Source organism: Melospiza melodia, chromosome 3, assembly GCF_035770615.1.
Source record: "Melospiza melodia melodia isolate bMelMel2 chromosome 3, bMelMel2.pri, whole genome shotgun sequence".
Lineage (NCBI taxonomy): Eukaryota > Metazoa > Chordata > Aves > Passeriformes > Passerellidae > Melospiza > Melospiza melodia.
Window position 1 is genome coordinate 67628628 of NC_086196.1, and position 72089 is coordinate 67700716.

At 44.3% G+C, this 72089-nt stretch overlaps 1 protein-coding gene across 1 annotated transcript; it reads right to left on the reverse strand.

Moving 5' to 3' along the window:
* Positions 1-10415: 10415 nt before the first annotated feature.
* Positions 10416-46107, reverse strand: PKDCC (protein kinase domain containing, cytoplasmic). The gene is made up of 7 exons (XM_063152105.1): positions 45244-46107; positions 31315-31437; positions 27999-28270; positions 24141-24220; positions 23192-23299; positions 13263-13436; positions 10416-11677 (listed from the first exon to the last, which is right to left on the reverse strand). Exons 1-7 carry the CDS (start codon positions 45901-45903, stop codon positions 11592-11594), a joined length of 1503 nt encoding a protein of 500 aa, XP_063008175.1. The 5' UTR covers positions 45904-46107; the 3' UTR covers positions 10416-11591.
* Between the last annotated feature and the right edge of the window lie 25982 nt (positions 46108-72089).

A 72089-nucleotide genomic window follows, 5' to 3' on the forward strand; every position in this document is an offset into this window, starting at 1 on the left:
CTTTGTTTGCCTTTACTTATCTGGCTTACTTACCCCAATCCGTGTGATCGTGGAGGTGCTGGAGGGCCTCTTTAAGTGTGCACGAGATCAGCTACTGGGGTAGAGCAATGAAACATTAAAGAAGAAAGGTGCTACCACTAAAAAAGCAACCTTCAAGGCCACCTATCTCGACAAAAGGGCTCAGAAAGGCAATAAATGCAGAAAATCATTGAGACAGCAATGAATTATGAAGGCTATTAAAACCCACAACTGAATTTACAGAATCAGCTTCCCCTGATGTATTATAAAAATGCTTTTCCCCAGGAACTGGAGATATCCAAATTTGTATTGCACATTAATTACAGCTTTATTTAGCAGTACTGCAGAGGGGGAGTTCGGCTCAGTCAAAATAGCGTGGGTGTTAATATTGTTAAACTTTCTGAATCTCATATACTGCCAGGAAATCATTAACATTACATTTAACAATTTCAGGTACTTCTGGTTTTGAACTCCAATTTTATTATTTATGGAATTTTGATTGCAGAAAAAACATACCCAGCACTTGTATTTAGATTCTGTTTACAAAGGAGCTCTGTCTTCTCCCTGAAACTTACATAAGAACAGAAAAGTAGATTATGTGGTTTCTTAATAGTTCTTCACAAAGAGTCTTCTGTTTCTGACAAATGGTTTATGCAAATGTATTCTCTGAACTGCTTTAAGCTGTACTCATGGAAAAATGACATTTTGCAAGAGGGAACAATGAATATTCAATGCATCATTTCTTAGGTGAGCTAATGGACAGCTTGTATTCTGCAGCCACTGCCATTCTCTAATTTTGAAATTTTGACAGAGGGCAGAGAAGTATCAACAGGCAGTGGGAACTGAAAAGCACTGGCTCTCAGACCTTCCATCAGAATTCCAATAAAGGCAATTCAGGATTTTAAATTACAGGCTGGAAGCAAATTTTCAGTTTCCCCAAGCTCAGCTAAAGAGCTATTTTACAAAGGGCAGTACAGAGAAAAAAAATCTATCTGCATCCTTGAAATCATAGCTACTGCTGGGCTATGGAAGGGCAAGAGGGTGAAAGCTTCACAAAAGCCTCCCATAGATATTAATCCCTGGTGTGAATGGCACAAAAAAAGAGGCAATTTGGAATGTACAGGCTGTATCTTACAGGCCTTATTCACAAGAGCAGGCACGCTGAAGTCAAAAGCTTTGTTTGTATTGGGCTGGGACTCGCCTGAGAGCAAAGGCTGCATGAGGAGCCCGCATTTTGCCGTCCTGCTCAGAAAGGGTGGGCTGCAGGAGGAATTTGACCTTTCTATGACAAAACCAATTTAAGTCATCAATTCACATGCAACTCCGATTTAAGTCATCAATTCACATACAACTGCTGTATAAAAATGATAGTGTTAATTTGATAGAAAGAAATCAAAAGGAGGAAGAAGGAAAGGCCAGTTAAAGGAGCTGGAATGTAAATGTCTTAAGCCTCCTTTGCCTCTCATGCACCTCACATGACAGAGGTAAGATTTTTGAGTAGAGTTCCACTAGGGAACACAACAGTTCAGGGAAAGTAGGCAGGCTTTGCTCTCTCCCCCTCATCTCTTTTCCGCACCCCTGCAATTTTTCACAAGTATTTTTCTGGTTTGGAGATAGGATGCAGGTTGTTCTCAAGGGTTGCTTTCAAGGGTAAGGGTATCTCATTCAATTCCTTTGTATTTAGCTCTTAGCAGTCTTCTACATTTACCAGAGAGCTGGATAACTATATCTGTGAAACTTAGACATTTAGAGATAAAGAATTGTTTAGAAAATCTTCATCCAGATTGAAAAGAGGATCAGATCTCTTATGCTCATTTACAGCAAAGGTATTCAGCATATGAAGCAGGGTAACTAATACCTTTGATTGCTGAGCTTCTCAAGTTCATCTCATTAAGTGCAACTAGAGATTGGAAAACAATTTCATGTATATAAATGTGTTCTGGTAAGTCCCTTTAAATAGCAAGTGACCTCAAAAGAGAAATTTTTGGACATGCTTTTAAACTCAGCCTTCCAAACAAGGAATTTAACAACATTACTGTAAAAACATATACACAGTAGACAATGCATTTCCACACAGTCATCTGAAATTTACAGTCCAAATTCAGAGTTCAGTTACCTCACCATAATTCCTGAATTAGTTCAACCTATAAGCCTATGCATTCAACAAGGTAAATGTGGAAAAAACCTCAAAAACTGAGATTGGAGATCCTGCACCACAGTGTTGGATCACACTGAATCTGCCTCAGCTGTTTTTACAAACTATGCCCAGAAAAATCAGAAACTCACTGCTTAGTCCAAGTCTTTATAATAGTAACATATGCCAAAAAAATTGTAGTATTGCACCCTTTTTTAGTTCCATTAGCAGAGGTGCTTTCAGAAACTTTCTGAAATAACTGTTGGGGGGAGCAATGAGCGATTCCAATCTGCCTTAGAAATATCAACTGCTAGACATTGAAATTAATCTTCCAGGATGGTGAAAAACCCTACCTTCTTTGTGGGGAGGATGAGGTTTTGCTAAACAAATGTTTTGAATGGCTTTCTGTGGACTGTACCTGCTAGTTTCAAGATTCCAGGCTGAGCATGGTTTCCAACTTCCTTTGGACAGCATTTCTGGCTGACAGACAAACAAATTCTGAAAGCAATTCACAGAGGAAAAAAAATTGCTGAAAACACCAAAGATGTGCTCCATTTGTAGATTTAATTAAGATATCATGCCAATAGAAAAGCACTAAGTCTTGGTGCATACACAGCGGCAGAAAATTGTTGTTCTGAGACTAAGCTGAAGAGCTTATTTTCAAAGTGGGAGATACTGGTCCTGCCACAGCTGCCAAGAGAAGTGATATAACACTCTTACAGACAATGTCTGGAGATGGTTTAATAATTTAAGCTTGTGGAAATCCTGATCGGCTGCTTGACAGAGAGGAGGAGACTGTGAGAGGAAAGGTCAGCTCTGTACTTACTCTTCCCCTCGAGGTCAATTGCTGGACACTGTCAGACACTGCACCAGGGGCACTGGCTGATTAGTCAGCCCCAGCAAGGCCAGTTTGGAGCAGATGAAAGTTGCCTGCATGACAGACTGTCAGTGTCACCACAGCTTTGCAGCTCAAACTTCACGTGACCTTTCAAAATGCAGGTGCTGCTTAGAGCAGGGCAAGGAGCTGGAGTTTGTGTTATCTGCCCAGTTTGCTCCCCTGGCATCATTCAGGACAAATCCAATGCACAGCTACGCGTAATCCATGGGGCAAAGCTGGGCTCTTCTCACAGGGTGAAGCCGTGGCCGAGAATCTGCACTGTTCACTGTGGGTCACAGCTGGGAAAGGGACAGAATTTAGAGAGAACAGAGTGGCTTGCATATTTTTAGCAAGTAAAAGGCCAGCTAGGATATTTTCAGCAAATAAAAATGAATCATTAGTTTTATTGGCAACTTTCAGGGGCTATTCCTTCTGACAAATAAACAGGCACGAACGCATCTAAAATAGTAAATTAATGGCCTCAATTTGCCCAGGTAATTGCATATCAAATTGCAGCTAAAATATCTCTCATCTCTCCATCAGGGTGCTTTGTTTGTTAAAAATAAAACTTGATGCACACAAAGCCAGAAAACACCATGTACCAGTAATTCTCCCCAGATAGGCACAGATAGGTCTTATCATATATGTTTGCAAATCACATTTCTGACACAGAGACTATTGTGAAGAAAAAATGGCTTAAAACTTGACCTGAATCAATACTGAGACTGCAAAAGAAATTGGAGTGTAAACTCAGGCTCCTAATATTGTAACCTCAATGTTTCTCTTGAATTCCTTCTTGGAAGTCATGCTTGCACTACTGAGAAAGATACTAAAATGCTTCTTACATAACTGCTCAGGAAAAGCTGTACATGGGGAATAAACTACTGAGCTGGCATTAATTTAATTTTACTCTAGTGTTCTGCAATATGGTATATTTCACATCAGCTCCACTGTGTAAGGTTCTTCTATCTATCAACTTGAAGAGACAAGTTTGACATTAAATTTATTTCTTGGATAAATTACTGGATGCTTCTGAAGTCTACACTGAAGCATGAAGTGATAGTGTCTGCTGAAGCCATCAGTTCTTATTGACAAGTCTGGTTAAATTATCAGGTTGTATGTAATTTTATTTGAGTGTAGGAAAATGAAGGTTATAGCCAAGAACTTGGTGGGGTTTTCTTTCCTGAGATGATGATTTATTCATTTTGGCTTCAATAGCTACGGTGTCAGGCGTATTTTATATTTTTCCAACTTTGACACTTCAAACATTTGATTTCCCTTTGCAACTTCCAGCCTAAAACATGTTTCCCATTATATATATTCAAGTGAGTGCCTTGCACATACTGACTCATGAGGCTGGTTTTCATTTTCACAAAATATATAACCCTATTTGAATAAAATACAGATGGTGTCCAATACATTAAACACAGCAAATTTGCCATTCCCTTCTCCATCCCCTCTGTGTTCCCCTCCCCAGATTTTCTGTAGCTGCATGAAATCTTATCAGCCTCAGCTTGGAAAGGACATGGCAACAGAAATTTGATGCCATTCATGTATGGTTTGCTGCAATAAACAATGTGCATTTTTTTAATTATTAGCATTTTTCTGTAGGATTCTGCATTTGGAGCTCTGCTTTAAAGCAATCTTTGCCCTGTGGTAGAGTTTGAATGAAGGACAATCAACATGGCATATGGCACCAAGGTCCCAGGTGACAGCTGGAGCAGATTCAGCTGCCTCTTACATCACCAAGCAGCTTAGAGGGGGAAAAAAAGGCCATATACAACTGTATAGGAAATTACCTAAGTAAATTAGTAAAAACTGCTGAAATTAATTGCAGAAAAACCTGTTCTAGGTTTGCTCTGAAAGCATAATTATACTTCATAGTATATAGACACATGTAACATTTACTTGAAATGCACAAGGTTTGTGGTTCTAAACAAGATTCCATCAGCATCACTAGATGGCATTGGAGGGTGCTTCATCTCATCATAAGAAAACAGTCTGTAGTAATTTTTATCAGGAACACGAAGTTTACACACTGAATTTATCCCAAGCAAGCTGAAGGCATGCTCTATGGTGAGGGAATTGCAACATGAGGCCAGAACCAAGGCCGGCTGAGCAGTGACAGCATTGCTGCAGTTTCCATCTGTCACACACAAGGAGCCCACCACCTCTGAGCAAGAATGGGATGACTGGAACCTGGAGAGAAATAAATTGCAAAGGATACTGAAGAAACTGTGAACTGGTATTACATGGGCTGGTGACTTTGGAGCGGTAAGAGTTAATCTCCCCCTGAGATGTAGGGTGGAATTTTTGGACTGCATATTTGTTTTTCCCCCACAGCAAATTATACAATTATTATAAAAATAGTATTTCTGTTTTTCTTACACCTTTTTTACTATATAGTACTCATGTCACTTTCCTATTACTTTTAGAATTAGACATGTTTGCCATCCAGTGATTTTTTTTTTTTTGTTAGCTTCAATATCCACTTTGGAATTACTGCTAACTTTAGCCACCAATTCTTTCCCATTGATTGTTACTGCACAGAAGCCATGTGGAGTCCACTGCTACCCTGGTTTCTGAATTGCAAGAGTATTGTTATATTCATAGAGCTATCTTTTACTCCTACTCTTTAGTAGCTGGTAAAAAGAGTAAAAGAGGAATTTGTTCACCTATGAATACACAATTACAGGAGCTCAGTCTCTAAGAAATGGACTGTATATCACAATAATTAGAGGCTATGGAACATGTGTTGCAATGTAAGGCTCCAAAATGGTGATTTCTTTTCACATCTGCCACTTCGACCCTCAATCCAAGTCATTAAACTTTTCAGTTCTCCAGGTAGACAGTGCAGAGTCTCTTCACAAATTCACTGCATGAATGATTATTTTTTGCATCTGTAATATTCTTTCTGCTTAAGAGCTGTCATTGGCCAAAGTTTTATAATGAATCACAGATCAGAGCCATGTACAAATCAAAACCTGACATTTAACTGAAGCATTTCCATTCTCTAAAGAGGCTTTAGGTTTGTATCTCATGGGGGTTTAAGGACAGGATGGTAAAACATGTAGAAATAGTAGCACACATGATGATCAACAGCTTGTGCCCAAGAATGAGGCAGTCCCTGCCAGTGAGTCCTATGGGGATTTTCATAGGTCATGAACTTGCACAAACCCAAGGTCTTGTATAAAACATTAAATGCACCCACTTCTAAAAGTGCCACTGTGCCCCTGGTCATCTATTTGTCTGACTGGCTGCTCTGCATTCCTTCTGCTCTATTTATGGAAAGCTGTAATTCATAAATACCAATTTGTACCATTATCTTCATACATGCCAGGTACTTGTAGTATTGGAAACTGGAACTTGTTCTTAGGGCATACTTGAAGTTGGCAGAAGAATGATAAATAGGGATGGCATTATACCTATTAAACACTGAGTGTAAATACACTGAGTGTAGAATTCATATTGCCTTCCTGGCATTATTTATTAAATAATATGTCTTTAATTTTCTGTATCTTGTTAAAGCTGCCATCTAAAAGAAAGATAAGTTTTCATGTTGTCTTTGTTTAAAATTCACAGGAACCTACATGTGCTCACATGGTCATGTACATATGGGAAAATCAGTGTATTTTTCCTCACTTATATGGCTCAAACATTTAGGTCCAAAAGGAAGGTTTTACTGAGTTCCTTCTTTGTTGAAAATGTAGCAGTCTGATACTGTTTTACGTGAACATAAATCAAAGATTAACTGATCTACACTGGTAAAATCAAGCTAAGTAAGATCAGATTCTCATTTTATCATTTCAAGTAGCCACTGGATAGTTTAGTCTTCCTTCAGCGCCTCCCAGTCATTTGCTGAAAAACTGTGGTTAGCAGGGATTTTTTGTTTAAAAGCCACTATTTCAAATAAACGCATTGTGTGCCCTCTGGCTTGACATCAAAGACAATTTCATAATGGGGGTGGCTCCTGCTGAATTATATTTTCCATCAGTTTGAAGAGAAGTGGGGCACCTTTTACACAAAGGCAACTGTTGACTGTACACAAGCGGAAAGGGACAACATCTTGTTTCCTTCACATTTTTTTAAATGCACCTCCTCAAAGCATCCATTCCAATTAGAAAAAACATCACTTGTACTTACTTGTAAGAAACCTACTTGTCAGAGTTCAAATGCCAAGGCCCATGTCTGGGCTGAAGGAAGGACAGGGACTCTGTGTGCCCTGGGAGCTCTAGAGGAGGGCAGCCCAACATGTTTTGCTCCTGCTTAAAACACAGAAAGAGGAAAAAAATATATTTTCATGACCAAAAAAACCGATTCAGTGATCACATCTCAAAAAACATTAAGCAGAGTATGACTGTGAAGTCTTTATATACTGCATTCTTTCCACCAATGTTCCTCTTCTTCTTTGAGTCCCATTTTCTGTTTCTGCAGCAGATTGATGAAAACTTTAGATGAGTCTTTTCAACCTAAATCTGTTTGACTTCTTTCAACGCCATTTCACATTTTGACCAAAAGGTTAGGGATAAGTTTTCCTCTAAAAAACTTGTGAACAGTCTTGCCACTCCATTTTTTTCTTCCCCCTCCACCAATAGTAGCTTGTAGCTCACAGAATTTCATGCTAAACAATACAATATAAGCTCTCCCTCCTAAATCTGAACATCAGTGTTCACATCATCACTGTTCACATTATTATTTCCTGACAGGTAACATAATGTGATCCCTGGATATTCACTGCCACCTTCAATATGCTTTGAATTACAAATCTTCTTGGTACAAGTTGATAAGGTGAATTTCAGAGGCAGGGACAAGGCCTTCACTGTGGACCTACCATGGTCAGGTTCTGCCCCAGGTGAGTGTCCCCTGTGGTTGCCATACCACAGACAGTAGCTGCAACGGGAAGAGCTGCCTTCATGCCAGGTTGCTGTCCTCCCTGCACCCCATTCCACCATTCCCACATTTCTCACAAACCTTTGGGAAACTTGATCATGGCTGGCAGAAGGACTAAGCAAAATGCCTCAGTGAAGCAGTGAGAGGCAGGACAAATCACAAATAATTGTACCACACTAAACTCCTTGATCTCATGTTGAAAGTACCTCTCTGACATTCTTCACCAGCATCTCACTGCCCATCCAACCCCCTTCACTCTTATACAAACTTACTTGAACCTCTCAGCTGGAAACGGGGCCCACTTGTTTTCAGGCTTTGTCTCATGGCAATGAATGCTCATGGCAATATTACTAATTCCACCATAGATTTCTCCCAGATGTGATGTGAGTTGTGACCACCTGTTTGAAGCTGATTACAGGAGACCTCAGCTTTCCACTTAAACAGACACACTGAAGTTGGGGAGAAAGCTCAGAAAAACGAGCTGAGATAAAGCAGTAGGCTCAGACACGACAGAGAAAAATAGAAGAACACATTTTTATTTTGCTCTAAGCTAAGATGAAAGCTCTTGGCATATCTCCCCTGCAACCCTCAGGACATCAGGCTGAAGGTGATGCTGGCCAGTGCTTGTTTTATTGCCTGGAACCTGTTCCCAGTGGTGGGGCTAGAACCACCTCCTCACCAAACCATCAGGAGACAGTGGGCAGCTCTTGGAGGTGCTCTGAGCCTCAGACCAGCCAGAACCCCATGGTGCTGGACTGGGCCAAGCACTCAGCACAGCCCCTCGCAGAGCTGCAGCACCCATAGCCTCACACAGCTCTCACTTCTCCAGATGAACTCAACATCCTGTTTAGCACTTCATTTCGTGCACAGGCAATTGGTTTTTCACAGAGGAAATAAGCTCTCCCTGTTCAGCATGACACGTACATAAATACGTATACACATACACACACGTGCATGTGCACACACAGACAGCAGTCCTTTAAAGCCCTGTGGGTGTCTTCTTTCATATTTCTACCTTGTGGCTTGAGGAAGCCAGGAAATGTAAAAAGCAGTCCAAAAGTTAGGGGAAAAAACAGATAGAAATTCCTTTTCTGCAGAAAACATGAAGCAGGTCCCAGGCTGACTGACCCAGACCTGCCAACTCACTTTGTGCCTTGCTTCTTCCTCCTCCTCCTCCTCTGTGCCTTCTCAAGGGTTTCCATGCCACATGTGCCAATCAGGCACTGCTGAATCAGACCCACTGCTGCAAAAATCACTTTCTCCACATAAATTCAGAATTTTGCCAATGTTTACTACAGCTGTTAAATTCTCTTATTGTAGTATCACACCTCTCTTACTAAGATTTTAATCAGCACTTCCACTGGAAAGCCTTACTTTCAGAGTTATAAAACCTGCCTGTATAAAGTTGATTACCACTGAAATTTAAAATCCAGCTTCTTGGCTCACAGATATGTTTCTTTCTTGCTTACATGATCCCTGTTTGCAAAAGCTGATATAAATTGGTTTGGCAACTTTGTTTAATTCTGGGGATAAACAATTCCTGACTAAAGAGGCATTTTTTTCCAGTGTACAGAAAGTGATGGAATGAAATTATTGAAGTTACCTACTACAGCTTTAAAGTATTACCCTGAATGCCTTTTTTTTTTTCTTTTAAACGTTGGCATTTTTTACATAGGAATGCAACTAAAGGATTTAAATTTAAAGAACGTTTTTAAATGCTGAGTATTTTTGGATCTGTGCAGTGCTTAATGGGAAGGAAATCACAGGAGGTTAAAGACTTTCAAAATACATACCAGCACCTCAGTGCCAACAACCCATATCACTTCAATGAACTGTGCAGTGTGTGTTGGCATGATTTATGCAGCAATTTTAAAAGAATCCATAGTGTTTGTTTATTACCACAGTATGATTGATGGGTTCCTAAGTGCAGGGCGACACAATCAGCTGAGCTATTAGGGCTGGGAGTTTGATAATTTGTGAGTTACAGCCATTACAGGACTCACTTCAGCCAATTGCCAGAGCCATTAGGGCATCGGTGACCTCAGAGAAACCCGAGACCCACTGCCCGTGGTGCCACTGTCAGACCTTCCCTCCCTGTCAGACCGCACACTGCTGCCCGACTTCCCCGGCTCTCCTGCCCTCTCTCCCTTGCCCTCCCTGGCAGGGGCTGCTGCCCAGCCTCTGTTTTGGCCCAAGGAGCAATTGCATCAAGTCCTGCTCTCACCTTTGCCCCTTCCAGGCGCTCAAAGGCTGATAACAGCATAAAGCAAAGCACAGAGGAGCAAAGGCTGCTTAACCACTGTCTGCTAACTGTGACTCACTTTGTGGCAGGCAACCACATAGGCAAAGCCACCAAGTACTCCAGGCACCAACAGACCCTTCCCTGGGAGACACTGGAACAACCTCAGTACTTTCTGGAAAAAATATCCCAAGTTTAAGTTTACATACAATACACTGGATTGAGGCATTTATTTGAAACACAAACACACAAAAACCAAGAATAAAAGAAATTTTATTTATCTTTTATTTTTATTTTTTTTACAAAAATAAACAATTTGAGAAACAAAAGCACATTTTTTCCTGACTCTTCAAACTACAAAACAGTATGACATTGGTCACTTTAGCATTTACTTCATTGCTTTCACTGAAAGCAAATTCTCTAGACACACCCTGCCTTTAAGATGCATTTTATATAGAATTAAGGCTAGCATTCATTTGACATCATTAAGGTCATTTACTTCATTCACTCTAGAATCAGCAAGCGATGCCTTAGAAAACCAAGGACCTGATGATAAAAGGTACGAATAACTGCAAGATAGTCATTAAATTAGTACTGTTCAACCAGCTGGACTGCTTTGCCAGTCTGTCAAAGATGTGGCTTCCTGAACAATTCAAACTGATTCAACAAAAGTCTTAAGCACAGGCTTAATTGTAAGCATATGCTCAGGCCTATCCAGCAAAGCACTCGGCACTTGGGTAAGTCCCTGCCCTTTCAGTGGGACTATTCATATGCTTATGTGATTTGCTAGATCCACAAAATGGCTCTTTCAAATTAAAAATGAAACTTTATGATAACATTGGAAGCAAAAATGAAAATTAGTTGCAGTCTTGCAATTCTAAACATAAGCAATTCCTTCCGTTTGACAAATATGCCGGCATTGCATATCCCATAGCTTGAACACAAATGCTGATTGTCCTCAGCAACGTTTGCTATTCAGCAGACAAACTGATACGCTTCAGTTCCTCTGTTGTGATTGTACGTGCCCAAATAAATACCAGTGTGGAGGATACAGGCTTCCCAGAGAAATGATCAGCTTTCATCCCTGGACACACATGTATAGGTCAGAAATGTTATGCTAACCTTGCTTAGAAAAGCCAGAGCTGCCAGCTGATTTATAACCAAAATTATACTCTAACAGTGTATCATCTCTTGTACTTTGCTTTGGGTTGTTTTGCTTTGTTTTTAAATCACATTTTCAAAATCTTGTTTTATTGCACATTCATCCTGGTCATGCAGGTTATTTCTTTAAAGTTTCCTTTAGCACTCTATAGATTAGAATGAGTAATAGTGCAATTATTCTCCGGCCACAGCCGCCTTCTACCTAACAGCTGCCTATATTTATACACAAACAGCCCTTATCACTCACGTGTCAGACTGAGCCACTTTAGGTGTCAGTCTGTCACCTTCACATATGTTATCTTGTCAGGATCAGGCACAATATGATTTGAGGCCATCTTGAAGAAGACAAGCTGCCGACCTGCATTGAATAGGAGAGAGGAGGAAGGGGAGAATATTTAGAAGTGATGAGCAAAAGGTAGCCTACCTTAAAATGCTGACATTTCAAATTCTACTTCAACCTACGCATTCTTCAGGCCATGCAAGACTGAACTCTCTCTTAACTCCAGCTGGTATAAACCTGAACTGTTTTTGTCTAAAATGACACCAAAATGACTGACTGACACCCCTGGTTTCAGTATCTTTACCCTTACCTAATTATGGTCAAGATATATCTGTGCACAGCTAGCACAGTAAATGAAAGAAAGGTTTGAAGACTTTAATACAAATTCCATGTGGTGTTTAAAAAAGTGTTTTGAGACTCCCACTAATAAAAACAGGCTTGGGTTGGGGGCTTAAATGAAGGACATTTGTTTGATTGTACAGAAGCAGAATCATATTTGCATGCTTGATCTTTATAAAACTGATCAGTGCAATATGTACTAAACATGAGTTTCTCTGAAACAGCTCTTGCTGATCACTTTGTAGCTCTGGGCTTTAAACAAGATGGAACAAGGTTTCTAGTCCTCAGACAAAAAGCAGCAGCAAGCAACAACAGCCTGGGTAGCATAAGGCACCTGCTGCATTTATATCCAAGGCCAGTATATAATATATCCATTTATATCCTTGAATTTGGCAAGTTTCTTTGTTTGGTGTCTGTGGGAGCCACAGCACAGCTCTTCTATCTCCCCACACTCACTGACCTGGCACCTTGTTCACATTCCTGCCTCCCAACGAGCTCCTGCTGCCCCACAGACCTGCAAAATCACTGCCTTTCTTTGCAGCACAAAGACACACTCCATGCCTGCTGTACTTCTGCCTTCCCTCTCCAAACCTGAGAAAATCAAAGGCTATTTGCTCCCAGCCTGCCTCTCTAGGGGGCTCCCATAACACTATTTTCTTTAAAAGTATTGCATGGCAAATGGGATGCCTCAACTACTGAGCAAATTTCCAAACTGCAAGTTTCAGGTACTCAGGTGCTCATGCCTCAGGAATGCTATGACAAAGGGAATGACAAATAAGACTAAAAATAGTGCTGTCCCATTTGCTTTTAATATTGTAACCTGAGATAGGAGCTGCTCTAAACTTGCTATGAATTTCCCTGTGCCAGAATAAATACTTTTTTAATATATCAATTAAGTGCAAAATTCCAGCTACAAACAGTCTGACATGATGACCTAGTAGTCACTGGTTAGCTATAGACAAGGTTAAGAGGAATTAGATTTTTCTTGGTTCCATGGAAGCGCCTGCTCACATCCCCCAGAAGCACAAAAATGCAAAAAAATAACACTTCAGATCCTGTGGTTTGGTAACCTGAGGACCACGTGCTTAGCCCTCTAGTGCCAGCTCCTGTGAGCCTGTCTGTAATTTCTGTTCCCCTGACAGCTGGCAAAGAGAAGCCTCACCAAAGAGAAGCTGCCTCAGCTGAACCTTCAGAAACTGCTTCACTTCCAGATGCTGCTGGTGGCTCCCCCAGCCCAGCCCAACACACTCCCCAAGCTGTATTAAAACACTTAGGAAAGCCAGAAGAGGTGACTCAGTTCTGCTCCACAGCATCCAGGACCTACCTGTCCAAGTTGTCTGGTTAGTCAGGACGAAAGCTTTGCACTGGGAGTAGCTGTCACAGATCTCAATGGCTTCGTTGACATCAAACACGGAGAGGAGGCAGCCCTTGTGATGGTAGGATGGCCAGCATCTGTAGTTCTCCTCAGGAATAAAGGCTTCAGGCACCCGTCTGTACTCTGCAAATCAGAGCAAAGCAGTGGTTGGAAAGCTCCAGTAAACTGGTTGTTTTTAACAGGCAAGGTTTATTAGAGCAGCTTAGGAGCAGGGTATATGATGGAAAAGCTGACAGTTTAGGCTGTGGTTTATTCCCAAACGTGTTTATAGCTCTGCATTTTCCTTTCCTTTTCCTTCCCTCCTTTCTTCTCTTCACCTTTTTCTCCAGAAAGTTCTGTAAATAAACAGTCTGTGCACAAAACCCCTTCCCCTTCCCCACTGCAGAGGCAAGGCTTTGGTTTTATTAGGAGTTTTACAGGAAGAATGTCCCATTGAATAAACAGCATCCACTTGAATGAACTGACTCACTGTCCTACTTCCCAACAGTGAGCAGGATTGTCGGGGTGAGACCTGACCAGGCGTTCCCAGCCCTCCCTCTCCCTCAGAAGAGCATGCTATTTTTCTCTGGCTCCTTTAGAGAAGGAAGAAAAGACAGGCTTTTAATTAAGCAAACTTTTTTTGCTTGCTCAGATTAGGACAAAAGAGGAGTCGCTTGATGGGCCTCTGAAGAGAAGGGAGGGGGGAGTAGCGGGAGCATGTCAGCGTGGTCCTGCCCAGCCGCGCCTCCACTGCCCCACCGCCTGCTCCTCTCCTTGGCTGCCGTTCAGTCTCACTTGCCTTTATGAGCTGCCTCTTGTTCTCTGTTCACTGCTCCTCTCACTTTCCCAGCCGCTAACGGGGCTTTCTCTAATGAATGCATCAGCAAATTCAACTGATCATTTATAAACATTTCTGTTTAGCCTCCAGACGCACAAATTAATGGTTCCCTCCTGTCTCTCCTCCCCACGTCCTATTCAAAAAACTAAATAGATTCTATATTTCTTCTAATTGTGTCTATTATGGAAACCAGAGCGGCCTGCCCTGACTCACAGGCTATTCTTAAGTCACTTTGGTTCAGGCATTTTCTGTCTGCTCTGCTGATTCAGCCTGCTAATATTTCATACAGCACATTGTATGAACAGCACCGAGTCAAAGGCAACTGTGCCTGCTACTCCAAACTGTCAATATTTCAACTGGGAAAAGAAGTGCACATTCACGAGTGCTCATTCTCACCACACAGTCTGAAATAGTGGGAAACAAATGTAGTAAATACATTCTATTTTAAGCCCTAGCTCATTTAAAGTATCATAAGAAACATTCCCAAACAAGAAGCAAAATCAGAGCTGATCATGTCCCAGTTAAATCAAAAGCAAAAAAAGTTTTTTTAATTCGGGAAATGCAGATTCATGCACAAGAAAAAAAAATTTCAAAATGTAGTTCCACATTATGACTGGTCATTTCTCCATCAAAAATATTTATGCATTTCTTCTGAAGAGAAGTCAGAGCATAAATCAAACTGTTGGCTAGGTAAAAGTCCCTTTTTTCCCAGTTTCTGTATCAACTGGAGTGTAACAATAATTGAATGTAACAGAAAATTCTCTTCACGTGGCAACCGCTGAGTATTGATTTGTACCTCACAGCCTAGGTCAGTAAAATCATGTGTACAAATTAAAAGCAAAAAAAACCCATCAATTCCCTGTAGTTAGCACCGTATGTAACCATTTATATCAGCATACATGCTATGCTGACTGGATATAAAATGTGATTATCCACAGCTCCTCTTTGCACAGCACAGAACAGCCACCTCACACTGAACTGTGCCAAGCCCCATGCCACAGGGGGCATTCACAGAGCAGGAGATGAAGCCTGATTCTCTGTGACAGCAGGGAGCCTGTTCCAGCCCTTCTCCAGGGCACTTTGGGAGTCTGACAGGCTCCATGCTGGGGCTGGGAGGAAGCTGCAGCATCCCTCAGCACACCATCACCACACTAAGAGAGCAGCCCTACATCATATCATGTGGTTATCTTCACGCAAGAGAGAAGCCCACCTTGAGGACCCTTATTTAATATTTAAAATATTTAAACTTTTGAGCACAGATATGCCTCTTAATAGGCCTAAAGTGCTTCCCTTTTCCTCAGCATTGCTCCCAACACAGCTCCCAGGGGTTAGGCTCTCAGCTGACATACACTCCAAAGGAGCAGCAGTGATTCAGAGGTAGGAGATAAAGTTCTCCCTTTCCATTGCCTTTTTCAAGGTGACCAAGCCTGGTAAATCATCTGGGCAGCTCAGACACATTAATCAACGGAGCTGGACCAGCAGTAACTGCGATGGCAAGGTCCTGGTTTGAGTCTGCAAGCGAGGATGGGAACAGCTATGCAAGGGTAGTGTCACCACTCAGCAGAGCCCTGTGGCTGTCCCTTCTCACTGCTCCCTGCCAGTTCTGACATGAGGGAAAGCCAAAACCATCTCCAGTGACTCATGGGAACAAGTACCAGGAACATGGCAGTGTGACACAGATGCAAAGAGCATTTTCCTTGGGCTGGGAGATCACCAAGCACCACACGGGTGGAAACACCGCCGCTGGAATCTGAGGGAAGGCACACAGTCACACGGGCTGTGCTCCACACGGGCAGCTTCTGACAGCAGCTCCAGCTGGCAGGAGCCACTGGATACCTGCAATCTGGGGACTGTGCTGCCCACAGGGAGGGGAGGATGCAGTGAGGGGAACGCAGGAAGGCAGCTCCTGTCCCCCCCTTGCATGGCAAACAGCAGCGATGGCTGCCTGGGAGTGCTTTCCCTTAGGAGCATCCCAATGGAAGGCAGCCACAAGGAGTGGAGAGCAGTGATGGCCCTGCACCTGATTCCTGCTCCCACACCAGCCAGGCACTCCTGCTTGCCCTGGGAAGCCAACATGGAACCTCCTCTTAAACTATTACAGTCAGAGCTGATCAGAAACTCATTGCAATACCAATCAAGTGGTGGTCTAAGCAAACTGCACTTCTCTTCAAAACTCACTCCATCTCCAGCAGAGCAAGGCAGCTGCCTTGTCCATTTGCATGGTAAAGGCAAGTATCCCTGGAATCTCTTCCTTGCATAGTGCTGATTTAGGGAGCTTACCCATTAGCCCTTATTTGTGTGACTTGAGAAGAAAGTCACAATGAAATGCACTCCTCTCACATGAACCTTCTCCTTCTCACAGGAAGGACCCTCCTGAAGGATGCTCCTCCACTGAGATGTGTCCCAGCAATGACATGAGTTCCAGCCCTCAGAAGAGCTGGGCTTCCCCTACACCTTTAAATTGGACACCACAGTGCAGCTACTCAATTAAGCAGTACTCTAATGGTTTAAAGACAGCTCCAGCCCAAGTTTTTGTCCTGCCAAGACCTGGAACTGGCTTAAATGGAGTCCTTGGAATTTGAAGGCTCACAGTAGTAAATCACATCATAAAAAGGTCAAAGTTCTGGTCAATTTCCAGACTAATGGTGTTTAAAACCAATAAATGCTTGCCTAATACTATAAATGCAGCCATAAATTTACACTTTTGTGTACATACACATAGCTTGACAGAGAGTACATAAAGTCTATCAGGGTAATGGCAAGGAATAGATCAGAGAAATGCAAGGCATCCCTACTGGTATCAGCAGAAAAAGAACCCTTTCCTCCATTAACTAATTTTGTGAGGATTGAAGCAACTAAATGCAGTGCAGTAAGCCTGATCTTGATGTTACTTACAATGGGTTTACTCCAGAGTTTAACACAGGGGAGGTAATACAACTCTCACAGTTATACAGATAGATTCTACTACAAAGCATTTTTTCTTGCAAACATTTTGGAGCTTCAAGATACCTTGCTATGCTGAAGCCAGGCAATCCTCAGAAGTTTTGTTTTGTGATAGCTTTTATAGTTTTAAATATTTTTACACGGTGTTCTGATCAACCAAAACATGCTGCTTTGATCAGGCCGAAATCTTAGAAGTTTCTTAGCATGTTAGCCACATCCCCATGATGGCCACACTGATCCTCAAACCAAGATCACCCACTTGTTGTGACAAGTAAGAGAGGCATCTTTAAAAGCTATCTGCAGCATCACTGTCCAGTGCAAGAGCTAAAAAAATTAAAAAGCCAATGCTTTAAATTCTTATTCTTTTTTTCCATCAAAAACCACCTGCATTGTCCCAAAGCCGACTACAATCTATAAACATACTCATTTTCACTGTACTAGACTGAATCATATAAAGAGCTCCACAAGTATATAATAAACTATGTGAAACCGCCTGCGGTTTCCCCCTTTTAGCCTGTCTGAATCACCCTAAATCTGACTTTAATCAGTCCTAATGACCGTTTATTTCAGCCACAGCAGCCAGACTGCATTTTTACTACCAACTACAGCTACTTGTTGGAGATTTGCCCAGTTCTCTTATCACCTGCCAATACACTGTGGGTTAATGACAGAGACACAACCACGTACATCCTTGAGAGAAAAATCATATTGCTCCTTTTTCTCCCTCCTTTATTCTTCCAGTCTCAGGAGGAACACTGGCAGTCAACTCTGGAATTGCTTTTAATTGCTTTGCTCACAAGTAAGCAGAAAGAGCCAGATCTTGCCAATAGCAGCAAAAAGTGGTATTGAGCAGCGTTTTGCTCTACAAACAGGCCCCTCCTGATTCCCAGGGAGCTCTTGGAGAACAGCACTGAATCCAAAATAGACAATAACACACTGATGTTTTTAGTATGCTTCATTTTACTCTGAACTTTTCCTCATGTTCCAATACCTCACATTTAAACACGCTTCTGACAGCAGGCCCCACAAAGCACTGTGCACGGTTTGCTAAGAGATCGACATTTTGCTGTGCCTGAGGGAGTGACGGGCAGGCCTGTCCCGCGGGCTCTGCCTTCAGCCAGGCCTGACACATCCCAACTGCTGGGAAAGCCAGGCTGGCCTGGCAGGCATGGCTCTGCCTCAGAGCAGGAGAGAGCCCTGCTCCTGTGGGGAGCGCTCCCCTCAGAGCAGGAGAGAGCTATACTCCGGTGGGGAGTGTTCCTCTCAGAGCAGGAGAGAGCCCTGCTCCTGTGGGGAGCGTTCCCTCAGAGCAGGAGAGAGCCCTGCTCCTGTGGGGAGTGTTCCCTCAGAGCAGGAGAGAGCCATGCTCCTGTGGGGAGCATTCCCGTGTCCTGAGCGTGGGCCAGGCCAGGCCTCATGGCTCTTTGTGCACTCCCACTGTGCCAGCAGCAGAGCCGAATTTAAATCAGCATGCAGGCTGTCGCCGAAACACAAATAAATAACCAGAGGAACAACATGTTCCCTTACATTTTATTCCTGTTAACATGACACAGCTGGAGCACTTTTCCTGCCTTGTGCCACACATCCCAGGGAGCTGTTCCATACCCACAGCCACCTCTGTGGCACACACCAATTTACCAAAGGCAACAAGCCCAAAATGTCCTACAGATGCTTAAACATTGAATGTGGTCCACCAAATCATAAAAACAAGGATGCTGATGATGGACAAGCCAGAAGTTGCCTAGGGTCACGTGTTGGGTCATTTAAGCTGGAAGACAGAGGCCCACAGGATTTATAAAAGACACTCAGCGACTTCTTTAGTGTTCGGGAAGGGAACCAAGGACCTCAGCAGAAAGCATTTTGCTGTGCAGTGCCAAGTTGGACAGGGAGAAGTTCAGCAACAGCAAGACATTACTCAGGGAACAGGGTAAATGGCTTGCACGGTGGTGGAGGTACAAGTGAGCAACAAGCAACAGGCTGTGGTCCCTGCAGAGATCACAGACCCACATGGCTGCAAAGGAACCTGCTCCTGTGTTCCTGTGTGCTGCCATTGTCTGCCTCCTGATGTGAGAGCCCCCCAGCCAGGCAGGATGCAAAGGAGACTTTCTGCCCTGTGCTCCTTTCCCCCTCAGCCCTGAAGGCACTGAGAAAGTGACACCAAAGGCACATGAATAAAAATAATTTTAAAAAAATATAAAGCTGATAAGATTTATTATAATATATTTTGATAGAGCAGGAATCTGGGCTGCAGTTTGTTCCTGATTTCAATAATTCTTGGGTAGATTTACAGATTCCTAAGCAGGTTGCTATAGTGATCCTGCAGAATATTTTTTTCAAAACACTGTTGTACTGTAAATATTTACATACAGCATAATCCTGCCAAATTGTTTTGAGACAAAGGAAAACACAACGTGTCTTTGCTTTATGTCCAGCCTTCCAGCTTTTTTAGCTTTGAGAATGTGCTTTAAGCTAACAACAGCAGCTAATTACAGCTTTCTGTGGGCTTGCACACCCCCAGACCTAATAATGGGTCATTTATTAGCTTTAATGAATAACAAAGCTATCCGATTTACGAGTGTTAGCTGATTTCACGCATTTCTGAGTAAATTCTGAGTTAGTTGAAGGGCTGGGGCTTAGCTCAAGGGCCAGATACTCGGTACAAATCACTGTCACTTGATTGAAGTAATAAAAACCTTGATACTGGGGCATGACTTTACTGATGAACATCAGTAGTTTTTTATAGTCTCCTTAATCTGGATAATTAATGGAATGATTTAATCATTTTTAGATAATATATGTCAGAAGAAATACATGGTTCCTGTTTTAATTCACATTCTTCTGGATTCCAGCAGGAGAGGCCAACAGCCAATGGAATATAAAAGCATTTGTTCCTGGTGTTGTTTTAAACGCTGCAATGTTCCCATATCAACGTGAACAGCAGTGTGATTTATGACTGCAGAACACATACACAGCTATCAAATGTCTCCCACGCCTCTACTCTAGGATACTAAACCAAAGTCCAGAGCATAATATAATTTACAGCACTATAAAATCTTTACAACTGAAGCACAGTGAAAGCTTAATATCCAAGACCTTCTGTAATATGACTATGTCATCTTGTTAAACTTTATTTATGAGAACACTAGGCCCGACAAGAACTTTCTTCGTGCCACTTCAATACTGCTTATCAATATCACCTTTCTCACTTTGTGGTGTTCATAGGAGGAGGTCTTCCTTTCAAAAACATAAGTTCACATAGATAACACACTGTTTCCTCAATGGTAATGTTTTAGTTATGGCCTTACATGACTTGCCCAAGATCATGATCTGGTCTTTCCTACTATGAATTTACAATGGTCTATCCAAGATAATGCCTAATTCCAAGCATTTAAGACCTAAGACAAATTCTGAAGCTCCATTACCTGAACCTTCTGTAGTTTCTTCTCAAAACCAAACAAAACAAAACCTTATAATTCTTGGATGTGAATTTTCCTCCTGTTTTTTTAGGATTTCAAAATAGGTCGTGCACCAGAAAGGCCTTATTTTGTCACTAAACCTTTAGATGCCAGGAGATTGGCATCACAAATTCCTGTCATTTCCACTATTTGTAAGAGCAAAAGTCCTGGGAGTGAGTCACCTTGTGAGAGTTCTATCATCTGGAGCAAAATGGATGCAAACTTGTGCCTCCCCCATCTTGGCACCCATTGGGGTATGAATGCAAAGATTATTAACTCCAATCTGGCCTGAGAACCAAATGATCACCTTTCATTTTATCTTAACTTGGCACTGGGCTGAAAAACACCCTTCTTGAACTTTGTCTGTGCTGCAGAGCAACACAGAAAACATTTTTAAAAATCATGCAATCTTAAAAATATTTTTTTGTCCAAACAGGGCCAAAGCAGGACCTCAACCTACAGCTTGGGAAAATATCCCAGTTGTTCTTTTTCATCCCTGTCTACCCCTCTTCCAAGATCTATGCACAATATTCCATCTGCTCGCAGTTCAGCCTTGGTTTCAGTGGTGAGGATGCAATCTCAGTTGGGAACATCCTGTCAGTAGAAGAGGCTGATTCCCTGGACACCACGCCCTTCCAACTCCACTGGACCACAAGAGAGTTCTCCATTCCATTATCTCAGAATACATTCTAATTAATAATTTATAATTCCATAACCTCTGGATTGAAAATTTTAAAAATTAATTCCAACGCAGTATTAGTATCAGATATCAGTCAAATATCAGTTGAGGAAAGATTATGATTTGAATTTAAATTATAAAAGTGAGTTTATAGGCACATTTTAGCCCTCGTTATATAACTTCTTCATATTTGCATGGCAAGGAAAGGGAGTCTTAAAATAGAAATAGATTACAACACCTTTTCTGTTTGGTTAAAGTGCCCTTAAAACAAACTAGAAACAGGCCTGCACATCTTAAAGGCATGGCAGCTAAGTCTGAGAACACATCTAATCTAAGTGTAATTTCTAGTAACATACCCAGTTCCTCAGGCTTGTCCCTGGTTGAGAACATTTTCCTAGCAAGGAATTCAATATTACACTCAGGGTATTTAATGTACATTATTCAATATGTTACATAAAGCATCTACAGATTTTCAACATCTTTGGTCACACTGTGAAGTGCTTAAGTCCATTAGCAGTGTCCTGCAAATAAAACAGGCTCCTTGCAGAGCAGGGCATTACTAGCCATGAACATGGGGGCAGTGGATTCTGTGTTACATTATCAAGGACTCTACAGAATTAAATTAACACAAAAATGTGTAATTTTTACAGTAGCTAAATATACACAGAGCTCTGCTTTGTGTCCCTAGAAACCTGCACTGATACTCTGACTACTGCTGTCCAAAGCTTCTCTCCTCGTGAGTCTTTATAAACATGACAGATATCTAAAATTCAAAACCTTCACCTCATCCTGATACAGCAGTGAAACCTGGAATCAACCAGCATCACAGAACAACTTCAGCTCTCCTGGCACTTCTTCAACAAAGGACATGTTTGTACTATTGATTGTACTGCTGAAAATAATTTTGCTGTGTTGACAGGTATCACTCAGCACAGATGTGATGAAAAGCTGAAAATTAGAAAGTTAAATGAACACCTGCAACAATTTTCCTGCCAATTTTACAACAAAATAAATATTGAATTATTCTGATAAGTGGGTCAAATTCATCCCTGGTATCATGGCTTTTTGAGGTTAACAGAGCCACAACCAGAATGAATTTGGCTCCTGCGTCTCTTTCACTGAGCAAATGCTTCACTGAACTTTTCAAACCCCCTGTGCCAACATTCATCTTCATTTAGAACCCATCTCTCCCTCTTTACTGAGCTTTTGCAGCAAAGCCATAATTTTCCTATCAACTTGCAGTCAATTATGTTGACAGTTTGACATGAACATTGTACGTACACAAAAATAATTTGCAAAACAGCTTTTACAATTGTTGGGCTTAACAGTCATTTCCAGCACACATAATGTTCTTTGACATGTACAATTCCACAGCTGTCCTTCTAGGAAGAACATGCACCACTTTGTACCACAGCTTGAATAGCATACAGACATGATATGAAAAAGATACTGTTATTCAGCCTTGTTTTGATCCTGTTCTTTTTTTCTATTTTTTCATTCTATTGCTGGCAGAAGATGAGGGACACACTATTTTTCCTTTGCAAAGGAAGTAAAAATTTACTTCCTCTTAGTCTTCCAATGAATAAATACTTATGTAACAAGAAATTCATTTTAAGTCCCAGGAAGCCCATGGGGGGGATTACAGTCTCATGACTGAATTCTCCCCAGTATAGGTTCAGGCAGGTTTTGATACTACAACAGCAGTGTGTGGATGTGGTGAAACATGTTTTCCATAAATCTGTCATGGAGAACTCCCTTTGGATTTCCTTATTCCCAGTACAGCATGCTCACACTTATGGATGTCCAGCTACATCACAGAGTGAGAAGAGTTACAGGAGGCTCCCAGGAAGCAAAAAGCAGATAAAATATTATCACATGCATGACTTCAAGGGCCACTGAGCTTTGCTTTCTGCACATTAGCCCTTGCAAACCCCACAACAATGATAAAATCTCAGATTTTTAGTTTCAAGGAAGATGACTTTACCAGCTTTCGGCACCCGGGTTGTGTTCTGCAGGTACTTCCCACTCTTATACAGATCCAAAACTCTCTCCAGCTGAGCAGCTGTCTCATCTATTCCCCAGTGCAGTTCTCCTTTAAAAAAGCAGAGGAAAAGAATGACTTAGATGAGGAGCATCCTGCACAGGACAAAACAAGGTTTTATTTGAATGAAGCCCTAAGCTTGGGAGTCCCATGGTGCCCTGCTCCATGGCAAGGTGGTGCCCTAGGCAGGAAATCCCTGAGTTCCTACAGGTCCTACAAGTCTCACACCTGACATTGCCTAGGCATTCTAGAGGCTGGCTCATCCAGCTGGTAGCCCCAGGCCTACAGGCACAAAATGCTGAGGAGAACTCCCCACAAGGGATCAACATCAGCCAATACAGAGAACTCCAAAGCTTTGCTTGCTCATTAGCTATAGCCCAGCATCATTTATTTTCCCTTCAGATGCACACTGGAGCAATGCACTGAAAAACCCTCAAATCAGTGTCACAGGCAACTACTCTTGTCACAAAGCCACTGCCTTGGTAATCAGTGAAGATCTATGGAAATGCCATTTGTGCCACTGGCTTCTGAGGTATAAATCACCACTGATATCATTGACAATGAGCAAGTATCCTGGGTTTTATCATTAAAATTTCCCTTTCCAGGGACAGAAGTTTTTCAGACCCCGCAAGGAATTGTATTCTGATACAATTCACCCTGAGGTGTCAGGATGAAACAAATACCTCTGTGAAGCCTAGAAAAAATCTAAAAATGGGATTTTTCTGATGTATGGGCCCATTCTTGCCTTCTTGGTATGGGAGCAATTTCATTCTGGATAGAAAAATAACCTAGTTCTATTGCAGTGAGCACAGAAGCAGCATTCTCCCCTCCCAACCATAACAGTTAAACTAAAAAAGCAACTACTTGGCATTACCATGTTTATTGTGATTACCTGTTGCATTGACTATCTTATCCAGCAATGGTCTCAGTGAGGATGGAGCACTGTGTGGAAGAAGATAGGTAAAAAAAAACCTGCAATAGAAAAGTAACCAATATTGACTTTTTTTTTTCAAGAGTTTACAAACATCTGGTAAGTCCTGAACATCACAAGGAATAAAATTCCTATTGCTTATATGCCACTGACCTATACAGGAAATATAATGGTATTCTATACTCAAATAAATACATAGCTGAGACTATTCACACACAGCTGTCTGGCATACCTAGACCATGCTGCTACATACAAGGCTGCCTTGTATCTATGTGTAAATGTTCCATTAATACACCAATTTGCTGTGAAGCCCCATGGATTGTGACTATTTGCAAAGCTGTCTGTACTTCAACAAACTAAAAGGATGCCATCAACCCCATAAATCTTGGACTTGCTTTTTTTTCAAACCTTGAAAGTGCATAAATTCGATTTCTGTTCATTTCTAATAAATGAAATTATTATTTTCTTTACTACCGTTTTCTTAGACTTTTAAATTAAGTGCCAGGAGAAAGCCACCTTCTATTGTTTAATGCTGCTGGAATACAGAATGCCCTCTCTGTTCCTATCATTTATCTGTAATCAAGGTACATTCATGTAGGTATTCACTGATGGAGGTAGAATCACAGAATGGGAGAGGCTGGAAAGCACCACTGGAGGTCAGCTAGTCCAGCCTCCCTGTTCAAGCAGGGCTCCCTAGAACACTTAGGATTGTGTCCTCGTGGCTTTTAAATATCTACAGAGAATGAGATTCCAAAATCTATTTTAATGGTTTTAATTACAAAAGAAAAAACAATGTGCCATTACCTTCCCTTGAAGTACATTTAGTTTTCATATTCTTCCTTCAGAGTTCTACTACTCTGCCAATACTACTACCTATTGCAACTAACTCAGGGTCACAGAAACCTAAGATGGAGATGGACAGGTCAGGATCTGGCAATATAAACAGAACTACCGGACATAAATATCAGCTAATGAAAAGCACAGGAACACAATTGGGAAATTGCCCTGCTTCACCTCTAACTTGCAAAGCAAAGTAAACAGTTTTTCATATACAGAGACCACATTGTCAAATGGAAACCCCCAGGGACTCATGCTCAGGAGGGGAGACCAACAGATGCTTTACATAAACACAAATTAGAAAATTCAGTTACTGATACCAAAAATTGATCACAGAGGCATGTATTATTGAGCTGACACTATTTATACAATGAATTGCTCTGAGAATGTTACTCCCTTTTCCATCCCAAACCAAAATAATGTTTATGGTTTTCCCAAGTCAGATAATCCACTGGCAGGTTTTCCTGACGATGAGTATGAAACAGCCAATGTAAATACATAGAAAAATCTGAGAGCAGCAAAACATTTGTAACAAATAATTTCTCTGGTAAACTTGAGCTCATTGTTTTTGCTTAGAGATTATCCCTAAAGCAGAGTCCAACTGATTGTGAATAGTTCTTTGCTAAAATTCAGTAGCTGTCACTAAGTTTGCTCAATGCTGGCTGGAAGCAAGTCGCAGAGGTTATTGTTTTTCCGTAGCTACAGGGCCACAGAAACATGCGACTGTTCTGCTGCAAATACCCACATCTGAGATCCTGACATGTACAGACACTGCAGTCTGCACAACTTAATTGCAAGAACATTTGTTATTCATCGATTCCAGGGCCAGTGGTATCCCCTGTGATCTGCATAATACAGACTGTCGATCATTTTACATTCGTTCCTACAAATTGTTTCTTTTTGAGAACTATCTGATACTAATTTAAGAATTCTCAGTGATGGAGAATTCATCTCAGCCATTGGTTAAAAATTCAAAATATTAATTTTGTTTACTTTCAAAACTGTCCAGTGCTTTGAAAACTGTTTCCCCAAACACTTGGAGGAAAACACAGTGAGACACATTTGTGACAGGAGGTAACCATCTGAAAGTCAAAACAGACCACTTCTTGTAGAGGTTTCTCCTAAATGTTTTCTCTCCTTTAATTATTTACCTCATAAAGAAACCAGTAAGATAGGCTTAAATATGCTTTCAAGGTTAGGGTGTGCTCTGTTTTAAAATTACAAGGGGTTTATGCATTGTTTGACATATTGCTGCTTTTGACTTCTATCTAACAGCTTCAGAGGGCAACCTCTAAGCCTACAGCAACAGAGTGCACCTTTGAAAATAACAAATTTAGCAGCCTAATGAATCCTAATGAAGTGAAGCCTAATCCTAATGAAGTGAGGATTTCACCTTTTGAGACAAGTGCATAGGGCTTGATGTAACTCCTTAGCATGGGTGGTCACAGCCTCCCACACCGTTCAACAAAACCCCACGTCTCTACGGAATTAAGGCAAAGCAGGGGCTGAGAACACTGGGGCACTGTGCATGAAATACACACTTGAGAGCAGTTCAAAGGCAATACTAAAAACTGTATTAGAAAAAGACCGCTTCCTTCAGCGTGACCAGCAACCTGCCACAAGCCCACCACACCACAGACGTGTCCCCACTTACAACCGAGATGGATGGGTGCCTATTAAAGACTTCTTACCCAGAAACAGTAAAACAGTCTTAACCAAAAGCTAGCAAGCTAAGCAAGATCTTTAAGCCAAGCAAATGGAAATGGAAAATCTTGCAGGACACACTAAATACTGTGCTGCACAACTGCAGATGGCTGTCATGTGGTGCAGCCCATTTCAGTGTGGTCAGCTAATGCGACACACATGCTGGTGAGCGCCCTGCGACCAAAGCAGAAGGCTCTCTTTGGAGCAGCCTCTCCTCACTGTGGTCTGGAAGGCAGTGAATGGCATGTCACTTGAAAGGGAAGCCTAAGAAATGAGCACACTGCTCTGAGATCTCCATCCTCCCATCTGGATCAGTCAGGGCGGCCGCCCATCCCAGCAGTGCCCATCAGACAGAGCGACAATGGCAGGATGAGCACAACACTGAGCATCCACTACTGGCTCCCTGGAAAGCAGTGACATGGCTCCCCCAGCATCCCACTCTACCCTCTGGGGGTGTGATTGTTGATGGGGGAGAGCCAAGACCACAAACACAAAGCCATGGCCCAGAAGGACCCAGCTGTAAATCTGGACACAGCTTTAGAATCAAATTTGGAAGATTTGCAATAGCTGAACACTTCCTTCAGCTGACCAACTGGTCCAGCCTGGCCCACTGCCCACATGTCCCCCACTGCAGGCACAGCACTGGGAGTCAGTCCCACAGCACCTGCTCACACAGACCTGGGGCTGGGAGGGAAGGGTGAAAAGATCACCCTTGCTTTAAGAGGTTTGGGCTTAGACCCAGAATGTCAGCAGCTGAGGGTGGTCCCAGCAGCTCCAGGGACACACTGGGGCTGTTATCACCCTACCACAGCAAGCTCCAGCAAGGAAAGGAGCACTGAGCCAGAGGGCAGGATGTGAACTGAGCTCTAAGTCTCCCTCTGAAGCCAGCCCTTTGCTCAGCTGGTGGTGTAAAACTTGTGATGACCCCTCTTAACTCACCCCAAAGAGCTGCTGGAATTGTTGCACCGCAGAACTTGTGGGCCCCAAGCTCCAATAGTGCTTATGCTTCACTCCTATGAAAATCTCTGCTTGAGAAGAATTCAGTGGGCTTCAACCAACACAGAATTAGACTGAGTGGTGAATCACACTCAGAGTATGCAAAATATTTCAAACGTTATAAATGCCATGTATTTTCACAAATGAAACAATTATTTATGGCTTCACTTACTCCTGGGCACTGGTTCTGAGACAGTACGTGCTCATTGATGTAAATAACTGTAAAGGATGCTGGAGCTCTAGGCCACCCTTAACTCTACATGACTTTATCTGATCACAGACCTGTAGGCATTGTAGAGATTCCTCTTTTCATTCATGCTCTGACACCGTCCCTCAACTGAGCAGGGCAGGGTGAAGTTTCTCGCAGGGAATTCCATGAAGCAGTCACTGTTACTGGTGCAAGAGCTCTCCTCAACACTGGCATCATCCAGATCTGTCACCTTCAGCTCCCCATCCACGATCACAAACTGCCGAGGGCGAAAATCCAGTAATGTCACCGAGCCAAGAGGAGAGTGAGCCAAGTAATGCAGAAGCCGAACTAAGCTGAGACAGATCTGAAACACAAAAACATGGGTTCCTCACATTGTTTTCTCAGTGCAAAGTATACAACAAAACCACTTTTGTTGTAGCTGAAGATATGCTCATAAATTTATTACTTAATATAAGCATTATAACTTACCCTCAAAACCAAATGTTGCAACCAAGGTATTTTTCACAGGATTAGCATAGCTGATTGTAAAACCCTGAGAGACTTGAAACAAAAATAAGCTTCTTTACAAGTGCTTTCCCACACTATTCTTGAAGCAGAGTTCATTGTTGCTATTCTTACTTTTAACAGAAATAAAAGCATTAACTTTTAATAACACTTTATGCACAGGCATTGATCACAGAGTCTGATCCTGCTCTTTTATAAACTCCAGGTCTGGAAATTTTGGCTGGATTGCCCTGCACCCACGCCTGGAGCTCCAACTGCAGACAGTGTCTGTATTGCCCCTATACTGATCCTGCCTCTTGACCGTTTTTATAATTTTTTTCCTCTGGTTTTTTCCTTTTTCCAGGGGAGAAGGAAGCAAATTCCCAGGAAGAGGAGCTCCACAGGTCCAGGGTAACCCTGCACCATGCCTCAGGTTAAGTGCATATGTCTCTCTTCCTTGATGGGTCTGCTGTGGTGGACCCTCTTGCAGCACTTTGAGGCTGAGGTGGGAGCTCTGTGCTGATGTTTCACTTTTCCACTACAGATTAGAAACTTGAGTAACTCCTACTAAGCAGCAGCCCTGATGAACATTGAATTCAGCCTCCTTACCAAAGTCCTGTTTTCAATTCATGCATTCCTTTAGAGTCCACTATGTAACCTATTAATCCAAAGGTAGCAGTAACATGAACACAGTTAAATACTGGAATTTTTATTTTATGTATTAAATAAATAACAGGCCATATTCAGTTTAGCAGGCTTTTTACTTTCTATATATATTCTTTGTTTTCTATTAAAAGACAATGTTAAGGGCATGTGCATTGAAGTAGCCAAACCCAAATTCAGTCTAGGGGCTTAAACATTACCCTCAAGGGTGCACCTCAACACATCCTTGGTAAGAAAGCTGAGCACGGCTGAAGTTATCCCTCACAGACCCTTCACCTGTGGGACATTAGAACCATCTCACTCTTCCACCTAATCCTTCTCCTGACCAGACAAGAACATTTTTCTCCTACTTGCAGGATACCATAGTTCATATGGAAGTGCTTATAGGTGCATACAAGTGTGGTTTTGGGATGCTAAACTTGACCACCCTTACCTCCCCTTGGAAGGACACAGAACTCATGTCTGTGTTATCCTGCAATACACTGTAGAGAAAAAGCCCATCCAGCCCAAGCCAACCTATAATATAGGTATCTTCAAATGCCAACAAACCCAGAATTTAGCTTGAAAAAACCCACAGGTTGTCACCCAAAATTATTGCCTTTTCTCAAACACCAAAAAGCCCCCTGTTCCCGCACCAGCAACCTCTCTGCCCAACTCCAAGAGGCTCTGCTGTGCAGACCTGCTGCAGGCTGGGACTCCAAATGCCCCCTTGCCACAAGCTTTAAGCACACAGGTGAAGGCTTGGCCCTGTGTCACACACCTGTGGATTACTCAGCTTACTGCTCAGCCCATCCACACAAGGAAATTGTCAATTGTAGGAATGACCTCATGGATTTATGTAGTCATTTTCAGGACTGGACCACAAACAGATCTCACATATCAAGAAGACAATTTTATTTCCTTCCTTTCTGTATTAGTTGCATCCTAGACAAAGGAATGAGCATGACATTATTTAGGACTTCATTACAGTGGCCACAGGAATGTTTCACCTGTAATTCTACCTCTGTGAAGGTTTTCATCTAATTCTCCTTTATCTTCCTTTGCAACTGCTCACTCAGAAATAGCCACACTGGAAAGAAACTTCTCTTTTTATTACCCATAATCTCTTGGTCATTTATTTTGTACATAATTGCTATCACAGTGCATTATTTGCATTCCCTGGATGAGATGAGCTAAAGGCAGGTGGTCCTGTGTTTTGGGAACCTTGCTGAGTACCTCTGCTGCTTATCATGACCATGATTCTCTCAGGAAAAGGGAGCTGCAGCTTAGTGCAGGCAACAAAACTTTCTCCAGCTGTATGAGCAAAATAAACTCTGCCAGGGAACATTCCTGGGCACAGAAACTTAATCCCCCATGCACACTGGCTAGCACGGTCTCTGGCCAGGTCTGACCAGCACCAAGGCTGTTCTCCTGCACTGATCCCAGGCAGGATCCAGACAGCAGCATGGCCCAGGGACCATTTCCAGCAGGTTCCAATCCTGCTCACAGCCTGCAGAGAGGGCAGGAATGCAACAGCACAGCCGTGGGCTGCACCTTGCTCTTTCCACCCGGAGCTCACTCAGGCGCACTTTTAATTTTCTGGCACAGACGTAACCAAGCAATCCAAAGTGTGTCAGATGGAGACTCTGCTGCCTTTCAACGTCCTAGGGAGTGAACCTCAGACAACGACACATCCCCACACACACCAAGCCAGACAGCTGTCTTGATCAAAGCATTTCTGCAGTCTGGCTTCATTTTGGACAAATTAAGTGTGACCTTCGTGCTCCTGGTAAATTGCCAGTGCGCTGGACAAACTGGGTTTGAGATTTGTGTACGTTTATTTCACTCTTCCCCCAGGAAAAAAATGAACAGAGCAGGAAGCAGTAGAAAACAATTATAAAACAAACCTATGATAAGGATCAGGAGAGAAATGTAACATCCTTCTATTGTTTAAATCCCGGTTGCAGAGCACAATGCCAAAACTCCTGGGCCCCAAGCTTTAACAAGTAAGAAATGTTTTGAGATATCATGCAAAAACCATATAACTGGTTACAATTAGATAATACTGACAGACAAAATAACACAGTGTCTTAAAAACTACAGAAGGGGAATGCTGAATACTGCTTCTAAACCAAGATGTAATCTTATGCAAAACAAATGTTTAATAAATGTGAATTGTGCTGAAGAGTACACAACCTCTGCTTAATAATATTATTTATTTTTTACTCTCCTAAAGATCCTTATAAAACAGCTGTTACTCACCCGAAATCTGTCTTCCCAGGAAGTCTGTAAAAGCTGAATCATCTCCAAAGGCGAGCCCAGTTCAGTGATGGTGGTCAGTGTGTCTGGGATGTCATTGCTGTCTTGGTAGCAATAGCCATAGAGCTGAAAACAACACAACCACTATCAGTGCAGTGCACCTCGGCAGGAGGATTCCCAGAGGAGGCTGTGGGCAGTGCTTCTGGCAGGACTGGTCACCCTGCAGGGAGCACAGGCTGAAGGACTGCATCCAGTGGGCTACATCCAACCCACTCTGGCCTAGCTTATGAAGACCTGCAACCTGTGGGAAGGCCTCAACACCAGAGGTGTTCATGGAGGATTGCCCCCCTGGGAGGGACCCATGCTGGAGCAGGGGAAGACTCTCAGGAGTCCTCTCCTGAGGAGTAAAGTGCCACAGAAACAGCCTATGGTTAACAGACCACAGCCCTCATTCCCACTCCCCTGAACTGCTCAGGAAAGGAGGCAGGGAAATCAGGAGGGAAGCAGAGCCCAGGAAGAAGGGAGGAGTGGGTAGAACATGTTCTTAAGATTTGGTTTTATCTTTTATTACCCTACTATGATTTGATAAGCTAAATTATTTTTTCCCTAAGTCAAGTATTTCACCCATGACATTAATTACTGAATGATTTCTCCCTCTCCTTAACTCAATCCACGAGCCTTTTAAAATATATTCTCTCTCCTCTCCAGCTGAGGAGGGGAGTGAGAGAATGGCTTGCATCCAGATAGGGTCAACCCATGACAAATATATGTCAAAAAACAACAATAATAATAATTTAACATATCTAGGATTGCAGAAACACAAAACTATCTGAGGAGAGGTAATTTAACCTACACAATACCTGGCTAAATAATACTGACTTAATGCTTAAAAAATACTGTAAATAGTTGAAATTACATTTTACTGTTTGTGCCTTGAGTGGCAATGTGTATTTCAATGACACAGCACCTTGAAAAGCAGCTGAAAAGCCAACATTTATCTTTTCCCAGCCAGAAATTGCCTCTTACTATACCTGATAAATTTCTGTGTACATTATCATTAAAGCAGGGCAAATACTCCAAAATACAAACTGCCAGTAGCTTCTACAATTTAAAAGCATTTAAATGGCAATTTCAGCCATGATCCAGCTTCTTCTTTTATTTGCTTTCCAAGGATTTTTGAATGATTTCCACTTGCACAAATAATTGCACTAGAAGATTATTTAAAGACTGTGGAGGAGAGATTGTCTTGCTTTATATGGAGTGGGACAATGTCTGACAGGCTGGGGAACAGGCTTTTATGAACTCCCTGCCAAGCCCTGGCAGAGAAGATATTAAATGAGCCAGATAAGGATCTGATCACAACTTTCCAGCCAGAACAGCATGCACATGAAATAAAATTAAATGTAATCTCTGCCCCCAGTCAAATAAAACATAGAGTAAAAGGTTTGATGTGAAAATGCAGCATTGAAAAAAAGCCCTGTTGCTACTCCTCTGCTGCCTTGCCTTGAGAAATTTGATTTTTCAAACCTCTTTTGAGTTTTAAAAAGCTCAGGGAAGATGACAGGGGGCTCCTCAGTGCTGAGGGCACTGCAGAGGAAGCCAGGCTCAGGCAGCCAGGACAGGAACTAATCCCAAATCATAAAATTTGGGATCTCAAAGCAGAGCGCCATGGCTGGAGGGAGTGGCTGAGTCTGCACACAGCCCCTGTGAGCAGATTCCAGCACCCAGCACATTCTTAGAGCTTGTGACCTCCCCAGGCAGAAAAGCAAAGACCAGGCTAAAGTCAGCAAATATGGGATTTGTTATGAGCCATGCTGCTAGTTTTGACTGTAGCTGTCTACATTTAAAGGAAAAAAGGGTTGCCAAAAATGTAAAAGAAGTAAACAATTTTTCTTTTTGGTGTAAAAATGGCACTGTATTTCAAAACAGCTGCTTAAACACGGACATTAACCTAAACAAAAAAAAAAAAGAGCTAAAAGATTTTATTTTAAAACAAGCCAAAAAGAGGATTTGTGATAGATGCCAACATGAACATTTGAAGTAGGAAAACGGACATTTGTCTTTACTGCCACAACCATGACAAAGATACTAACAGCAATAATTTCTCCATCTAGAGCCACTCAGACCACACTTGGGCATGTTCCTTATCATCCGTGGCACCACTTTTGTGCAGCTTATTGCCAGGAGTTAAATCTTAGAGGATCAACCAGCACAACTGTTTAAGCAAACCAAAACTTGATTTAAATGAAAATATTTACTACAATATATATTATTTTCTCAGGGAAGGTTGGATTCTGCAGTCCTTACCAGCTTCTTCCCACACCTCCTGTGTGTGGGCACACTAAGGAGATGGGCTGAAGCTTGGCAAATTTGAAAACCCTCACTTCTGAGTGTCAAAATCTAGCATCTGTTTCTGTATCATGTGCAGAATTCAGTTCTTGTCTTTAGCACAGTAATACTATCCACTGGGAAAAAAAGCCATAAGGGAAATTAGCAAGCAATCTAGACTGGGAAATGACAGTATTGCAGTAACTGTTGGTTCACAGTAACACTGAATACAAAAAAGGTATCAGTCTCCATCAGACATTGCCAATATTTGTGAAAATAACTCTGGGAATAGAAACACAGAAAATAAACAACCATTATCCATTCCTTTTGATTATACAAACATAATACATATATATATTTGCACTAAAAATATTGAAAAATGAGTCTCACTATCTATTTATGTGCATATGATCACAGGAGTAGAAATTCATTACAGTGCCTATTTTTGTCAATTATATCCATGAATGTCAATAGTAATAACAAATTAGGTTTGCTCTCAGCTGGAATTTTGCCCACAATTATTTCATTTTAGTGTCCAGTTTGTACCTTGGCAAAAGTCTTCACTGCCCAAGTATCTGACTATATCTATAAACTAACCTGTGCTCTTTATTGATTTTACTTAAATGAAACCTCTCCAGAAACAGTTACTACATAATTATAAAGAGTTATAAAAGCACAGAAGTCTGAGAGAGGAAGGATTTATTGGGCCGCATTTATACTTTTCCAAATGAACTCCTGAAACTAAATGCAAAAATGCACATGTAATTACATGGCCATATTTGTATGGGCAATTACCATGATTACAAACTGGGCAAGTCCCAACAGCCAGTTAAGCATCTGAAATGGTTACATTCATCCCCTGCTGATGAACCACCACCCAGCACACAGATGGCACAAAGTACAGAATATATTTGGATGCAAAATATTCCCAGGCAGCAATACTGAGGCCTTCCATTTAAAAAGCTGACTTACACAACACAAGAAACAAGTACAAGGGCACTACCCAAAACATTTTTTTTAACTTCCTTTTGTTTTTGTCCAATCCATTTTAAGGTCAGAAATGAGACAGAATGGTTTGTATTCCCAGACAGTGAAGTAAGAAGCAGATAGCTGGTGCGTACAATAACAAGAAAAATAACCACACGGGGAAACTGAATATAGCTGGAAGCAAAAGATGAGCCAAAATATCTCCTCTATCTGAAATTCTATTAGGTTGGACATCATTCTCAGCGTCACAAAGCTACACTTCAGACATATTGAAGAGTGATGGCTTTCATACGCTTTTTCAGTATGGTTCCAATTAAATGAATGGAAAGAAATACAATCCCACATCTTTTTGCTATCTCGAGTCACTGCATTTAAATGCCACCCCAATATATTTTTGTGTAGAATCTAATAGCAAACAGTCACGATACTGGGATGCCTTTCTGTCTGTTTAGAAAAATGTATGCCAGATATGAAATGTTGACCTGTTCTCACATCATGTGCTGTAATTCATTTCTTTCGAGCAGCCCCGTTCACCAAATTATTCCCTTGCTGTTTGGATTTTCTTGTTCATAAAGGCTCAGTCCTGCATTAGTCTTTCTGCACCCAAAATCCCCACTGACTCCCAACAGTTTTTAGGTACACTGGGCATACAGGGTCAGCCCTGTGAAAGTTACATTGCATTGTAGGAGCCCGTGTCCCTACAGCTGGCCAGTTCACGTCCCTTTACAATTCCCTTTTACTACAAATTATGGGGACAGAGATGCCCCTTTCAGAGGAGCTGGGGCAGCAGGGGAGGGCAAAAGCAGAGGTCAGCCTCTACACAAAAGCCAACAAGCTTACTGAATAAAAACACAAAAAGAAGAACCTTATTAAGCTGTCATCAGCAGGGTAAGTCTGTGCGAACTATGAGCCCTCCTGCATTGGTGCAGACACCCCAGCTGGACTTTCCAAAAAATAAATGTCAAAATAGAACTATTGCCAAAGTGTTACATTTCCTTTGTGAGGTTATTCAGTCACAAACAGTAGGATCCACCTTTTCCAAACAGGTCTCCAGCCACTTTCCCGAGCTGGGGCTCTGCCGGCTCAGCTCAGCTCTGCTGCCCGGGCTGGGACAGGACTGCTGGAGGGCAAAATGCCCCTGCACAGATCATAGCATTTCCTTAAAAATTACAACGCACTGTGAATATTCTTTTCTCTCTACAACCACAAAAACTGGCCATTTCCCTCTTTTTTCTTTAATAAATGTGAGATTTCTGTGAGTCCCGGAATGTGAACTTCAAGCACACTGCTACCAACTGTAATATAAGTGACAGGCTCAACTGCATTGCACCAGAAGTAAATTTCAGAAACCTAACTCTCTTCTTTTTCAATTTGGGCTGCTATTCTCTTTTAATTTTGACTACAGTAGGACCCAGCTTCTGCCCACAATAGAAAAGTGCCATGAAATACAATCTCACATGTACGAAGAGTGACAGTAGTCAACACTTGACACAGCCTTTCTTTTCAGAAATACATGGGGACAGAGTTGCTTAATCAAAACTGGTTGTGTTGAGATTGTATTTTGTAGTGTTTTGGGGCCCAGGGGAAATAAAAACTCCTACTAGCCTTTTTCTATGAGCTATTTTCTTAAGCTGCTGTGGGTTCAAAACCAGAACAGTACATTTTAGAAGCTCTTACTACTTTATTGCTAAGTTAATATAATATTTTTAGGCAAGCAGTCCTTGGATTCACCTTTCATCCTTGAAGCACTCAGACAGTACATCCCTGCAAGAGCTGAAATCCCCAGCACAGCCTGATACAGCTACAATTTACCAATACGTTTCTGTCACTTTAAGGTTTATTAATCACTTGTATTTTAAAAATTTCCCCTCCTTGCTGATGGTACATACATCTCTAAATATACATACATATACACACAACCACATAAATACACATTTTTTGTATATATGACATATATGTATATGCCTGTTCTGATATCTAACCTATACACACAATATTTGCATGCGTATTTTAAAATGTTTTATATATTTTAAAAATACATACTAAATATTTGTATATATTGCAAATCAGCCCAAAAGCACATGCAAACCTGTAACATGCAGGGAACCTGGAAAACGCAAGGAACTCAATGTCTAAATTCACTAAAGATCAATTCAATGCCCATTTTCCTGCTATAGAATATATAAGATGGTGTTTGAGAAGTAAATTGATTTTTTCCCTTAGAGATCCAGCAATCAAGCCCTGCAAAGTGCTGAGTTTCACTGGAAAAAGACTCACACAGAACATTCCCAGCACCATGCAGAACCTTTTTAGAGTGAGACCCAAACTGTGTGCTGACAGCTGTGAGATGGGATTTTGTCTGCTGGATTTTGGAACCGAGAGAAAGCAGTGGATAATTCAAATATTAAACTCTAAATTCACAGTTCTGCCTAGGCTTTGTTTATAAATGTATTATTATGATTAGCACTAAACTCCAGGAGAACTAAAAGGAACAAGAATCTCATTCCTGGCACTATTACTAAACATCTTACCAAACATTTTCATTAATAGAAAAATTGGAACGTAGTACTCAGAAACAGAGCACTATGTGTATTTACCTATATCTGTTGCTATATCCATAAAGGTCCACAGATATCTCCATATATTTTAGAGGTATATGTGTGTATACATATCCACACATACCTGCTGCTCAGACACATATTATGTTGGCTATAATCTTATGATTTAGTAACTTTATCTCCCTTTTACTCTCCCTGCTTTTGTTACACTCTGAAGTGGAAAATTCTTCTACTAAAAACATTTACAGCACTTTGAATTTGCATTGCACTGCACAAGCTCAAGGCCCAACCCTGCAAATATTTAGTCACTGAAGCAGCCTACTCTTGTAAAGCCTTACAGCAAGACAAATGGATCACTCATACAACCACGATTTCAATGGAAACAGGCTGATATCACTGGAGGCATAGTTCATTATCTTGTAAATAGCCAGATCAGAAGCTCCCCTCACTGCCACAGCACTCAGTTCCACTGCACCACAACTTTAACCCTTTGTCATGACATGATTTTGCATTACAAAACTGTCAAATAATCTCTGTGCATCACATGTTCAGAAATGCTTGTCTTGGATTCATTATAATAAATCCATCTGTATAATTTTTCTTTCTTAGGTATGAGTCATATAATTTTGAACTTTATCATGGCAAGCTTTAAAATAAGCTTGGAGTCTATCTGCAGCTTCACAGTCCAAGAAAAAGGCAAGTCTGTCCAAACTAACTTGTTCCAAATTTGGCCTAAAACAATATAAAATACCCATGTCTGGTGTCTGTTACCTAAACTGAGCAGTTCAGCTGAGTGTGATGAAAAATAACAAATCCTTTAAAATTATTCAAAAGTCAGTATTAATATTAGCAGAGTGCCTGTGAGAACTAGTTCTTGTCAAGTTTTTCACAGTCATCACTCAAATGAAAAATGGCAACAGAAGATACATGTCATGGGGCATCTACCTGAGCCATCAGATGACTGTGTTGGCACAAAAATCCGTAAAAAACAGCTTTTTAAAAGCCCAGCTTGCATATTAGACATAGACACTTCATAAACCAGGCCTGCAACACTTCCAAGCACAGCCTGAGCTGATGCCTGAATCCACCAACACTGTGTCCATGCCCAGAGCAGGACAGAGGAGCAGAGCTATGCCAGCCCTGGTGCTCCCTTCCAGGGGTCCTCTCCTCCTCCCTGGCCAACCACCACATCCCTGCCTGCCCTTCCCAAACACAGCTGCAACTAGAGGACAGAGCATGTGCAAGGGGGCCACAATGATCCATTTCAGAGATAGGATTGGACAGGATATTTCAGCTGGTCAGTTGGAAGGGACAGGAAATCATGTAGTCCAGCTTCCTGAGCATTTCAGGGCCAACTAAAAGTTAAAGGATGTTATTGAGGGCATTGTTCAAATGCTTCCTTAACACTCAAAGGCTTGGGGCATTGCCCACCTCTCAAGGAAGCCTGTCCTAGTGTTTGACCACCCTCCTTAGTGTTAGGTCTCAACCTTCCCCAGGGCAGCTCTGAACAATTCCCATGTGCCTTACCACTGGATACCAGGGAGAAGAGATTTACCTAGCTATCCTACTCTGGGGGGCAGGGGGAATGAAAGGATAAGTTACAAAAACCATGTGCTTCCCTCTGCAATTCTGTCCTGGTCATAACTAATTCCAGGCCAGGATATTGACGGCCCAGAATGACCTCGTTCATTCATTGTTGCTTCCCTGAAAAATGGCAAGCAGCAAGGGAGAACCAGATGATACCCACATCATCCTGTGGTGACCACTGATCTCTCCAAGCCACTGAGCAGAAGAAGCAGTGCTGGGCTCTCGTCAAAGAAACTGGATGAGGTTGCAAGTCATCAACTCCCATAAAGGAGACAGAAATTCAAACCAGTCTTCTGGAGTGATTTACGTGGCACATAAAACTGAGAAACAACCATAGAAATCATTCAACAAATGATTGGGATTAGTTTTATGAATGCTACTTTTAAAAGGAGGGACAATGTAGCCCTTCTAACTTATGTGATGACATGTGCCTTATGGAAAGTCATTCCTGCCAGCAACTTTGCAAGTTCAACACCCTCTGCCATCTCAAGGAATTCAATGGGAAAAAAAAATACTATTTGGCGACTTCAGCATCAAGATGTGCAGCTTGCCTTCCAGGGACAGGAACAGTTAAGAGTGGGTTTGCAATTGTATCAGCCCTATGCTTCCAGCAGCTCTGGAGTTCTTGTTAACAGATCCTTTCTTCACTCTTAAAAGTGCAGGATAACATCTGGGCCTTTTGGGAAGCAGTCTCACAATAAAGAAGCACTTTGTGTAATTCTTCTTTCCTCGCCAAACCGCATCTGTCTGCTCTCCCTGCCCTTCTCCACTCCAGCCCGAGCTCCTTGGGGCTGCGGGGACATCTGTTAGCAGCAGCAGATGTCTCTGCCGAGCCAGCAGTAGGTGGCACTGCCTGCTTTTTTCTCTCACCACATGAATGCCCATCCCAACACCTTCTGCGACCACCACTAACCATCTCCAAAGGTGCCCAAGAGAGCTAGATACCTCATCTCCTTCAAGGTGCACCTAAAATAATGTCAAGCAACGGATTGACTGGGGCAAAGGAGCCACTCCATCACAGCTCCCTAGGCAGTGGTGGTGGCAGCAGTTTTCAGAGGAAGGAGGTGGCCAGCAAGAGGTGCCAACCTCCCCTGCTGCTGACAAGATATGACAGGCTCATCTGTCTGGGACCTGAGGTTCCTCTGATCCCAACACCAGTTAAACAGCCCCTATCAGCCTGGTCTTGCACCCCGTGGTGGCTTCACGAATCTTTAACAAACCTGTCCCAGCTCAACTGAGGGAATTTAGAAAAACATCCCAGTCTAACATGAGCTTCCTGCATGCATTAGTCTGAGGGGCATAGTCAGAGCCCATCCAGCTCCAAAGGTTAAATCTCATTAGGTATTTGGTTTTTAAAGATTTGATCCCCAAAACCTGGGAACCTCTGCTGCCCCATCCAAAAATTAAGAATGACAAATTCTCCACATAGACTCCCATCAGCTGCTACCAGCAAGTGCAGTACTTTCCTCAGATCAGGAGTTCCCAGAGTCCTGATGGCCAAACTCCAGCCAGACAGGGATAAGACTGGTTGCTGGGAATCCTGCACCACTGCCACCACAAAAGGCATTCAATGCTCACCTGCTGGCAACAGGGAAGAGGTCCCTGAGTAGCTGTTTCCACAATAGCACAATCTCCCCTTCCCCCCTGCCTTCTGTGAAAACAACACTAGATTCCTGCAAGAGGGATGGTGAAGGACCAGACCTTCAAGACTCCATACAATCGCCATGCAAATAAGTTTGCACTGGAAATTAATTGTATATTGACTCTCTTCACACTTGGAAAGATTGTCTACTTCCACCTGGAATAAGCAAACCGTATACAAAGCTTTATTATTTTAATTCTCGCATTGAAATTAAAACTGCCCTATCCCGTTGGCAATGCATATGTATAGGGAAACCATCAGGGTAAAAAAAATCTCTTAATTATCACATGTAAAGAAAAGAAAATCCTGTTTAAAAATGGGTATTTAAAAATATTGTGATCGGCTAGCACATCTTAAGTCTACTTGTCAGCAGTAAGTGATGTATTATTTGCAGTCTATTTTAATCAACTAATTTTGCAAGAGACAAATATTCTCCCTGTAAATCATAACCATCTTTAAAAAATCAGCTACAAATACAATAGAGCTAACTGACCCAATTCATATAGAAACCACTTCGATATTTGGATGGTGACTTTTATAGTGGAGATGCCACCTCAGTATTTCAACCACACACTTTAGCTTCACACTAAAGCTAAAAAAGCCAGATGAACTGGCCTCGTATGAGCAGCCATCAAGCCACTGGTGCTGTTAGTAGCTAAGTGTCTTCCACCAGCATCAGACAAAGCCAAGCCTTATCCCTGAGCTTTTGTGTGTGTTTTTAGAAAGAGCGGTAGCTTCTTCTTAACTGAATCATTGTGAACTCACACTGAAAGTGCTGATAAATAGCTGCCACAGAAATAAACTTGCACTTTTCAAAACGTCTGCAGTTTCAGACCTTCCCTCCCTTCTCTTCAGCAATGCAAAGATGAAGAAAGAATGGCACCACCCTTAATTCTGATACTCCAAGGCTATAATTACATTATTACAGTAAATCAAACATTGCCTTTGTGTCACTACAATTGTGCTCGTTGTTTGAAATTAACTGCAAATGGTTTGATTTTCTTTTCTTCCTCAAATATGGGCAGGGAGGAATTAAAGCACTCTAAATCATCTCCCCCACTAAAATGCTCAGAAAGCCAGGATTCAGAGAGCAGCATTTGAACTCTGCAAGAAAAGAAATCGCAGCACGGAGTGAAAGGAAGAGATCGGGCGCTGCATTCGACAGAGCGACTGCAAAGCAATTAGCGGGCCGCTAAATCCTCTGTTACAACAAATCAGTGACCCAGTTCCCCCTCTTCCCCAGTGCCCTTCATTATAAAATCAACTTTAATGAACTACCCCTCTCTCCGCCGCTCCAAAGCAAATACATTTCCACTGCAGCCTGCACCTGCCCTTCCCAGCGGCTGCCGCCCCAGGGAGCCCGGGCAGCCCCAGACGGCGGGGACAGGGGGAGCGACGGCCCAGCGCTGCCCCTCCGTGCAAGTGACGGAGCAGAGCGTGGAAACGAAAACAGGAAGGCAAGCTGCCGTCGCTTCAGCATTGCCTAATGCGAAACCACTCTTGCTAGTTTTCCGTGTTTCTTTTGCTAGACTTGATTCACCACATCTGCCAGAGCTGACACATCTGGCTCGTTCCCCGGGCGGAGGGCACGGTGGATATGTCAGCATGTTGTCTAAAGGCACTGGTACTTTCTGGAAAGAGCTCTTTTCCCCTCTATCATATATCGTACAACAATCAAGTCTTTTTAAAAGGATGGCTAAAAAAAAAAAAAAAAAAAAAAAAAAAAAAAAAAGCTGATTTTGACAAGAGACAGGCCAGAATGAGAACTGCTGAGACAGTAAAGAACAAGCCTGTTATCTTACAAACTACACTTCAGGCTGTCAGCTGCCAGAGATTTACAGGAAAACCCCCTTTCCTAGGACTGAACCGACACGAAACTTTATTTTCAGCAAAAGAAACTCATGAAGGCACCAGGCCCCGACCGGGGATACCCGGGAGGGCTCCAGCTGAGGCAGGGCGGCTGCCGCCCGCCTGCGTGGCCGCCTCCCCGGGGTCGCTCCCGCCCACGCCCGCGGCGTGGGGAGGCGGAGGAAGAAGAGCTCCCGCTCTCCTCCAGCGGCCCCGCTTCGCCTCCAGCGCCGGGCGGCCGCCGAGGAGCGCCCCGGGGAGCGCCGCCAGCCCTGCTCCATCCCTGCCGGCCCCGCTGCCCCAGCCGGGGCTGCCGCCAGCCCTGCCCGGCCCGGTGACAGGAGGGTGGCACGTCCTTCCCGCTATTTATAGCAGCCGGATCGTGTTTGGGTATGCCGGGGACCTCCGGGGAGGCGGGGGAAAGGAGCAAAAGGTAAGAAGCAAAGGCAGGGAAGCCCCCGGGCCCCGCTGGCCCAGAAGGTGTGGCACAGCGCCTTTGGCATCTGTAGCCAGCGCGGTCCTCCCGCTCCAATGGGAGCTGAAGCGCCTGTCAAAAGCCAGAGGAGGGAGGAGACGCTGGCTTTTGAACGGATTCCTCTGCCTCGGCAGCAAACCCTGGACAGTGAATTCTAAGCCCGGGGCCGGCCTTTGCTGAAAACAGGTTAAAAATCATGAAGTCAGCCGACCCTGTCCTGTGTGAAATTTTAACAGAGGCATAACCAATATATTTCATGTTATTCCCTGGTGCCCCATTTTCCACATCGGTTCCACGGCTCCTGCATGACACCGGACACTTGCTCCTGGCCCATAGCGCTGTCCCGACAGTGCCCAGATAGCGCCTGTCAGGTCGATATCCACCGTCTCCTTCCAAGGTAATGCCTTATCACCCTGGCTCAGGCCGCAGCACCCCGGCCCGGTGCGCCCCACAACGCGGGGCATTAAACAACAAAAGGGGCACGTTCGGGGCTGCGGGGTTCCCCTCCCGGCCTGGCAGCACCGCGGGAGATGCTGCAGCAGGAGGGCAGGCGAAAGGAAACACAATGACAAAATCGGAACGAATCTGAAAACATGTTTCTGCTTTAAGCGTAATCTATTTTTAAATGGGGTGGCATGTAAATATGAAGCCCTAGCTAACAGACGGGATTTTTGCCCATGAGAGCATTTTCCCAGCACGGAGGCTGGGCGTGTTTCTCCTGGCGCTGGTGGAAGTGCCTGCTCATCCTGCAGCTCCTCCTGCCCCGGCCTCGCCTGCGCTTCCCCCCTTTGGAGTCCACCTGACATCCCGGACCGGAAAAGTAAATTACTGTGGCTCCCCCACAACATCTCGAACCGGAGAAGGTAATTCCTGCGGCTCCCGAGAAGGTTTGCTGTGGGGGGAAGCAGGGCGCCGGGCAACCTCGGCAGCGCTTCCAGAGACCCCCTGCCCACCCCTGCGAGGACAGACAGCGCACCCCACTTCCTTTTCATGAGAAGGACGGCTCCAAATTAAAGCCAAATTAATCCTTCCAGAGAAGAAAACTACAGATGAGTAAAACGGGAAAGAAATGCTAGTGCCTACCAAAATGACTCAACTTTAAAAAACCCATGCTGGCCAACTCTCACTAAGAAAAAAAAACATTCAAAACATAACCAATCTTGGGGGGGAAACAAAATCCTCTCAGAGCAACCAGTAACGATGGCTGCACTGAACCATGGCTTTTCCAAACAGAATTCATCATAGTTTAAGAGGAAAAATTAATATCCTTCCAAGGAGTGCAGGGTTTTGTGGTTTGCAAGACGTTGTTGTCTCTATGCATTATAGTTAAGACTTGGCCCCTCAGAGGAAGGAAGGAAGGAAGGAAGGAAGGAAGGAAGGAAGGAAGGAAGGAAGGAAGGAAGGTTGGTTAATATCTATTTTCTTGTAGTGGATAAATCATGACTAGCCTTTCTTTGAACAGTTTATGAAACTCGAGAGCTTTGATCGCTGGGATCTGAAGTTCTCGTGGGGGAGCTGGTACTCCTGCTGCAGCTGCTGAAGAAGAAACACAAAACTCCTTTACCCGATTCAGTTCAAAAAGCACCTACTGTGAGACCGTCTGGTCTAACGTTCATTTTTTATTCTACTGCAACGCTCATGCTATGCGAAACGCAATAGGAATTTCCATACCAGCATTTACATCCAAATGGACCCGCTGAGATTCATGCTGATGTGTAACAGCCCTACAATGCAGCCCCTTCTGGCAAGTGCCGCGGTGCCGGCGCACCGGCCAGCAGGGCTCCCACCCGGCCTGTCCTGGTGAGCCCCTGGGCTGGCCCGTGTGCCGGGGCTGCGCGGATCCAGCTGAGCCCGCCGGGAGCCCCGGCAGAGGCTGCTAGGGGTGATCCCACCGCTGCCTTCCCTCCGGGATACCGGAGCCAGCGGCGCTTGCATTCCAGCCGGCCTTTACTGCCCGCATTCGGGGGGTGTTTGTGGATTTCCGAGTCCTTCCTCAGCCTCCCCCTGGCCCCTTTCCTCACCTCAATATTAGTTTTGTTTACGAGGAAGCGGGATCAGAGCGCACGCCGCAGGGCCGGCCGCGGCGGGGGGATGCCGGGCAGGAGGGGGAACGCGCCGCATCCCGCACCGCTCCCGGCCCTGCCCAGGGCCCGGGGCGATTCACTTGTCGCCGGGGGGTGGGCACCGCCGCTGCCAGCGGAAAGCGCCCACGGACGCGCCTTCCCGCGGACACGCGATGGGGACGGGAGGTACGGGACCGCCGTGCCGGGGACAGGGACATCTGCCCCGGCGACCGCGACCCCCGCCGCGGCTGCCCACGGAACGGAGGAAGGGGGAGTGTGTGCGAACTCTCGGGAGCTCCCCGGCACGGTCCCGGCCGGCTCCCCGCGCACGCCGGGAGTGCCGGCGGCAGCTCCGACAGGTTGCCCGCGGCGGGACTGAGAGCGCCGGGGAAAAGCAGCGCGACCCACCCGCCCCGGCGGAGCTCGGCGGCCGGAGCCGCGTACCTGCAGGACATTGGCGTGGCGCAGCCGCTGCAGCAGGATCATCTCCTTGACGATCTTGTAGGCGGCGAGGCGGTAGCAGTCGCCCAGGGCGGAGAACTGCCGCACGCAGTGGGCGATGTCGTGCCCGCCGAAGTCCACCGCCTTCAGGGCCACGGCCAGCGTGCGGTTGAGCACCGCCTTGTAGACCGCCTTGGTGTAGCCCGAGCCCAGGTACTGCACGCCGCTGACATCGCGGATGTCGCGGCAGCCCAGCAGCGGCGGCTCCAGCGAGAGCTCGGCCCACGGCCCCGCCGCCGCTCGGCCCCGCGGCCCCGGCGGCCGCGGCTGCTCCGCCGAGGTGCGCGGCGGCGCCAGGTCCATCAGGCGCCGCTCCCGCGGCCGCAGCGGCCGCCGCCCCGCCGCCGCCGCCGCCCGGTGCTGCCGGTAGCGCAGCACCTCCTCGTAGCGCTCGCGGATCTGCCGCGCCAGGGCGGCCTGGCCGCCGCCGATCTCCTCCTCCGGCGGGTAGAGGGGGGCGCCGGGCGGGGAGGGGGGCGGCAGCTCCTCGCGGGGCGGCGGCGGGTGCTCGGGGCCGCCGGGGATGAAGAGGAGGTTGAGCACGGTGCCCAGGAGGAAGGCGAGGCAGCAGCCGGCCGCCACCGCCGTCTTCCTGCGCCTCATCGCCACTTCGCTGACGGCTTGTCCAGCCTTTCGGGCTTCTCTCCTCTCGCCCCTTCCCCGGGAACCAGCTCCGAGGCTTTTTTTTTTTTTTTTTGTCCTTTTTTTCTCCCCCTTTTTTTTCCCCCTCTCCAAGCTATGCCGGCGGCAAAACGGCCCCGGGCGCTCAGCCGGAGCTCAGCCCCTTACGACGCGCCCGCATGACACTTGCCTCCCTGCTTTTAAGGCTCTGAAGCACTTATTATTAGCGGGACACGGGGCGGGCGGGCGGGGGGATCCCGGTCCCGCTGCCCCCGCCGACGCGCGCTGATTGACAGCCTGGCCCTTCCCGCGGCCCGGCCGAGCAGCAGGGGGGCCTGGGAAACGTAGTCCCCCGCAGCAGCCCCGCCGGCCGCCGGCGAGCCCGGGAGCCGGGACTACATCTCCCAGGCGCGGCCGAGCCCCCCGGCGGGGAAGGCGCGGAGATGGGCGGGGCGGGCGGGTGGGTGGACCCCCCCGGCGGGCGCTACCGGGCAGGGCGGGCCCCGGGCGCTGCCGCCGGGCGGGGAGGGAGGGAGGGAGGGAGGGAGGGAGCTCTGTGCCTGTGGCTCTTCCCACGCGTGGCAGCGGGGAAAGTCGCGCCGGCAGCGGTTTGGGCGGGATGCCCTTATCCCCTTCCCCGGCAGCCGATGGGTTTGGGGGGTGTGTTGTACGAGCATCCACGTATCACCACACAAAGGGTTCGATGTATTTTCCACACCAAAATAAAGCGAAAGGAGGCGGCTGCAGCCCGGAGCTGCGGGTTCGTCATTCGCAGTCGCGAATTGCAGCGGTCGCGCCCCCTCCAGCCGCGGCACAGCGCGGGGGAGAGCGGAGAGGGGATGGGGCTGGTGTCACCCACGGGAAAGAACAGCCACAAATCACGGGCTCGGCAGGGGGTAGCCCCTGCCCCGTTGGAGATGTGAATTGCAGGGGTAAGCGCTAATGACATGGTTATCCATCAAGCCCACATTACGATGCTGTTAGCAACTAATTAACAAATACAATCAGCCCGCGAAACTTCCACAAAGGAGAGACCATCAACAAGAGAAAAGCCGTAAAGAGTCAGGCGAGGCAAAGTTCACCACAATAGAAGTGGGAAATCATTTCCAATAAGGGAAAGGGACGAGACATTTCGGTAATACACATCGGAGAGACCGTACGGGGGAAAAAAAAAAAAAAAAACACAAAAAAAAAAAAAAAAAAAAAAAAAAAAAAAAAAAGAAAAGAAAACCAAAACAGCAGCCGCGGTTCCCGGGAACTAGCGATCAGTGATCGTCAGCCTTTCCTCCAGCTCTGACAAAAAGCGGAGCTCGGGGTAACTCAGCCCTCAGACTCCGCCCGTCCGCTGCCGGCGCCCAGAGCCGCGGGGAAGCGCCCGGGGACCGGAGGCAGCGGCGAGACCGGGAGGAGGCAGCCTCGGCAGGGGATGCGGAGACCGACCGTCTCTCCAGCAGCCTCGGAGCCCTTCTGTCGCCGCTCCCCGAGAGCCCTCCGCAGGCAGCGGGAGCACGGCCCACCCGCGGCCCCGCACACGGCGCGGGCAGAGGCTCGGCCTGCTGCCGGACCGGGCGCCCATCCCCGCGGGACTCCCGAGCCTGGCACCAACCACCGCCGAACAGTAACGGGAGGGAGGGTAATCACCAATTAAAATAAAAATAACAGCCGTAGGAAGGGGGGGCTGTCTGCCCCCGAAGGGACAGCGGGCTCCCTCCCCGGCGCCCAGCCCAGCCTCCGCGGGCGCGCTGCTGCCGCATCCCGCTGCGCGCATCCCCGCGGTGCTCGCTCCGCCCGCCGGGGCGGTGCCACCTGCCCTGCCCGCGGGTGGGGACCGCGGCTCGCGGGAAGCTTTCATGGATGGGCTGGGATTTTTGGTTGGTTGGGGGTTCGGGTCTTCTTTTGTTTCTTTTGGGGGGTTGGAGGTTTTTTCCTTTCGTTCATCGTTTTTGCTCTTACCTATCGGGAGCAACGTCTTACTCTCCAGAGGCAGCCCATTCCCGCTGCTATAAGTGGGATTTTCACGGGTGGCAGGCCGTTTTTATAGGTTTCTTTCCAAAGCAAAGGCGTTCCTAACGGCAGGAAATGCACTTCCAAAGACGTTGTGACACCTGCAGCCCTCCCTGTTTTCAGCGGGATCCCCCCAGCCCCCGCCGGCGGCAGGAAGCTCGGGATGCCTTCCCGCGGTAGGTGCGGGAGATCTGAACGCACCGGCCCTCCCCCGCTGCCGAGCCCTTCCTCCGCCGGCCCTGGCAGGGCAGAGGGCTCCTGGAGGGACTCGGGGCATTCTTACCCAGCCGGCCAGCCCGTACCCAGCGCTGCAGCCAAGCCAGCGCGGAGGGGCCAGCGCTGCGCTCCTCCCGCTGCCCGCCGTCCTGCGGGGAAATCACGGCGATTTGTCCGTGCCTTTGAAACGTGCACGCTCGGCTGGATTTACGGCTTGGTTGATATGAGCCAACACTTTTTATTATTGCACAGATAAGAGTCAGAATATAGCCGCGCTCAGGCGGAGCGCTTGTGCAAGCCCATAGAGGGGGCGGCCCTGGGATCATTTGGAATATTGTTTACAGGCCAGACCGGGGGTGACCCGAGGCCAGCGGGCTCACGGAGCGAGGAGCCGGCTTCTCCGAGAGGCCGTGCCCGCAATGAGAGAGGAGTGTGGCGTGGGGGCTGCTGCAGGGCCAGGGCGGAGAGAAGAGAGATCTTGCTTTGCCTTGCACCCCGCACGGCACCCGCAGCAGTGTTTGGAGGAGATGCGCATCCCCCGAGGCGGGGCAGTGCCCCTGTCCCTTGCAGGCCGGGAGGAGGAGGGTCCGCAGCGACACGGGGGCTCCCCGTGAGCATCCCCGGGCTTGTGCACCCTCCGTGTTTGCGCAGTTCACAGGAACACAACCGGACTGCAAAACAGATGCTCCGCAACAGCGGGTCACCTGTTTTTCACATCATGCTCGGTCTCAAAGCCGGTTTTCTTCATTATATCCTTCCCGACAGATACCACGAAATACATCACTCATTTAGATATGGGAGCCGGCCTCTGGAGGACGACTTGCGCGCAGCACTTTGATGTTGAGAGACAGATTTCCAAAGATAGAAAGCCCCTTCGATGTTTCTAATTACCCCGCGCCCGGGGCCTGCCACTGATTAGGGCGGCGGTGCCGGGGCGGGGGCACAGCCCGGATCGGCCCGGCCCAGCCCGGCCCGGCTGCGAGGGAAGGGGCGATCCGCCTCCTCCATGCGCCGGCCAGAGAGAACGACAGGGCTGCACCAGCCGAGCTCCGCTGGAGCCATCAGCGAGCGAGAAGGGGCAGCAGGCTGTGCTGAGCGCCCAGCGCCGCCCCGCCGCGGGAGGAGGTTTGGGAGCAGGCGGGATCTGCTCCCGCAGCCAAGGCCCTTCTGCAAGGGGCTGCGCTGAAAGCATTACAGCCCTTGCTAACACTTCTGCTCACATGCGAGCCTTTTATCTCGGCAGCGCTATTGGAAAAGCTGAATCACGGCGGAGAAAGTGAGGACTGAGGGGTATTTTTTCATATGCAACAAGCTGCTCTTTATTTAATCCTCACAGCCCCTATTTCTATCAATATTCCTGGAGCTGAGAGATCAAACACAGAAAAATTAAAACCATGCTACCACACTAAATAAGATTAAGATCGTGGCAATACGATTGGCTTCTCCCTGGGGAAATAATTTTGTTGCTGCAGGAGCCATGGCCATCCTACAGGCAAAGCTTGTGTTCAAGGAATGGGTGATGGGAAAGACAGTTGGGAATTACCTCCAAACCCAACCAGGAGCCACCTCAAACCCCAAGCTCCTGTGCCCTTCTGCTCCCAGCCCAACTGCTTGGGCACTACTTCTCTATGGAGTCAAAGAAATTCGCTATGCTGAGCTCCATTACCCCTGTTTTACTCTCACCTGCAGGCATCTTCAAGTGAGTCCCACTGTCGGTCTCACGAGATTTTGACTCCAGGCCCCAAAAAAGAAGTTCCACATTTTCAAGCATAGGTAGCTTCAAGATCTCAAAAAACCACAAATGGAAGCTTGCAGCTGGAATAATTCAGTTTCTGCTGAGGAAGCTTGTTCTTTCAGAACTGTCCTGTGCTCACATGATTCCTCTTTGACACTTAAGGAATTAATTTTATTTTAAATTTTAGATTACATCATAACCTTCTGAATTCCTGGCTGTCTATTCTGGCTGCTTATGTGGAAGAAGAGTAAAGTCCACCCTCAGACATGAGGCCAGAAGTCTGTTGAAAACAGAATCTACAGACTGCATGCCTTTTCACTGAGGGGTCTTCCATGGCCAGCCTCTCCTTCATTCCCTGCTTTGCCAAGGACTTGTCAGCTTCCAGGGCAGGGTGGAAAGCCTCTATTTCCTCAGGGATGTGGGGCCAGCAGTGGACCCTTGCACACATACATTTTGTAGCCTTCTTTAAGTTTTCTTACAATCTCTATCATGTTTTTTACTTTAAACAGGATCTCTTTTTCTGATGTTCTTTCTTTTCTCTGAGGAAACCCATTCCCTTGTATATTTGAAGCAAGCTGAGATGCAGCCAATTGTATTAGTGCTGGCTGGAGCAAAAATGCATAATGAAACGCTGGATGTGTGGTGTGAGTCCAAAATAAATAGTCACTAGCAGAGCCAGCAAAAACCTACGAGCTCAGATAGCCTGCAAAAAAAGAAAAGCTTGGATTTTACCTGCAGTGCTTTGCATTTTTCCAAAGGGAAAAATGTACTTTGGAGTTTAGAGAGCTTGGGAAGAGACACTGGGGTACTGAGCCTTCTTCATTACGTTTGTGAATTGTGATGATTCTGGCATTTTTCGTGAATGCAGCATCTGTAAGTGGGAGAAAGTGTTTTATCTCCTAACCTGTTATTCTCAAAGCACAGCAGTTCGGGTTTTATGTGCCAGATGTCAGTATGCCCTGATTCTTCAGGCAGTTGGGATTAAAGCTTCCTTGTATCAGAGAGGTGTTATAAGGATAACTCTGTTAATGTATGTGGAAATCTGGTACTGCAGCGATAAAGACCCTGTAAATATTTACACAGACAGACGAGCTCATGGAAATTTTACATTATTAGCTTAACTTCATTACAAGGAAGTAGTTGAGAAAGTCAGCAGTATATTACATTAGCTTCTTTTTTTTTTTTAATTAAACATTGACAACACATCTGGTGCTGCTTCAAGCCACTAGATTTAGAGGGTCACTCTTTTAAATATTTTACAATCTGCAGGGAAATATCAAGTCTCAGGCAAAGGAGAAAAAGAAACATAGCTGCTATAGGAATAAATCTTGCCAGTCAGACCTTTTACACTTTTAAGAGTTAATAAAATAGTGAGTAAAGAACAACCAGAGAAAATAATTTATTTGGACATTCAAAAGCCTTTTGATAAACACCCATACAAGAAACTGTTAAGGAAACTTGGTAACCACAAAGTGAGAGGTAAGGTCCTGTCATGGGTTAAAATCTGGTTATAAATGGGTGTGGAATAAATGGCCAATTCTAGTAGGGAAAGAGATTAATAATGAGGTGCCCTAGAGAGTGAGACTCAGACCAATATTGTTTAATGCTTTATTAATAACCTGGGGGTGAATAGTGAAGTGGCAAAAGTTGATGTCAATAGAAAAGTACTTAGCTTAGGTCAGGAGCAACTCCAGAAGAATTTAATAAAATGGCAGGACCATATGCAGAAGTATGAGGGCAGCTTGGGAAGTGCCTTCAGAACCTACAGCAGCTCCCTTGCTCCATCTGGCACATGAGTGTGCTCTAAAAAAAGCTAGGGGTAGGTAGTCAGAGAACAGGCAGACGTTTCCTAGCATCTCAAGTACTTTTTGACTTTTTTCAATTGCTCTTTTCAGCTCCCCTAGTTAGTCATGCCAGGAGGAAAAAGTGAGCTCCCACATGGCCCCTCTACCAGTCTCTCAGTAGTATCTCCACAAGCTCCTCCAGTAATTCTTAAAAAAAAACAACAATTGTGAGTTTCCATGGCTGATCATTTCCTGAGGACATGCCAAAAACTCTGGAGGTCGCCTCTCACAGACATTTTAAAAATTATGTGTTCAGTCTGACTAGCATGGCATGGTAACAAACCTCAGGTCCACTTAGACTGAGGGTGTAAGCTCCAAAGTGGTGCCTGGCACCTGGAAAAACAAAACCTGCCAGCACAGCTGGGGTGCAAATATCTGTGTGAACATAGTGGTCTCTTTATCTTGTGCATAAAATAAGTGATAAAGGCACAAGCAGCTACCTGGATAATTGGGAGAGTTGTTTAGAGTTGTTTACTCTGCAACTTCTTCTTCCGGCTGATTTCTGTGTGGCTGCCTCTTAACTGAGCTGTGCTGATGTGAAATGCAGCACCCTGAGCTGGCACAGGCCTGGGCTCACCCTGCAAGGTCTGTGTTTGAGTCTGCTGTGCAGACAAATGTACCCTCAGCACTCTGCATCGACCATGGCACCTTCTATCACCTCAGTGCTGCCAGTGCTCAGTCCCAGCTGCTCTGTCCCCACAGTGCCACCCAAACACAGCCCAGGTTTTTGGAGGTAATGACGTTCATGGGAGTTCAAACGGCTGGTTTTCACAGGGATTTAGTATTGTTTTGTTTTTACCCAGTGGGTCATTTCCAAGGATACTATTCTGGAAAAGAAAGCAACTCATAAAGAAAGATTTTTTAAAATCCTCTTGATATGGCTTGTAAAGTATTTTGAAGTGCCAGCAACAAAAGAAATTATTTTTAAATCCCCTCTTTCATTTCACGATTTACATTACATTAGAACTGCCCTGTGTCCCCAGCATTGGAACTCCAGAGGAGTAGGTGGGGCTCAATACCCAAGGGGAACTGGAAGGTGTCACACCCCAGGTGAGAAGTCCACATGCACATGGGAAGTGACTTACCTCTCATCCTGCAGCACCCAGGAGACACCTCAAGGCTCTCCCCTCTCAGTGAACCACACTGCCTTGCCTTATCCCCACGTTTGTAGCTCAATCCAAGCTCTCCATAGCTTGGAGGCACTCTTGGGATTCTTACCTTTACTTCTTTTTTTTCATAGTCTGAAATGGAAAACCACACACACATGCACATAGCATCTGGTCAGCCTAATAAACAATAACCTAATACTTTAATGCAGGGGGTGGGCTCCCAGTGTGAATGGGCTTCCTTTGTGGAGCTCCATGAATTGACATCAAATGAAATGAGCATTCTCTTCTTCTCTTCTGAAGAAACACCTTCTTCCTTCTCTTCTGAAGAAGCACCTTCAGAAGCGCTGGTCTAACCACTCAGCACATGGAACCAGGGTTCTGCTGAGGATCACTCTGGACAGGAGCAATTTTACAGGGCAGGGATGGGTGCTGTGTGTGCTCCTAAGCCTCTGACTCCTAAGCCATAATTCTCTTGTGGCCATGGCTCACACAGTGTTGTGGGAGGCAAAATGTTCAGGCAACATCATTTGCAGTAATTATGATACTACACAAGCATAGTGTGCAAACATGAAGGTCACTAAATCTCTTGGGATTTATGGCTTAAAATTTGTACATTTCATGATTAGCACCATCACTTTTCTCCATACCAAGATAAGATTTGGGACCTTGTTCTGGGAATCAGGATAGGCTGGAGTCTAGGGCAACCTGTGGCCCTGGGCAGCTGCAGAATTGAAGCAAGAAGGACTACAACTCAAGTGTGTGACTTGTAACCACTGAGGCAGAGCCCTGGCACTTCTTGGAAGTGTCTGCCCTCTGCCTGCCTTGCTGCCCTGATGTGGGGGGAGGTATGGCTGCCTCCATCGTGTCTTTACCCCTCATCTCTTCAGGCTCTGCTTACGGTCTTCTTGTCTTTCCCATCTTCACCTCTCAGCCTGCTTCTCTCAGCACACCCCGTTTTTCCTTCATGAAGCACCCCCTTTTTCCTTCCTCCAGTCATTTCTTCTGATCACTCCTCCTGTCAGAGAGAAAATGGCAGTTTCTCAGCCTCCTCTTCCTCCTCTGCTCTTTTGCAGACTGCAGTGACTGCTTGCAGTGACTGAGCCACTTCTAGCAGGGCAGTGCTGGTTCCTCTCCTCCTTACTCCCAGAACAATAAGCAAAGGCTGGCATTTTGTTAATCCAGGCATAATTAATCACCAGCAGTGTTTTTATTTTAATTCATCTGTTTACATAGCATTGAAGAGGTTTAGAAGCTGAGAGCTTTTAAGCATGATTGTAGAAGATAGAGATACAGATATTTTGCCAGGCCATGAAATCCTTTGCAGCAGTAGTAGTTTTTTAGGGAGGTTAAACAATCTTGGATAGAAATCAGCACAGAAATAGAAGGGTCAGATTGGAGAGGTACAGAAGGAGGTTGGCTGAGTCTTAGTTGTTCCAGCAGCACAGAACAATGGAAAGGAGCAGAAGCAGACTATTCTGTACTCAGAAGATGATTTCTTGCTGTCTTCCAGTTCCCAAAGACATGGCAAGGAGGAAAGCCTAAATCTGTAGTTTATTCCTGTGCCTTTGGTATCTACTTCCAAGGATGCTGGCAGGCAGGATAATTGCAGTAGTGGTTTCTAGAGATGGGAATACAGTGCTTTCTGTGAGAGAAAAGGAAAGATGTCAGGTCCCTTTACAGCCTTTCCTTTGAATACACAAGATGTTTGAATTGTTTCTCAGAGTCACTTAAAAAAAAAGGCATGTGAAAATGTCAGAGAATTTCCTCTTTCCCTTTCCCACCCAAATACAAAATCAAATAAAAGCAAACACATGGGACACAAAGACAAGAGCAGCCCCCTCTGCACGTATTTGCTGTGATACACAGGCTGTTTCCAGATGTATGGATTAGATTTCATCCAACTACTGCTGAAAGCTCAGCCTAACAGTACATATTGACCAAGTTGGAAACTTCTGCAGAAACTAAAGCCCTCAGTGGTCAGGCTCCAGCCTTTGGAAGTGATATTGGTCACTACATCGACTTCATGACCCTTTTGCCATCTCTTCATTCCAATTAGACCATTTTCAAGCCTGCTAAAGTCCCTGGTGTGCAATTAAAAATGATAAATAAATTATGTAGCATTTTTCTGTCTTTTGCGTGAATATTTTTAAATCAACTGTTGGCATAGTTTAGGGAACATATAGCTCTGTTAGCATGAGCAGTGAAGTACACTCACATGAACACTTCATCAGTGATAAAAACCAATTGCATCATGTTAAACAACCTCACAAACAGTTTGGGATTTTCATGCATCATGTGGATGAATATCCCACAAAACTGCTTTTACTAATTGAATATTTGCGTGTGTGGTTGGACCCTGGATGGGAATTTCTCAGACATAAATCTGCCTTCAGCAATAGTGAGTATATGGGTAAAAGGGATCACATGTACAGACCTGATGCCCGAGGCTGTGATTATTACTGCCTAGCTTGGTGCTTAGTATTTTTGGTCCTGATTCCAATCCTGGTGGTTAGGATTGTCCTGCAATCCAGGAGACCTAAATATCTGAATCCCAGAGGGACCAGAGTTATCCTTTGTCCCTCATTTCTTGCTGGAGTACTCTGGCAGGAGACTACATGATGCATTTCCCTCCACCATGAATACTCATAATGGGCTGAATATTAAAAATTATTACACAAATTATTCTGTACTGCAGTACTTTTTATCAGTTGCTGCATAAAAGCATTTAGTCAGTCCCTGATTCAATATGTATGAAAGAAACAGACACTCAGCACCTCCATTTCCAGCAGCTGGGGCAGGTTTAACCACACAGAAGGTGGCTTTAAAGCCCATTTTGCTGGTATCCACCTTAGGACAGTTAATGCATGGACTCACAGATGGGGGGAGATGCCCAGTGGGTTCCTGCCTGGCCAGCCTTGCCCTGAATTGGCTGCAGAGTGAGGATGCTCACACCTGCATGGCTCAGCACGTGGCCACAGGAACAGGAGCACCCTGCTGCCTTGGCTGGTGGGGACTGACCTGCCAGTAGGGATTGGGCACCCCTGGGTCAAGGGTTGCAGAGATTTCTGAGGATTCTTCACACTATAGGCTGTTATTCAGGGGAAAAATAAAACAACACACCCTCACACCAACCCCCCCAAAAAATTTTAAAATTGTCTTCATCCTCAAATCTAGGTTAATTCTGAAGCCACCTCTGAATCTGGCAAAACCCACACTGATCTCAACTGCTTTGACAGAAATGCTGAGAATTTTATGTTCTTTGAGCACCCCAAAGGGTTGAAAATATTCCTGAGAGATTATTAGGCTCCCAGCTACTGCTCTAATTCACAGAAATTAAACCTTCTATCATCTGGTTTTTATATTTGGAAAATGTCAGCTATACTTCCTATCACATATATTGTTGCTTCAATGCACTGAGCCTTCTGTGAATTTCAAAACACATAACTCAGCTCTCAAGCATTTCTTTTGTAAATATTGATAATGGTTTCAAGTTCTTTATTAAATAACTTTTTAATGAGTTTGAGGACAAAGAACTATTTTTTCACAGTCTCACCAAGATAAGAATCATAACATATCTTTCTGTACCATGGAACACATGGTTCTCAATACCCCATTGTAAAGCATAGGCTTTCCTCACTTTAAAAAAGTTTACTTAAACAAAAAAAGCCCCACAATTATGAGAAATAAAACCTAAGCAGGCCATGCTAAAAGGTCCAAAATTGCATGCAAATGCTATGTGACAGCTTTGCAGGAAAAGTGTGTGCTGACATTGGAGCAGCCTTAGAAAGCTCCATTTAGTCCAACAGCAAGAAGAGCTACAAAATGCCACCATCACTGCTTTATAAGTTCAATGTATAGACCTCTCCTTGCTCAGCATTATTTATTGCCTGTGCTTTTGTCAGAAAGGATCCCTGTGCATATGCTTAAGATCAAAGACAATAAAACATTATGATGAGGTTCACCAGGGGAGTTTTCCAGGGGGAGGTTTTTTATCAGTTTACAGGCATGGTCAAAGTCCTGCAGGAGAGCTCCTCTTTGGAGCTGGCTGTAAACAACTTACATGGGAAGGTAATAGGAAGCCTTTAGGGTGCCTTGGAAAATATTAAGTTATAGAAGTTCTGACCTCTGTCTTCTAGACCTGGCCCAGAGGACTGATGTTTACTAGCAACTATGCAGCTCTCTAGGAAACTGCACACTGTCAGTGAAAGAAGGGTTATTTTTTGTAATATATTTAAATTAAAAGTTGGACTGGGTAGCAGTATACTCAATCAAGTATGTTGTACAACTAATTTTCTCTATAAAAAGCCAAATGTTTACCTTTGAACTTAAAAATGTTGCCTTCAGGCAAATCGTGTTCCAGCCAGCTGTAGTTTAAATGCCTGGTGCAGATTCTGTAGCTTGCTTCTTCATTCAACACTGAAAATCATTAATGTTTGCTAAGTGGAATTAAAAGCCAGCTAGGAACAGATTACTGGTCCCCTGATATTAGCCTTTCTTCTCACACATTCCCTTAAAGACTTTCGGGTCTAATAATAACATTTTCCTGTGCTGGTCCTATTGACAGCTTGAAACCTTAATGACGATCCACTTCAAATGTAAATACCTGGTTTTACTTGCATGTTTATTCGAGGGAATTTGTATTGAATCACTTGGCTGTGACTGAAAACAGAGGTCAAGAGACAAACAAGAAAGTTTAGGTGATTTTAGATGTCCTTTTAGGCCCAGCCCATGGCTGGACATGCTGTCAAAGTCCCAGCAGGCTAAGAGAAATATCTCAGGGTCTCCAGTCTCCCCCTGATCAATTGTTCTTCATAAAAACAGATACAAAGACACACATTGGCACTGGTGACTGGGGGGGTTTTGGGTTTATTTTTTTTTTCCTGCAGCCAGGATGACTACAAAGCCACAGGATATCTATATTGAACATGAAACCAAACAATAAGGACTGGGAGAGGAGCTGTTGCTGATTACCAGCTAGCAGGTTCTTATTTGCATCTATTATTTTAATGATGTTGAGATGTGCCTTAAGTGTTTAGGATGTGTTAGGGCACCAAGAGCATTCCAAGGGTATCTTTCCAGCCGTTTCCAGTTAAGAAGTCTGTATTACTGAGTTGAGAATCAGAAGAACCATTCAATCTTCCATCTTTGTCATTGTGCCAACACACAGGAAATGACCTCTTCCTAAAAGCTGAGCACCTGCAACTCTCATTAAGATCGGTCCAATGTCACCCATTGCTTTTCAGACTCCAAAAAGGGCCTCTTACAATCTACCTGTTTCAAATTCCCTGAGGATTTATTGGCTCAGAACATAGATTACTTGTCTTGGTATCAGGGATTTCCTTTCTTTTGAACAGGAACATAAAAACACAAACAAAGCCTAAACTCAAGTAACGTGAAAATATTGTGTTTGATTCCAACCCATATATTCAAAGTTACAGATGAATGCCTGACTTTAACTTGAAATGTGATGCCTTGAGTCTGCACATGACCTTGCTACATATAAAACGTTTGGAAGCCTTTGAAAAAACGGAAATATTCTTGGCTTTGGTTGCACTCTTATTATTGTGCTTTCTTTAATGTCTTTATAGTTGGCTCAATAGATCTTTAGGTATATCAAGCTTGGGTAGCAAGTTTCAGGACTCTTGAAATCTGTGTTGTTCCTGGTTGTAATGGCAGCACACAGTCGTGCCTGTTGTGCACTTTACACACCTTGTGTCTTTGGGTGAGAGCGTCCCCACACATAAATGGTATAGTCCAAAAGCTTGATCCAAATCTTCCTGAAATGTACAGCATGGAAGTTTATTTCACTGATATGCAGGACTAAAAGTTTGAAACATTGAGCTCTCCTTTCTTAAGAAGTGAGCAGTAAATTAAAGGCACCTGCAACTTTACACTGACCTGAAATTGCCCTACTTTTGCCCTTTTAAATTCAGACAAAGCAATAAAATTTAATGTGTACATGCACTTGCTGCATTAAAATTAATGGTTTCATTTCCAGACTGATTACTGACCATGAGGTTAAATGAAATTAGTTCTCCTAAAAGATGACTAAGTACCCTTAGCAGTGCATACTGGTTTTTAGACATTGTTAAAATGTACCATAGAGGGCAATGAAAATTTCATATTTAACATGCTCTAATGCCTTAGTGATCTCAGGGTTTTTTGATAGGTTCTGACAAGAAATAATCTCTGAGCTCCATTCAACAGCTCACTCAAGTCAAAGTTAAAAGGGAAAATACATCAGTCATCTTGAAAGGTTTAAATGTAATCCCTTCTAATGAATATTTTTTTTTTCCATTGCTGTATGCTCACTTATAATCCTATCAGAAGTCTTCTGTAAGAACACCTGAGCAACTTCATACGTGGCTTCTTTTAAAGAAGATATTGTACATTCATCAGGCATGCTCAGCAATGTTCTCCCAGGAGTGACCTTTGTATTATGAGAGGAAAACTTTAAGCACATAATTAATCAGCAGTCAGAGCTAGCTGAATGTGAATGGACACGAAGAGCTTGCAATCAGAACAAATTAACAGGCAGTGCAGTGTTTGCAGTGCCCGACACTCACAGTTCCATTCAGGCAGATGCTGTGTGACTCCAGGAAGGATACAGTCCCTATCCCACAAGTACTGGAAGGAAACCCTTCACAATCTGTGATCTTCCAGGACTTTAGGCAACCCAAAAGCTGACATTTTTACCTGTACAAAGACTGATCAATGGTTCACTCTTCAATTCAGTTGGCTTGAAAGGCATTGAATAACTCCAAGGCTGGAGTATGAATCAAGAGGAATTACTGTGTTCTCAGACAATAGATGGGAAATGGTGTCTGAACTAGGAGATGACTGGAAAACATGGTTGGACTGTGATTTCACTGGGACCTCAAAAGCTCTGAAGCCAAGGCTGGTTCCACTGAAGGTTGTGTGCTCTCACAAGTCCTATTCAAAATCTGGCAAAGTATTATCTCCACAGCTGGTCATGGTGGGCAGCTGAAGGCTGATGGCAATGTTTTTGTGTGGGGCCTGTTGCACTTGCAGCACTTTCTAGTACAGTAATCTTTGCTCAGTGTTGCAGTCATTACATATGCTTTTAACACAGGAGCAAAGTTGAAAAGTGTGAGTTGTATATCCAGCTTTGGAGACAAATGAGAATACAGGGGCTCTCTGTGAGTATCTTCTGCCTACCTTGTTGACAGGCTTACATGCAGGCTACATACTTAGTAATCAACATCCAGCAGCTTTTGCAAGTTTAACTATCAACATCTGGAAAGTTGGCAGAACCAAGTTTGGGATTTGGATTACAGTTTTTTTTCACAAGGTGTGCAATTGTCCTGGCAAATAAAGCCCTTAAGCCCCATAAGGAGCTTTAGAGTATGCAATTACTTTAAAGGAAGACCATTTAAAGGACACTGAAAGCCTCACAAAGTTTTATAGATTTTGTGGCAAGACCTTCTGACTCTTAACTGCCAAAGTCAATCCAATGATAACCATTTGTCTTCTGAGGGGAAAAATGCCCTGATTTCTAATCCTGTACACAGTTCAGCAGCTGGGGATCTATGGGTGGGATAGTGCAGGTATTTCTTTAGTGCATTCTATTAGGTACCTGTCAGGGAAAAAAAGAGTTGTGTAGGTAACCCAGCATTCCCATTTTCTCCCTGAATATGAGCTCTGTAGGGCTGCCAGAAATATCTTTATGTTATATTGCAACAATGGACCAAAGGACATATACCTGAATCTAATCACCATATGTGAGAAAGGCAGCCTGGTGTCTAGGAACTAGAAGGAAGGAGCCCTTTTATAAGATGTTTTCTCATGGAAAAGATTTTTAACAATGCTCTTGAGCAGCTAATGTCACATTTACTTTCCTGGTTTTGTTTTAACACAGACTGTCTTATGTAAAAGGAGACTCCAACACACTCACCTGGCACTTCTTGCCTGAGGCAGTGAATGTAGAAATTTCATCTACCAGTTGCACCAAACCACAGCATGTTTTTCTAAGCTTAGCTTGCTATTGTCTCTCAGGCTGCAGAATAACTCAGGGCAATGGAACAGTTACTGGCACTGTAAATGTTTTCAGACACTGAAGCTAGTAATATGCAACCTTATTTGAATTAAATTACCTCTTTAAGAGAGTCTGAAACTGGATGACTTCATATAATTCATTATGTTTAAGAAGGCAGTTTAGTGTGGCAAGTTAAAACCCATTAAATTGCTCTGTAGTTTTCTTGGCTGTGGTTGTTTTGCTTAAGTGAAAGTAATTAAACATAAATATTTACTAATATCCCAGGCTGTGAAACTCTATAGCAAGAGGAACAAGGAGAACCAACCCAGTGCTGGCTTCCTGCACTAATACCCCACACTGGCTGAAACATTCTTGCTGGCTTTTGCACAAACAGGCCTGGCTGATGTGGAGCTCTGATGGGGAAATGGAAGCTGAGCAGTTGAATCCATTTAAACGAGAGGAGGAAAGCACTACTCAGATATGATCTCTTTTTATATGTAGGATTTATGCAATGAGCAGTAAGACAGCACAAGTAAATTGGCATTTTCCCTGCTGATCCTGGACAAAGACCTGCTCCAAAAATCTTCTGTCAATGGAAAAACTCCACCAAGTTGCACCAAGGCAGCATATTTGTAAGCTCTGTGAATGAGCACAGGTGAGCCCACAGAGGCAGAGATTCCTTCCCCTGCCTCAGCCACCCCACCTCACTGTTGCTCTCCCCACCAGCATGAGCATTGCTGGGGCCATACAGAGACCCAACACTGGCAAATACCAACCAGGGCTGCTGGGCCCAGCTTAGCCCAAAGTTTCTGCAAGTCAAAAGCTCCTTTTTGCTAGGTTACTGTAAAGCTGGTGAGATGACAGACTAGTAGAAGCAGAAAACTCTTGTTAGTCTGGATAATACAAACTCCCAATGTGTGTGTTCCTGGGGGATCTGTCCCAGGGAATGGGACAGACTGGCCCAGTGTGCCCTTTGAACATCTCAGGGTTAATACTCCATCTGAGAGCTCTTCAGATCTGATTTTTCAGAGACAGGCAGAGAGGATTTAGCCTTGAAACAGCACCCTGTACTCTCTCTTTATACCCCATCTGAAACCAGAGGCCTCTTGCAACCTTTTAGAACTTCAAGCTAATGCAATTAAGCAGGCTTAAATTACATCTATTGCTTATTGAAAGTTGATCTATGGACAGATTTTTGCCCTTTCTGCACAGACTGGGTCCACTTTGTGCTTATGTAATGACCTCTTTTCACCAGCATCTGATAAAAGAATTCTCATAAAGGACCCAAGACCTCCTGCACTGTCAGAAAAGTATGGACCCGCTTTAGCTTGAGGAAGACATCAATTGCTGACCCAGGGGCACTACTACCATAGTGAGGTACCATGCACTGGGAAAAAGAGCAGCAAACCCCTAAAGTGGGTGGTGATTAGGGTCAGCCTTATACTCCATCCTCCACCCTCTCTGTCCGTGCTGCTTTCTCTCACATACACATGCTGGGATGCGAGAGCAGTCGGTGCCTCACAGCACCAGGCTGGGCCAGCACAGCCTCTGCAGGACAGAGGGGACAGGAGGCCTTCCCAGCCCTGAGGGTGGGTAATGGCCCCTCTGGCCAACACACCATTTCCATCACACAATTTGTGCTGAGACATCCCAGGGTCACAGTGACACCCATTAACTAAGGGCCAGTCAAGCAACGTTATTGAAAATACCATGGAGCCTTAAACCCAACAGCTCAGCTGAAATAGGTGTCAGGCAGAAGAAAGCTTGAATTACATGACTGGAGAGGTTTATCAGCACACTCTTAGACTGAGAATTTACCCAGAGATTTTGTTGCTTCATGTTTAACACTGAGCATACGGCTGTGCCTTTTAGGGTGAGTGAGGAAGATGGAGTGGTTGCATTCATGTTTGCCATCCCCATCCACCCAGAAGGGGCTGTGGAAGGTTTTCTTGGCAGGGTGCTCAGGCTGTTCCTCTTCTCGGGCAGAGAAGAGGATTAGACCAAGGATTATTAATTTGTGGAGTGATGTTTTTGTATCCTGTGAGTAACAGCCCTGTAAACTCTCTCCCCTGCCCAGCAAGCAGATGTCCCATGAAGAGTGATGCAGCACTCTTTCACTCCTCCCTGCTGACCTCTCAGAAGGCACACTATGAGGGCTCAGGTCACCCCAGAACCAGCGTTTCTTTACATCCCCTGCCAAGCAGGGTAGCAGCTCACACAAAGCATGCTCTTAAGGCACATGATGTATTTCAGTCATGCTTAAGTCCAAAACCTTCTGCCAAGAACAAGCTTGTTAAAAGCTGCTTTAGTCAAAAAGATGGAATACTAAGCTGCCTGCCTTTACAAGACAATTGCTCATAGGAGCTGAAATTCAGACATTTTCCTTTGGAATAAGCTGGCTGGATCATTTCAGTCTTTTGGGGGTATAAAGCGCAAAGAAACTGCCAAAACAATTTTAAAAAATGAGTTCTATACGTGGCTGGGAAGCAATCTGCATGTTCTGCTGAAAGAGGCTGCCCCACACGTGCCGGGTGCCTGCAGATCCAAGCCATCCTCCTCCTCCTTGTGCTGGAGTGCTGTGCCCTTGGCTGCTGATGGGCAGGGCCCCATTTAACACAGGGCTCCTGGGCTCCTTGGCAGCACTGGAGCAGTGGGCTGGGTTTTCTGCCAATAAAGGCCAGTGGTAAAAGGGAATAGCTCACATTTGCTAAGGATGTTGGGTATATAGGAAGAAAATCAGTTTGAACTGTATTTAGCAAAAATCAGTTTGAACTGTATTTAGATGTTGGGTATATAGGAAGAAAATCTGTTTGAACTTATTTAAGTGTATAAGCCCCAAGCCCTTACCTAATTTATAAATCAGGCAGCCAGAGCATCCTCCAGCCGTATTACCCAGGCTGAATTTTTGTCAGATTTTTGTCACCAAATCAGTAGCATTTGCTCAAACGGAAACATGCAAGTTTGACATGCAAGTCAAACTGCAAATATAATTCAGGTCCAAAGTCATAGTTCAGTAGATAGCATGTTTCTATCCAAGTAAATACAACTAAATAAATATCAAGAGCAGGCTTAGTACTTTTATTTGAAATCTGGAAGACAGCTTTCAACAGTCTGAGAACACAGTCTTCTCCTTTTAGCCTTTGGCACACAAAGGACCCCTGGAGTCCCAGCCCTGCTAAGTCCACCACTAAACCATGGCCCTAAGTGCAGCATCTACACATCTTTTACATCCCTCCAGAGATGATGACTCCACCACTTCCCTGGGCAGGCTGTTCCAATCACTGAATTTTGGTAAATAAAATTCCCATTTGGTAAAGAAAATTTCCCTAACATCCAGCTTAAACCTCTGTGGCACAACTTGAGGCCTTTTCCTCTTGTTCTATCACTTGTTACCCAGGAGAGAATGACCCCAGCTCACTTCAGTAAGGTGTGGGATTGCTGAGCCAGATCTGGCTGGCTGTGTGCTGGTGGCCCTGGGAGCATTGCCATGGCAGTGCTGGACAGAACAGAGATAAAATCTCTGCTAGGTCTGGGAAAGCATTAATGATTTTATGTCCCAGGCAAATCTGGTTCCCAATGCAGCCTAACAGAGAGTGAACTGCTTTTTTTTTGCTGATTTTCTTATCCAAAGGGTCTAACAAACTCTCAGTAGGTGTTGTAGCAAATCTGATGCCAGCAAATGTGATAATTTCTGTACCTTCAGGGATTCTTCTATAAATTTATCCTTTTACTCTAATTGCTGTGGGTATTTCAACAGTGTAATTCAACCGAGCAAATCAAGGAGAAGGCTGAAAAGGATAAAAGTTTCTTTCCATTGCATTTAATTGGGAGTTTCCCCACAACCTGTGTGGCAGTAATAGGCTTAGAGTCTTATTTGTACAGTAATGCTTGATTTACTTGTTTCTCCTCTTCTTCCTTTCTCTTCCCATGGTGGCACATTATTGTTTCAAACCACTGATCTTTGCTGTGGTCTCTTGTTTCCCACAACTTGCATTGCTGGGATGTTTACTTCCTGGATTTAATTCTAATTTAGCTACTACACTAATCCTTAAATAAATCTTTTTCAGTTCAACTCTTTCCCTTAGCCCTATACACCAATGTTTACACTAATTTAAATAGGCAGGATATTAGATTAAAGTTAATTGAGGGAGTCAACACACTAATCCAGTTTCTACAGGTTTGCACCCCTGAAGAAAATATTAAGAGCAGCCATATAAATTTCAATTCCTCATACAGCGAAGGAGAATATATTTAGAGGGTAACCCACTATTTGGTTTTAGAAACCCAAATCTTTTGTATCATAAGTTTTGTCAAGTAGTCAAACATAATGTAAGACAACACAGGCAGTTGTGTAAGCTGAATCCTCTTGCTTTTCCCATTCCAAGACTCAGGAAAGCTGTCTGAACATAGCTGGAGAAACTACAGGTTTCCATGAGAGCGAAACACAACATATTATCCAAGTTTAACAATCCATACAGTACTTCCAAACAGTACAACTACAATTAAAAAAAAATCATTCTCAACAACTTGAGTTAAATGCTGTGAATGTCATGTTTTTTAAAGAGACAAGGCTGAATTTTTAAACCAGCTAATCTAGTAGTTTGATTTCTAGCTCCCAAGTTATTAGACTGTTGGTGTAAATTTTCACCTATGATCATGCACACAATTTAAAGTGTATAAGTATTTTTCTAAAAGCTGATACAGTGATACCTAAGCAATAGAAACATAATCAGATTAATACAGGGGAAAAAAAAACAAAACAGCAACACTACCACCCAAACGTTTTAAAAAATTATGTTCCACAGATGTTTTTTTCTGCAGATTATATGTTCTCTGTGTGGGCTGCACGTTGTAGCTATTTTCTTGCATTGTGAGGGCACAGAAAGCTATGATGGGAACATGGATGCTGGTGGGTATTTTTTTATGATGTAACACTGGCATTGAAATAGTAGATTCCAGTAATAATTTCATTATGTTCCGTATTGCACGGGTGCATAAGAATAACTGCAGCTGTGTGTTTAATTTCTGTTTTCAAGAGTTACAAAGAAACTTAGCAATGGAGAGGGAACAGAACTACACATAAAGTACAAAACAATACCTGTGAAATGTCTCCTGTTGAAAAAAATGAAAATCCACTTTTGACTAGGACAACCTGGAGTTTCCAGAGCTGAAAGCCACATGGAGTCACACCCCTCTCCTTTCCAACTGCTACCACCTACCTTTCTTTCATGTCTCCCTGCAATGAGTTAGATGCTGACTTAATTAATAATGTGACTCAGGGTGAAAGTCAGCAGTCAATGTCAGGAAATCAAATTCTGAACTCCTACCAATCGCTTGTCCATAGGCCAGGAACATATTTATGTAATAAATCCACTCACTGTACTACGTCGAATGCTGTTAAAGCCCAAATGCTCTGGGGCAGGAGTTGTAGCCTTTCCCTGCCAGGTAGGTGTTTACGAGCCTGGTAGCACCAGAAGCGTTTCTGGAGCCCACAAACATAATTTAGCTGCAGTAATGTGAAATTACTGAGCCTGTCTCGTGCCGACATGTGTTACACGCAATTGTAAAAAGGAAAAAAACTTTAACAGCTTAGCCACAAAGGAATGTTTATATCTGATTACACTAACTGCTAATTTAATGGTAGTTAATCAGTGGCATGTAATACAAGCCGAGCAGCCCAATGGATTTATTGATGAATGGCATTTAAAGTTGTTGCTGGAAAAGCAGTGCAGCAGTTGGATTTCACAGGCAGGCACAGAGCCCCATCGAGCAGCAGCGCCTCTGCTAAAGGCAAAGTTCTGCTGCAAACCCTGAGCTACCCCAAACTTCCCTGAACAGCAGGGCAGCAAGGGAGCTCAGGCCCATTCCTGCACAGCACAGAGGAGATCCCCCGGGGTCATTATCACTAAGTGCCACACTGCTGAGATGAGCTCTGAATTTCAGGGAAAAGCAGGGACCCCCCACAAGCCTGCGTGCTGCTCCTGCCTACCTTCCACCAGTGGAACAAATGTTACCTGGGCTACAATTTAAAGCTTAAAGACAGGGTGGGATTTTTATTCTGTGCTCCCCGTGGCTATAGGGTCTGTAAGCTACAAGGGGCGCACCTCTGCCCCACTGATGGCACAGGGGCTGAGAGATGGAGGCAGCCCTAGTGCAAATGCAGCATTGGCAGCTAAACAACAGCATCACCTCCCTGCCTATCCCTGGGCTGATGGGGTTCAGTTAGGGGCATGGTAAGGAATGGTACAGCTGCTTTAACTCCTCTGGCAAGATTAGCCTGGATGCACAGTCTTCAGCCCTCCAAACCTGACCCCACAGCTGCCACGTACCATGGAGCTCGTTTTCCCTAGTATGAAATAGGAGCAAAGGGAGTCAGTGAAGCAGTGCAGGAAGCAGATTCTCATGGAGTGTATCTATGCCCAAGATTAAAATGCAGAGAAAAACTTTTAAAGACCAGACTGAACCCTTTACTCACCGAGGCTTCTTGGAGAGGCTGCTGCTCCCTGCTCTCCCCAGAGCGCTGCAGCATCCAGATATCCATCCTCAGCCTCCTGACCCTTTGGCCAGCTGAAATCATCATGAATTTTTACTCCTGACTTGGTTGGGATGAGGCCAGCTGCCAAGCAAAAAGCATCTGTAAAGGAGTAAAAAGCTGGAAATTATGTCAGTTATTTATTAACGGGAGGCAGTTTACTGAATGCTGCCAAAATTTAAGAGCTTCTGTTTCTTTGCAAGCTTCAGTTCCCTCTTGTGCAACTGTCAGGAATATGTCCAACAATGCCTATTTCATGAGCAACCTCTTTTTATCATTTAACTGGAAGATTTCAAAGACACAAGATGGTGAATTTTCAGACTATTAGCAATAGCCACATGAAGAATTGATAAAGAAAAACTATTTTACTTGGAGAAATCTGCCAAATAAGGTGCCTTTAAACCCAGCACTGTAGTGACAGGGCATTGAAGAAGGGCACACTTGAAAGATAAAACCTCATCACAACCTTGATATTGTATTAAATTCATCCTGATGATATTACTGCAGGAAAAGCAGAAAAACCAGCATGGCAATAATTTCTTGTTCAGAATTAAGTGCAAGCCAGCCCTGAGAGGAGACAGTCCATTAAAATCATCTCCCAGCTCCAGGGGAGGCATGGGGAGCCCCAACAGACTCCCAGTTCCTGATGGAAAAAGGGGGTGATGCCAAAACAGTTTCACCCTCCTGGAGCTATTCATTTATTTATTAATAAAATCTGCCATTAACACTATAACTCCTGGAGATTGTGCATGCATCCTCACACAACCCAGTTGCTGCTACCCTCCTTGACAGCCCTGGTGAGGCTGGTGCACTTGGAAAGGACTGGGAGAGGTGGAATGAAAGTCCTCTTCCTTCTTAGGCGCTGAGAAGCCAGATACCTAATCCATCTACACATCCAGGCTTCCTCTGTAATCAATAGCCCCCAGATAAGGTGGGATGAGACCCTTGTCAGGTGCTTTCTGCTCATTTCTGGATCTGGTTGGAAGAATCACCCACAGGAAATTCTCTTCACCAGCTGTTCAGGGCCCAGAGCTGAATAGCAGGAGGTGAAACCATTTCCCTCTGGGTGGGTATCAATCAACCTTGTGCCCTTTCTCATTGTGTTCTTCCTGAGGGCCACAGCTGGGAATGCACACAGGCAGCCACAGGCCCCAAATCAAAAGAAAGTCAAATTGCATTTGGAGTTAGATGTCAAATGAGAGCAAAACTGCAGAAGTGTGCAGAAAAAATTCAAGCTTGCATTTCCCAGATATAAAGAGATATTTCTGATCTTCCAGGATCCATACACAGTCAGCACAGAATTAAGGTCCCCAGCAGCATCTGGACAGTCAGTACCTCTCTTAACAGGTTTGCTGGGACCAGCAAGATAAGCAAGTTAAGGATGGGCTTTCCCCCTTGTCTTGTCTCCAGCAGGGAAGACAAGGGAAGACTTATTCCTGGAAAAGTGCAGAAACAGAGGAGGAAGTCTGTGGGGAGATGGGGCTCCAGAAAGAGAAACACTGAATAATTTAGTTTGGAAAAGACCTTTAGGATCATCAAGCTCAACATCCTTCACTTAGTGTGAATCCCATAGGGATGGACTCTGGCAGCTCAAATCAGTGGAGCACTGCTGAAAGCAGCAGGACAGAAATCTCCCTCGTCCCACAGCCTGACAGGGTCCCACTGATCCGTAGCCAAGAAGCTTCTTAGCACCACTGCAAATGTTTATCAATCACATGAAGGGTACAAACAGCATTACTCACCCAGGGCAGGAGAACCCAGCTCTGCACATAGCTCTGTCAGAGCAGCCCATGAAGTCATCCAGAAGAGAAACATTCCAATTAAACACAGGAGGCTTTGCTTGTGTGGAGCTGGAGCCTGCTGCACTGTGAGCTAAGTGCAAACCTATGTGTGCAACTGCACCAAGTGCCCACAAATGTGAGTTCTGTCACCCTGTACACAAACATCAGCTGGGACTCTTCACTTTCCTCTTGGCTCTTCCCCATCATTTGCCATTCTTGTTGTGCTGATCCTGTTCTCAGCGCTGCACATTTTTGAAGAAAACACTAAATAGTGATGGTGCTGGTCACTTCTGAGGCAAGGGACAGTCCACACACAGGAGGGTTTGTTGCTTGCTGATTTCCAGAGCCAAATTTTTTATTTCTTTCCAGCTCTGCACATAGAAAAAGCAGCAGTGCTAGACACAGAGTGTGCTGTGGAATTTGCTGCTGGTTGGGTATAAACAGCCTGTCCTGTGTATTGACCTAATGTAAACAGCCAGTAGCCTGTATAAACAGCCAGCAGTTGAGCTCAGGCTAAATGAAACCCCAAAGTATGTTTGAGCAGCAAGAAATCAAATGTCAATACATATATTCCTAACTTGCAAGCTGTTGCTTTCTGCTTGCCAGAGAGAATGATCTTTTTTGAAAATTTCTTGGAAGTCTGGCATTGTGTTGTTTGTTTCTCCATAAAACAGGGTTGACAGGGGGATGTTGCTGCCATCCCACAGTTCTGTGCCCGTGGCTGAGCTTCTCCCAAAATGGGACTGCCAGGGAATGAAGGAACACAGCAGCACCAAAGGAGCCTCAGAGGAAGCAGATTCAACACCAAAATCCCACCAGAAATTTTGCAAGTTTTAAAACTTCCCATTAGAAAAAATTAAGACAAAATTATTTGCTAGATCAAAGCAAATATGAGTATCCATACAGTCATCTTGAAGAACAACACTGCCCTGAAAAGTTGTCATTTCTTACAAAACTCCTCTTTCTTCAGGGTACAAGTTTATCAGAAAGCATCATCCATTCCAGAATTATGCTCCTCCTTCTCTTTTTTACCTCATTTGAGAGGCAGATTTCTTTGAAAATTCCAACCATTCTTACAGAAATGTATGAAATACTCTTTAAAATTCAGTTCAGAGATTAAGTTTAACCTTTAATGTAGATTTGACCATATGAATATTGTGCTGCTTTTCTGAGAGGGAAATATTGGACTGAGCTAAAATTAAATAGACATGGTACAAGAGAAGGGAGGGGGTGAAAAGGGCAAAGAGATAAAGCAGAAAGGTGGACCCTCATAGAGATATACTTAGCAACAGCAGGGAAAAAATAAATAGGTGCAGTTATTTTGTGTGGCTGAGAGAAACTACAGAAAGCAAACAGGCCTTTTATCTTGAAATAATCCATCTGACTTTGGCCCACCTTGGCAGAGAGCTGTTTGCTCTCCAAGGAGAAAGGAACCAGATGGTTCTCATATTTCTAATGGCTGCATATCTACATGACAAACACCATCTTGGAGGTTAGCAGTAAGTGCTGGAAGCTTCATAGCTGTGTGTGAGGGGAGCAAATGATTAAGAGAACATCAACACTTTCTTGTCTTTATTTTTTCCATTCTGTGTTTTTGAATGTTTTTTTTTTTAAACTCCTACCATAAACTAGTCCAGAATGGGAAACACCCTCCCAGCAAGGGCTGCTCATCAAACACCCAGGCTGCATCTGCACCTTCATGGAGTGGATGGTGGTGTGATTCCGGTTTGATGCCATTTAGCAGTTCTCACCAAATGGATTCATGGTAAATGTACAGAGCTGGTCCAAAGATAAGCTGTCTACTACAACCATGTCACTTGCAGGATGGTTGACTTTTTCATCCTTACCAAGAGTGAAAAATCAAGCAGAACTCAGCCTGAGGTGAGCCCTGCTGGGCCATAATGTATTTGGTTTCTGTACTGCTGAACCATGTAATGAATCCCAGGGTTGGTGCTAATGCAAAACTAGTGGCGATGTGCTAAATGGTTTAACTGCTCATAAAAGGGTGGCTAGCCACCTGTCCAGCTTTTATTGGGCAGGGAAGTTTAGCACTAGTAATAAAACCATTCATATTAAGTTACAGTGGCTAGCTCTTAACAAAAGCAGGAAATAAAATTAGAAATTAATTAAAAGAGTTATGTTACAAATAAGGTGACAGAGTGGCAAGCAGGCTGATGTCTTCCCCTCACTGTCCTGAAGGACACAGGTTCTCATTTAGAAGGTTTCACAGCAAATATGACACCAAACTACTTAAAAGCAACCTTGAGCTCTGTTTAACTATTCGTGGGAATTAATCAGAGTAAACATTAAGAACCCACTTACCCTGAAGCCCATCAGGGTAGCTGCACCATTCAATCCTGCTTGGTATGCTTGGTATAATAACTGTATTTTCATTACAAAAACAAGATTTTGCCTCAAATTGCTGAGATGTGTGAAATAAATGCTCTATGTGGCTTTTGGGAATGGGAAACTATGTTGATCCTACTTTGTTTACATTTTCACAAAATGGAAAAAAAGTACTTTAAAAATAAACTTACTTGAATATTAACAGGAGAAAAAACAATGCCTTTGCAGGTATCATGGGCAGAATGATTACTGTCCAAACAAGACTTAGAAATAATAAACTAAATTGAAATCTTGCACCAACTAACCCGGTCATAACCACCTATCCATAATCAGTAGTAAATCCCAGCTCCTTGAAGACTCTGCAGGGGGTGTATAAATTCATATCTGTTAATTACAGCTGTTTCCTATTTCCTCTACAGCAGTAAAGACAGCAAGCTACTGCCCAACAGTGATGCTGAGGTTCACCTCAGGAGAGGTGTGCTTCTAGTAGGTTACACTTGCAAAAATAATTTAGAAAAGCTCATAAAGGACTTTGCTCTGAAGAGAATCTGAGTATCAGCACAATTTTCCAATAATAACATTATCTGGGGCATATGTGTGTATGC

Coding starts and splice junctions, on each gene's coding strand:
- PKDCC (XM_063152105.1), bottom strand. CDS start 45,903: ATGAGGCGCAGGAAGACGGCGGTGGCGGCCGGCTGCTGCCTCGCCTTC. Junction 31,438..45,243: donor GCCACGCCAATGTCCTGCAG/GTACGCGGCTCC, acceptor TGTTGTTTTCAG/CTCTATGGCTATTGCTACCA. Junction 28,271..31,314: donor CCTGGGAAGACAGATTTCGG/GTGAGTAACAGC, acceptor TTTGTGTTTCAG/ATCTGTCTCAGCTTAGTTCG.